Genomic DNA, 67188 nt, shown 5'->3' with positions numbered 1-67188 from the left:
AAGACCCCACCTCATGCTCTATTCTACAAGAAGACAGGAGCTACCATGGAATCTGTGCGCATCTCTGAGACTTGGGCATGGCTGAGTGTTTCCTGCCACCAGACTGAGCTAAAGCCCTGTTCTGGATATAGAGCAGGTTGAAGCAGAGCAGGATGCTGAGCTCCTCTGCTCTCCTTGAGCTGAGACAGTTCTGAATGTATAAAGTGGTGCAGCTCAGGGCACTTGGATATTGGGGAGTGGAAAAAGTAGGCATCTGTCAAATTGAGTTTTCTCCAGTGCTAGGAGGCAACCAACCAAAAAGAGTCTGGGATCAGATACTTGAGTCCTGAGTCCTGCATAAGTCTTTTTGATGTTGCCTTGTGTCCTTTTTAGTCTTTCTTTTTTGTTTGTTTGTTTTGTTTTGTTTTGTTTTGTTTTGGGGGGGGGGGGGTTGGGAGAGTTTTGTGTTTTGTTGTTGTTGTTGTTGGATTGGTTTTGTTTTGTTTTTTGTTTTTGTTACCCCAGGTCTGTTTGTCTGAATTTCCTCATTGCAGAGACCCTAACAGATCTCTGAAAGATGAACATTTAAAGGGGTTACGTATTCTTAATGCAACTAAACATAAGAAATGCCCTCCAGTATATGGAAAAGCTGGTTTTAAACCTGCTTCCAGTTTCTTCATTTAATCTAAAGGCTATCTGTTCCAGAAGCTTGTGAGGACACTGCTGTTCGTATTAGTGCTTAGTGACACTAAGTGATACTGCTTTAGGGCATGTGCAGGTTTGGCTGTATGGATGTTTTAGTCTGGATGTGCTTAGCTACTGGAAGAAGGACCAGCACTGGCTCACTCCTGCTGCATTGGCAGGAATTCCCTGTCACTGGTGTTTATTTTCTTTGCTGTTGGAGCCAGAGAGAGGAGACTGAAATGAAAGTAAAGATAGAAAAGGAAAGAGTGAGGTGTAAAAATGTGAATCTCAGCATTCTAATCACAACCATGGTTATAATTAGTGATAGGCAAAGGTAAAATACGCAGTATGCCTGAGGGACCCATCCACTGCTCCTGGATTGCTATCTGACAAGTTTAATTAACCACAACAGTGTTGAAATACACACTCAGAATGGTTGCTTGGGACTTGACTCACTATTCCTTCATTAGTGACATGGAGAGAACAGAGAGAAACTTAAAGGAGTAAAGAAAACCGTGAATGAAGGAACTGTTTCTCAGTGAGAATGAAGGAGGTCAGACTAATAAACCTGCATTACAACTGATGTTGAAGAGGAGTGAGAACCCTCCCAACCACAATCTGGACTTGGAGGATGCTTAGAAAACTCAAACTGCATGGAGGAAGAGGAAAGAATTTTCCCTCTATGGCCAGCCCGCTTCAAAATATATTAAAAAGAAGAAAAAACCTTTCCTGGTTTTAAGGAGACTTCGTTTCTTGTACTTACATTTTCTAGTGTCTTCCATTTTCTTTTGCCCAAGACTGGACACTTCTGAGGCCACCAGGCTTTCTGTGGATACCGGGACAAGAGCGTAAGCAGTGGAGTGATGATGGAGAATTTCTTCAGGGTAAGCAGAATGAGGTTCCAAATTTGGCTTACTAAATGAATACCTTTCTCAGGTGTAGGTGCATGGGTACATAGTGCTGAGTAACTACACTTAGATGGGTCACTATTGTTTGGTGTGTGATGACAGATTCTGGTGCAGAGGAAAGAAATCTTATCTAAAGGACCAAAAAGCAGAGGTGGCCATAAATGACAATTTCTGTTTCATGTGAAATGCTAGTGTGTCAGTATTTCTTCTTGTTCTATCTCACAGAGAGGTGAGATAATAAAGGATTTTTGAGTTGGTTTTTTGTTGGGATTTTTTTTTTTTTTCCCCCCACCTGTAGAAGATGTCAGTCATGTGGAAACAGTTTTCTGGAAAATTTCAAATGGGTTTCTATACTGGCTACGCTTAAAGTGAGTTGTCAGGGCACCCTGACAGTGTTTCAGTGACACTCTGCCACACCAGTGACTATGCTTGCTCACATTTTTTGGTCTCTCTGTTGAGTGTTGAGTGTACTGCAATCCCCCTCTTTGTTGCTCCAATGGAGATGGACTATGAGTTCCACTTACTGGGTCTGTCCACTGACTCCAACGTGGAGAGTTGAAGTGGAAGCCGTAACTCATGCAGGGAAGTTGCCCGTTGTTGAAACCATATGACTAGCAACTTGAAACTATTAAGGACTTGTTAGTGAAATGGGAACCTTGTAAATGAATTGTAGATCTCTAGTCAGACCCAGCTTCACTCCTGTCACAGGTAGAGTCTGACACATGTGCTTTGTTGGCAGAGAAAAGGCATATCTGTAGGAGATGGCGTGTCAAAGCGGTCCATCATACTTTTCCTTGGCACTGTGTATATATATTAATTAGAAGGGGTTTTAGAAGTACATTTCAAAACTTCAACTTCTTTTCTCCTTTATTAGCATAGAGGTGTATTTGTGCTTGGTCTGAGGCACCTCTTGAGTATCTTATGCTTTTGCAGAAGTTTTCTATTAAAGCAGCTGCTTACAGTAACTGGGACATTTGTGGTGGAGGTTCCTCTGCGTGTGTGAACATCGGGGTTACCTTCATTTCCTGAGTAATTGATGAGCAAACAAGAGCACCTCCTCCAAACTGAAAATTAATTGCAGTTGAAATTTAGGGAGCAACTATGATGATAAACAAAATCAAGCCACCTCAAAAAATGCAAGTTGAATAAACTTGTGCTTTTTTCTGTTCAGACATAAAAATCTGTGTTTAAACAAAATCTTTTCAATTGCACTGTTTATTCACCCAAGAGCACCACAGCACATTCTCTTTCCCTCACCACAATTTCTTGCTCTCTTTCAAGCCACTGATACCCCATTCTACTAAGAAATCTGGAAGGAGGGCATGGAGGGGGCTTAGGAGACCTGTAGATCCATACTTGATAATTGCAGGTGATAAGAAAAGGTCACCACTTGCTTTAACTTTGCTGCTTTGCAGAAGTATGAAATGCCACCATGCCACCATGTTTTGGGTAAATATTTAAAATTATTAAAAGAAAAGAGTAAAAGGTAGTAGATGTAGCTTAGTGTTCATTTTCATTTTAATATATTAGGCATTTCTGCTGAATGAGAAAGGTCCAGAATGCCAATAGAACAAAAAGAATTTTTGGCCCAAAAGGCACATCTTGCAGCACTTATCAAGCAAATCTCCTAATAATTCAGATGGAAATCTTGCTACAGCAAGGATCATTTTTTGGCAACAAAATATAAGAACTACAGCAAAACATGAGTTACTTTTACATGATGTACTTACTTTCTTCTTTGTGAATGACTTGTTTCTTATCTGTGCTTATAATGCAAAATCTCCTCTTTCCTGCACAGCCACAGAGCCTGCTTTAAAACCCAAAAATTGTTATTGGCCTGTTTTAAGCTCCTTTTCCTGGTGTCAGTATGGAGATCTGGCTCTCCCTGAAACCCAGTAAAGTAGTGGATATGAATGTTATAAATATATCGAGAAATAAAGATATTTCTTCAAAACAAGTGAGCAGCAGCTCCTACCTCAGCAGACACCCTGTCGCCTCCACTCGGGCAATAGGCAGGAGCATGGCTGTTTGGTTAGATGCCCTTCTACTGAGCTGTTGCCTTCCATTCCAAAGCGAATCTATTATTTCCAAATAGTCAAATCAAGTTAAATCTAAACAAAGGAAGGTTCTGACTGTCAAAAAAAGAAGCAATACAATTTTGCTACAGAGCCAAAAAAAAAAAATTTGCTATAATTTTATATTCCCTGGGCAGAAAAAATGCTTGCTATTCAGTCATGATGACTCTTTTATTTTCACTGGGCTTTCATATTGAAGGAGATGCAGAGGGTAACCTGGGACACGGGTAAGTGGCTTTTCTTGTAACACAAGATTTTCATGCAGCACACATACAAGCAAAGCATTTGTGTGCAACTCAGCACAAACAATCCTTCAGAGATGATCACACTTTGTTATTGATGGAAAGATGACGCAGCTCCTCAGCCGTGCAGAAGCAGCTCTCCCGGTGGTTTGCATTAGTTCATATAGAAGGCATCCAGACTATGTCACCAGCAGACAGCTCTGCCTTATTAGGATGAGGCAGTTTTCTTTGGAGCCTGTGCTTTCCTGGGTTGCTCAGAGCCTGATGAATGGGTGGATACCAATCTGACTCTCACCTTTTTCATGCCAAACTGACTATCCTGTTTTAACATATACTAGAGTCCTTTCTTTAAGCTGTATGTTGACGTTTCTTTGAGTCTAAATATGCAGTTTTCTATCTTGGGAAGGCACAGACTGTGTTCATCGCCATCTGTGGGTGAAAGCTATATTCTTCACATGGTTAGGTCTACATCAAATCTTAAAAGATGTGTATGCCAGAGGGAGAATTTCTACCTGAACCTCTTCCCTTCCTACTCTGTCAGCAGTGATTTTTTCATGTGGGAACTTCGTGGGGAGCTACTGTAATATAATCAAGCAGTTAACTTTTAAGACTACTTGGACCAGTCAGCACTGGGGCTTGAGTGGTGCTGTGAAGTACAGATATAAAACATTGGGCACTGCAACTTTGGCATTAGGAACATGTCTGGGTTTTTGCAGCAATAAATTCCATAGTTTAAAAAGTTGCTGCAGCAGAAGAAACAGCTTCAACAAAACTAATTCTGGTCACTCGTTTCCCTAAAGAAACATAGCATGCTAATACATGCTTTTTTCCAACATTGAACAGAGCCTGGTGCTTTAGGCAAGTGAAGGTCTTGGTCACCATTTGCAGACACTGAAACTACATTTAAAATGTGTATCTGCAGGGCAGCTGGGCACTCACACCCCTCAGCAGGGGTAGCTCAGCACAGTTAGATGGTTGGTTACTTGGAAAGGACAAAAATAGCATTGTTGAACTTTACTCTGATTTCCACCATTTGATGTAGTCCGACCCAAAATGTTCAGGTAAGAAGGTATCCTGATATTTGCCTCCAGCTTCAAATAGATGGTTTGCAGAAGCTGAAAATTTGCTTTTGTTTGTTCTCTGCTCTAATTTTGCAAACAAAGCAGGACCTTCTGAATACTCAGAAAACAACTGACAGTATTGTTCCAGAATAGACTTAACAAGGTAGCTTCTGCTTTTAGAAACGAAGTCAGGCACATGACTACTTTGAACATTTTCTGAGACAACATTCTTCGGTAATGGCTCTTTCCCATAGTAAATCACAGCACCACCTCAGGAGCAGCTTTGGGGCTGCTCATTTTGTATAAATCACAAAATCCTGACAAGTTTCCCAAGTGATTTAGAAATTATTTTTGTTGTCTGAATTCCTTAAATTTGATTACAACCATTGCTAAAAAAATATCAGAGTAAAAAAAGAAAAATCCTCTCATTTCTCCTCTGAGTGAGAAGTCCCAGTAACTGTTCTGGGGGAATCCATCATTGCTATAGCATTTCATTTATTTTTCTGCAATACACTGTTAATTCCAGGAGGAAGATATTACCCTTCTAGACTCTCAGTCCAATAGGAGAATTTCTTAAGGATTTATATCAGTTCTCTTATCTAGATTTCCCACTTACTTTATAGCTATTGTTTCTGTAAGTTTCCCGAGGGACATCCCACAACACTTCCTGCTCTAGACTTTCACCGAAGCCAAAGAGGGCAGCAGTTACACCCATAACTTCCTTAGACAGATTCCTGAGAGAATGCATCATCTCCCCTTTTTTGGCTTGATGTAACATGCTTAACTTTTATTGGCATTAGACCTTTTAACACTTTCTAAATTTATGCTACCAAAGATATGAGTGGCATAGAGGAGCCGTGAGTTGCATCTATTACATTGCTCTCTGTTAAATATATCTGAGAATGCAGCGCCTCTTGCCTCACAGAGATTCCACTTTGTATCAAAGACATGTACTTTTAATTAATAAAAGCTGAAAGAAGGCCTCAAGCTGAGGTGCTTTGTAAATCATTAAATTCTTATGTCTCAATCTTCAGAAAAAAGGCATGTTTAGACGATTACACTTGTGCAGAGCATGACTACCTCTTCTCTCAAGGTTTATAGCTTTTGGCAAGGAAGACGTGTGCAGAGGGGTGTTAAAAAAAAAGAAAATCAGAGGTGAAACATAATGCTGATCTGGATAATGCATAATTTCTTTAAATATATATGGTTTTATTAGCACAAAAAGCTTATTTCTCCACTGTAAAATATTTGCAGTAGCAGTTTCATTATCATCACAGAATTCTGCTTCCAGTTACACTTGTAACACTAACAAAGCTCTTTACAGGTGTTTTTACACCTCTACTTAAGATAAACTTGAAGACTCTATAAAGACCATTCTTAAAGAGCATTCCTTGCCTGTTCATTATACTTGCTTCCCCATTCTTCTTTTCTAGGAATTTCTGTCTAAAAGTGGCATATTGGTTTTCAGTTCCTCATTGTGACCTTTCCCTTAACTCTGTAAGGGAGAAAGCATTTTTTTTTAATCCTTTGAAATGTTGATTAGAAAAATGTTTTGATTTGAGATAGTTCATGTTTGCTCTGAAAAGAACAGACTAGAGTCAGAGAACCAGAAGACATCTCAAACAGCTGCTGAAGTTTCAATGACTTAGAGTAGATCCACTATAAAGTGTCTTCCACCTGATACTTGCCTTCTTTGGCCTTGCAAAGGATTTAATATACTCCCTCATGGTTCCCATGGAGCTGTGCATGAACTGCATCAGAGAAAGTGCTTTATAAATTACATGTTTGGGGTGTTGTTTGGGTTGGTTGGTTGATTGGCTTTGCTGTAAATAGATTTGCATCTAGTCTTGTTCCCATTGGTTTTATTGAAAGTAATGGCTGCTAGAGTTGACCCCATTACAGTAATGTAATTCCTGCCATAATGGAAGTCAGGCATTAGAAAATATAAAAATTAAAATCTAGGGGTCCCTGAATCTAGCATAAGGTAGATTTGTGATCCTATCTGTTCATTTTTGTACTAAGCATCCAAGGTAACCTTGTTGTCAGGTGCCAAATTAGCGTTATCCCTAAACAAAGGCTTTCGGATTTCAAAAGACCTCCAGAATCACCAGTTAAAAAAAAAAACTGATGGTGTTCATCTCTGAGATGATTTCTACATTATCAGACACCTGGCTTCGTACCTTTACAAATTTTATATCTGACAGAAAGGGACAGATTTGCTGATAATAATAACTTTCTTACTGTATGAACACCAGAACTAACACCTTCCAGGTAAAAAGACAAATGTTCCTCTCCTTGCATTGCTGCAGTTCTTGGCATGGGGGTCGCTGTGATGGAGGGTTTCTGTCTCAGGAGCAGTTCCCCAGGTCTCCATCACTGCCTTGTAACAGTTTGGTTACTGTCTGGTCCCATCTGGACTTTAATGCATATGGGGACTAGATCCAGCTGCCAAAACCCATCTAAGTCCCCTGTGGCTGTACAGTGACAGGCAGCTGTTTTGTTAAGCCTGGGTGCACAAATGCATCTGATCTTTGCTGGGGCTGTGGGACTCTGCAGTTCAGCTCCCCACATGCCAGAGCCACTGGCACTGCCAGGGCTTGCTGTGAAGCCTTAGTCAAGGGCTGTCCCCCCTAATCCTGTGCAGGTGGCTGATAAAGCCATTAGCTGGCTGGTGGCTCAGCCCAGCATGCAGCAAAGATGGGGACATGAAAGTAAAGACAGTCATGTCAGGCCTGTGGAGCTGCTGTGGTATGAGATACATGCCACCACTCCTGCTGCAAAGCTGGTGGATCTCTGCTCCAGTGCACATCTATCACAGGAATAAAGACATAGCAGCAATAGTGCAAGTGCTGGCTGCCAACCTGAGAAATCCACTGACCGCCAGGGCTCTGCTCACCTTTGGCTGCCTCCAGTTTATGAACTGGGCTGATGACGGAAGAAAATTTACAGGGCAATAGCTTTTAATTGCTGTCACCAATTAAGAGTCACAAACACAGAGGCAGAGCAAAAAGGCTTCTGTCATTCTTCAAAGAAGCAAATGCCTCATCATTTTTTTGGCCTTACAGTAAAAAAAAAAAAAAAAAAAAAACCAAGCCACAACAAAAAACAACTGTTACAAGGATTTATCTGAAATTTTCTGCTTGTCTGAGCAGGTAGCTGATATAAAAAGATCAACACTTGCTAACAAAACAGGGCAGGGCTGGCTTTCATTTTATAATGACAAGAAAACCATCTTTGCCTTTGTAAAAATGAAATGAAACAGAGAGGTGGAAATACTGGCTTTGTTAAGTCCTTCACTCAGTTTTTTCTCCATGCTTTCTGATCCCTCCTTAACTGATTATTTTGCTATTTAGCATGGTCATTTTGGTGGGTAGGACTAGAGGACTAATTGGATGGTATTTCTCTCCCCCTACTGCATTTTTAAGACCTTTTGGAGAGTTTTCAGAACATAGCTCCATCTCATGTAATTTCAACTGAATTTTCTCTAGTAAGATTTCTGAAGTTCTCAATTTTAACTCTTCCTTTTTTCATGTTGTTTAAAAGTGACATTAGAATCAGCACCAAACCCAAAAATAATCTGGGGTTTTCTGTAACATCAGACAGTTACTGGCCTGCTCAAGGCAGCTGAAGACTTGTATGGCATCTGATGTAATTTTATCCGAGGCTCTGCTTGGAAAGTGAGGTCTTGCTATACCTCTGATGAATCTTGAATTTCAGTACATGAAGTTAACCCATCACCTGGCCATCTTAGTCTGTGCTGTGACGGAAGGAGGACAGGACTGACTTAGCTCCTTCACTGGGGCAATCCTTCATACTGTAAAGGTGGTAAATTTTGGTTAAAGTAAATAATGCTTGAACTGTGTCACTTCTGTACTTGGGGAGCTGCATGAGAATCTCAGCTGGGGCTGGAGTTCCTCTGTCTTCTAAACTTGACATTTTAAGTTCACATCTTTCTAACTCATTTAACTGTGAGCTAGTAGTACAGTCAGATAAGAAGGTTCATTTGTGCTGTTGTTCCTATCTATTGCAATACTTCATTGGTTTTCTAGGCTGCATGACAGGAAGGGAGAGGTTAGGTCTATCTTTTTCATGCCTGTGTGTTAGCTCCTCCAGGACAGGACTAACAGCACCAAAATTATTACTCCCATAATGTCTGCAAAACACTTTGTCCTCATTGCTTGGTTCTGTTGGAAATTATGTTGGGCTTGAAGCAGAGCTTTGGGGCCTGGATTTCGTCTTCTTTTTCCTACAGCTGCTGCACAAAGTTCTTGTATTGTGAGAGTGAAGAATTCCCTCTAATGATATCTTCAGACACGTTCCTACTTGCTTCATATGTCCTTCTAATGTCATAGTCCAGTACTGAATTAATGTCAGGATTAACATGAATTTCCTTAACATGGGGAAGTAGGACAGCATGTGAATATTATCTTTGAATTGCCCCTGGCTGTTTTTACCAGCCACCTGTCCAAACTGTGGAACAACAATCATTTGTTTAGGCTGAATATGGTATTCTGGTTCAGATCTGTATTGCTTTTCCTTTCCATGGGATCTAACTTGCTCCTCTCCACTCTAACCAGTGTATCCCAGCACAGAGCTCTCTCAAAACGTATGGAGAGCTTAAATCACATTTTATGGTGTGTCAGAAAGAGAAGGTTCTAGCTCTGAGAGAGACTTGCTCCAAAATGGCCAGCAGCCTTGTGCTTTTAAGGCTTATTCACCAGCATGGCAGCAGAGCCGGGGCGAATCAAGGGCTCTGCCTGAGAGGGAACAAGAACTTGGCCTGGACATCCCACGAGAGCCTTGAATGCCAGGCTGCTGTTCTTCAGAAGGTTTCTCTCTTTATTTATACCAGGCAGAGAAGCTTTTTCTTTCAAAGCTGCACTAAAAAAAACCCAACAAAAATACAATCTAGCTTTCTTTGGCAACTGGTACCTAAGAGCCTGGCAGTTTAAGTTCTCCTAATAACAGCTATGGGAAGTAGGGAAATTCTGTTTTGCCACATTTTACAGATCAGGACATAAGAACAACCATCCTGTAAGATAAAACAGCCCTGATAAAACAGAGCACTGACACAGCTGTTCTCCTAGTTGAACTAGGCAATGCTTCTCTTGGTTTCATACCCTGGGTGACACAGGCTATAGACAAACATGATAACCACTAAAATGTTTATACCTAGTATAATGTGGTATGCTCCAGATGGCTGTCAGACCTTCCTAACTTCTACCCCAGCTCCTGTAACAGGTGGAATCTGGATCCGGCCTCTAATGTCCCAATAAGGATTCAGAAGTCAGGCTAGTATATACATTTTTAAAAGATACATCTCAAAATATTCTAGTAAGACAAGATAAAAAGACTACAATTTCTACAAGGAAAAATACATGATGTATGTTTATGTTTTTCAAAGGCCTAACTATAGTGAAGTATAGTAATTGCCAACATGTGTATCTTATTCTCAAACTGTAATCCAGCCAATTTCAGTTAATAAACTGGATCATGTATTTGTTTGCAGTACTCTTTGTTTACAAGAGAAATCCCATTTATAATAATCTCATACACATGGAAGTAATTTTATTCATGCCTTATCAGTTGTTCATGAATTTTAGAATATTCTTTATTCCAGTTTCACTAAAGCAAGAATTATTTTAGTTCTGAATCTGATTAAAGAAACATTACTGAAATATATTTGTTTGCTAAAGCACTGCAGATGAAGTGAGAATTATTTCTGTCCAGTACCAGATCTATCCTGGGGTTTTTGTTGATGTACAACACTGGTATACTTTTAGCCAGCCCAAATACTCTGCCATGTGCCAGGTAAGACTTTGTAACTGCAGCTGAGTGACCAATATCACCTTTTTTAACTCGTTTATTCTGGTCTTTCTCACAGTGAACGCACATTTCAGACATTCCAGATCTAACTGCTCCTATCACACAGCACAGCCTTGCAGACAATGTCTTTCAGACTCTGCTCTCCACATTGTCCAGATTGCATTATTTCCATGCAAACTAAGCCAAATAAATGACTTTTTAAAGTCCATGTTAGAAAAGAGTAGAAAGTGTGTACATAGGAGTTTCAAGGAGCAAGGACTTGTTGACAAAATCTGTGATGAACTTGAAAATAACGTTCAATAGTTTTTAACAGTTGCAAAACAGAATGTTCTCATTTCCAGCTCATTTAAGTTTTATGATGGATTTAGCCTAAACTACGATTGTATTAACAGAAAGAGGTAAATGGTGATGGATTTTCTGCTGGAATATATACTTTTTTTATCATCATGCTTCAGTTTTTATGTGAGGAATCATTTTCATTAATCTTGGTTCTGAATTAATATAATTATGTTCCCTATTTCCCTGTATTTGCAATCCCAAAATAAGTATTTAACCATAAAAAAGACTTTTTAACATTTGTGCCTGTTTTTGTTCCCCTTGCTTCCCCATTCCTAGCAAGCAGGTCAACTGTGAGATCCCCATATTCCCTTTGAGCGGCATCTTGCTTCATAAATAGCTTCTCTGACATCAGTGGATGTACTTGTTATGTCTGGCAGCAGCTATTGAACTGTGATTTACCAGCCCACTGAGATTCTGGCAGTTCCAACAGGGTGACTAGCCTGACAGAAGTACAATTGTTCATATAGTTTATATGGTCACAAGCCCAACAGAAGTGGGATAAAATGGGGAAAAATTTGGGAAGGGCATCAAGGGTAAAAGCTAAATAACCGTGAACACAGGTATCACAATTTGGCTCTTGATCATAAACCATTTTGTCAAATGTTGTAGGACTGCTGCAAGTATTTTGTGATGCAAAAAGGAGAAGCAGTCCTTGGCTTTTGAAGATCACCTGTGCATGCCAGGATGCTTCATTCAAACAAACATTAAGTTTGCACCCCAATGGCCAACTGCAGGTACCGTTTCAGCTCCGTTGGAGAAATTGTGCCAATAGCTTGTATGAACACATGGAAATTATTATGCCTTGGTTTTTTCCAGCTACAATGTAATAAGGGACTTTTCTTTATAAGACTTCATCCTACTTACACTATGTGTCCCCAAATCATCATACTTGTTTTACTGTTTCAAAAAACAACTTTACAAGCTTATCCTTATGTTTGCTAAACGATACAATTAAAATTTCAGTTCAAATGCAGAGCTAATTCTGCAACATTTCATTTAATCTAGTTTATTGTTTCATCAAGTTTATTATATGTTTAAGAGGCCAAAATCTTGTAATACTCAAAGAATGGAAGTTAGTTAAGATCCACATCTAAAACTAATGAAACTGTCAAACCCATGGGGTCTGAAAATAAACAGCAGGTTTGTTTGTGATGATAACTCTATCCTTACAGAAATCTGCACCTTATAAAACTGGATTGAATTGTTAGTTTCATATGTCTGATTACTATGAATAAGGATGCTGTAAGGGCATGCAAAGCCTTCTAGTTCTCCATCAGCAAACTTAGTGTGGAAAAGTCCATATGTAGGTATTGAGGGAAGAGCTGCCCTGAATATTTAGAGCAGTGAAGTGCTGCACTTGTGAATACTAGTTTTAGAAAGTCAAAATTGATCTAGGTCATTCAGCTCAGAGGTTGGAGGACAAACAGCAGAAGTCTGAAACTCCAGTTCTTTCCTCCTTTACATTATTCCCCCATGTTTGGGCTGCTCAGTGACACAAAGAGTAGGCTGGAGAAATTATTGCCCCATGCTCATAGTGTTTACTGCTCTTTGGCTGCAGTGGTCTTGGTTTATGCTGCTCAGGCACCACAGAGCAGCCACCCACCCTTAGTGCTCTCACCTGGATTATACAAGCAAGGGACAGGTGGAATGCCACCATGAGCCCCTGTGCTAATCTCTTGTAGCTCATTCCCAGTTGCTTTTTTTTCTCAGGTTCTCAGTGTAAAGGTCCACTTGGATGCTCAGCCAGACTTCCAGAGTCAGGCAGAAGCCAGGACAGAGGAAGATTCTGCGAATTGCAGCTAATGAGAGATGGGCTGCTGAAGGTCAGCTATGAGTAAAGGAAGAAGAGGGAACTTCAAAGGCTGAGATGAAGAGCCTGAACTTTGTCTCATGTGTTTTCCTCAGTGTACACAGTACATGAAAGGACTGTGATAAGAGCCTCTGAAAGTGTATCTGAAATGCTGATACCCCAGGCCACAGGCTGTACACAGCGTTGTCTTGACCTTGGCCAAGGTACGTGGAAAAGATTTCCAGCTTCATACTGCTAGTCTTTCCATTTGATCAAATGACATAACTGTTGGGCTTGGGGGTTATTTTATTACCTTTGGGCCCATCAGACTGTGAAAGGAATACAGATAGAGGGTTGATTGGTTTTGTTTTGGTTTTTTTACTACAACAAGAGAAGTGAGGTCTAGTGGAAACCACTCACTCCAAAGTGGAAACTTTTTTAACTCCAAACATGTAGGTGTCTAAGCAGACTTTGCTTCCTTGCTCAGTAATGCATACTATTTTAAACTGACCTGCAGGGTCAAAGGGTACTTTGTTTATGAGTACAGCTATGGGAATTTCCACTATAGAAATCAAAGGTAGTTTTGGCTTGAAAAGAAAGAAAATTAAGGATTTTAAATGTATGAAGTCTTGCTTCTTTTTTAACTAATGAGGCCATAACTGGTTAACTGTGGGGTTTCCAAACCCAATGCTTTTTCAAACTTTGTCACTTCTTTATGTGGGAGACACTAAAAAGTAAAAATGAGGAAATACCAGAAACAAGAACTTCAACGGTCAGATGAAGTTAGTTTTATAGTGTTGATGCAGACGGCACAGAAAAGTGACAGGGTTTGCCTTTAGTATAGGTCTTGTTGAAATAATTAGCACTAAAGAGATGAAGCTTTGAAGATCAGAGTCCTGATATGCCATGAAATATTCATTTCTAGTAAGTCATTTAAATTAGAAGCATTGAAAAGAGAAATTATTCTAAGACTTCTCACGAAGTCTCTTAAACAGATAGATGGGAATAAGGAGGGGGAGTGGGAAAGGAAAAGTTGGTTTGGTTTTGTTTTCTTTTTTGACTCAAAACCTGAACTATGGCTTACTGCTATTACTGATGAATTCCTTGCTATTTCTCTCATGTAGTCATACAATGGTGACTAAAACTAGGAAGGAAATGTTTGAAGCCCCTTCTCCTATTTCAGCAATTTGTACTGTGGGATACAGAGTAATATCAATCAGCAAAACTGCCCCAAGTGTTGGTTAACATGGTTGTGAAAGATTTCTTACCACCCAAAACATGAGAAATCCTTCTCAGTTGACTGACTTCATAGTAGTAAGATCCCAACAGAAAAAAAAAAAAAAAAAAGGCATTTACTGTGGTAATGTTTGGAAAAATTCCCTTTGAACTACTGTGCTGTAACAGGCTGCCAGCCAATGTCATCTGCATCTGCTTGGTAGTAAAAAGATTTTCATCATTTCTTCTTACTAAAATGAAACATTATATATATATATATATATTTTATATATATATATATATACAGCATCCTGACATTTTAATTTAGATCATATGCATTTAGTTCTACTTTGAAAAGGAAAACAAGGTTCACACCCCTTATAGTTTGGCTTCACTTCCTGTCATTCAGTTTTCTCTTTTTTCAATCATCTTTCAGCACTATGCCAACCAGTCTTAAGCAGGATGCCTTAGATTAAATGGGCCCAAGTTTATACAGCAGAGAATAAAGGGCACAGTGCTACAACTCTGAAGAAAGCGCCATGTGTGGAGTTTCACCCACATATTGGGAGTCTGGAGTCTGACTTACCGTGTGAGCTCAGCTCACATGAACCCCGAGTTCATCACAGCTAGTGCTTTGCCCACAAGACTAGAAACAAGCCAAGAGAACAGATAGTCATTGGAGACATTTGCAACATGAGCAAATGGAAAACTACAGAGGCAAGGACGTCTTGTGTCCTTGACCTGTGTTTTCAGCTATCCAGCTGTCTGTTACCATTAATAATTTTTACTTGTTTGAATTGGGACTGTTTTATCCTTGGTACAAGACAAAGACCTAAGTGATTTTTTTATTTTGCTTGAAATGCATTTTGCATGATCCATGGAGACTGGCAGCACCCTGGGCTCTGGTTTACTCTGTTGATAAATCTATACCAGAGCCAGAGGTGCTGGATTTCTGGCTGCAGAACACCACTGCAATGCTGAACTCTGGCAGGGCCAGATTCAGCCATAGGGCAAACTCTTAAGGTTTAGGTGACCCACCTTAATCCAGAGATCACAACTTTGTAGACAGCCAAGAGGGTTCCATAGTTCATCAAACATGCATAAAGCATGAGAAGAAATATTTCAAATTCACTAAATACCCATCAGTGTTAAGATGAATCTCCAGCTAGACTGTAAAAAGACTCTAAGCAAAGTCCTTCTATTTGGAAACAATATTTCTGCTAGAACACAGGAAGTTTTTACCCTCTCACACCTTCCCTGCATATCAGTTCTTCGGAAGGCTGAAGAGTAATAGTGTTATATCCTTATTTCCATCCATTAACACTTATTTATCATCAGTTGTATCACACACAGCTGTCTTTGGGCCTGCCTTTCTATTCCAGTTCTGTACAACATTCAGCATAACAGCTTTAGGGGCTCCAGAAACGGGGATGAATAATGTCTGTGCAGAACTCTGCTAGCTTCTGAAGTGTAGCTCTTGGAAATGTGGATAAAAATCCAAATTCATATCATTTTACCTCACTTTTCCCCTTTCATAGGGGCAGTGAAGTGAAATCTCTCCCTCCAGAGCTGTTGCAGTGCTGAGCCAGTTGCCCTCTCAGTAACGTTCCTGAAAAGAATGGGCACAAAGGGGTGTAACTTGTCATGGTCATATTAAAAAACTGCCAGCCACTTCCTAAATGTACCATTTCTTAGGAAAGAGATGTTACCCACAGCTCTGTGCAAAATTCTGCCAACTTGTTTTTGCGGAGTATGTATTGTACACATGCATATTAAAGATCTTGATTCTCCTGAATAGCCTTAATACACCATGAATAGTAGAAAAGAACAAGCAACTCCTTTAAAGCAACTCGGTGCTCTAAGTCACCCCTTTGTCCTCGAATCATAGAGTCAAATAAAAATGTAACAAAATAAAAAATATTTGAAAAAACCCTTCATGGATGTCACACAGTACTTTACTAAAATTGGTACTTACAGCATAAACAAATTGAGAGCAACTCTTCTAAATTAATTATTAAAGTTACCTTTGTACAGCTTTTGGGAACGCACCTTTTAGATGCAATTATGAGGCACATCTGTTTTTAGAGTAAATAAATGCCTACTGTGTGCAAATCTAACCCTGTTGGTGTTTGCCTGGTATTATGTTCCACAAGACACGCACTTCTGTGCACTCAGCATCCCTCTTGCACATATCAGATGTTGTCAACATTTTGGCATGGAATTCACTCAGTGCCACTTTCTGGATTCACACTCATGGCCCCGAGGTGCCTCGTTGCTCCTGTGGGCAGAGTGAGCAGGCGGTTGCATCATCCTATTGTTTACATGTATTTACTTTTCCTCTACCTTTTCTGTGGATCCTATATTGACGTATTGCTCAGACAGAAGAGGGAGATAGAGTGGTTTAGCAGTAATGTGAAGAGTATTCTACAACATGGCAGTATAAAAGCGCAAGTTTTAACGAGTGTGACTGGAATTATTAAAATGCATAGCAACAGAGAAGCAAAAGAACAAGTTATTTGTTTTTATTATAACTGACAATTTATTATGAAGCAGATTGCTGTTAATGAATCTAGTCATATGGGTAAAATGGGCAGGAGTTGGCTCTATAGCTCTCTAAGGCTGAATTTAATCACTTTGTTTTTTATCCAGAATGTTTTGTTAATTACATTGTTTTCCTTCCCAAGTAACTCAGTATATAAATTTCTCTGCTCCCCCTCTTCTGATTCTATGATTGTTAGAACCAGAATGTATCCATTTAAATAAGTCAGCAGATGCTGCTGTCTCTAACCAGAATTTCAGATCTTGGGTACTTTCTCTAAAAAGTTTGTCAGAACAAGTCTTCTCTCCCAGATGCTCTCTTAAACCACAGTCATGGTGTGCCACCCAGAGTTGGGATAGCAGAGCCTGGGCACACACTGGGTCTGGAGAGAGGATGACGTCCTTTCATGTCAAGCATCCCATCCAGGTTTTCCTAGAGATGAGTGAATTTAAATACAGCTTAAAAATAAATACATCTTCCCATGACAAAACACAGGGAGGAAAACAATGTCTGCAGTAGCTATATAGATATGATGTGTAGTGGAAAATTGCTGCCTAATATGGTGCAAATGATTACCTCTGCATGTTTTATTTAGCTATGACTCACTTCTATACAGATCATTTGTCATCCTGCAAGGGACAGAGGGGAGGGAGAGATAATGTCAAGCCAGCCCCAGCTTATCTTGCTGGCAATGCAAAAGGGCTTATTTTAAAATGTCCAATGCTATGTTTTCCCTCTTCTGTGGTGACTTCTAGTGGAACTGACATTCCATGTCCCCCTCCGTATGTGATAATGCTCTGCATTTCCACATGCCCAACAGTATTTTTAGCGCATATTGCAATTCCCTACATGGAAAGCAGCACCACAATGTTGTATCTCAGTCCAGTGGTATCACTTCAGGCCATGAGCTGGTACTTAAGTCATACATCCTTAATTATATCAGATACATACTGGAACCACATTCTTTGCCCTGGAAGGTTGCTGTGGCATGTCATGTGTCAAATCACACCACAAGCAAAAATATTCACTGTACCTTTTTGGAACAGTTCTTGCAAAATATAACCTGTGTGCACGTTCCCCTTCTGTGCACGTGTAGGCAGCCAGGCACCAGAAGTGAACTTGGGCTCTGAATCCCAGGGGTACCCTGTTTGCATCTCCCTCAGAGGCCCATTTAGTTGCCCTTTCCTGCACAGAACCTACATCAGTGTGGTGAGTTCCAGCCTTGGAACTGGTGCTTGAATTTCAGGGACTGCACTGAGCCACTTCTGAGCCCAGGTCCTGCTGCTGATCCTCACCATCTTTTCAAGAATCACGTAGCAACTTTTCTGAGTTTTTCCCTGGATTAAACATAACCAGCTCTACACATGACCACACAACATGCTCCTGCAAACACAGGGGAGTGATAGGATTGCAGCAGGTATCTGGAGGATGAGAGAGGGTGGACAGCTTCTTTCACACCAGAACTTGTTTATGCTACCTGAAAGCATTCATGAAACTAGAGCCACTGCTGACTATCAACAGCATGAGTAACCTACCAAAAAAGTCCACCTTCTATTTGCCTCACTTGAAGACAGGTACAGATGAAACTTTTGAGAGAAAGAAATCTCTGGCATAAACCACGATGTTTCCTGAGGGGAAACGTTGCAATGAGACCTGGTGTTCATGGAGGCTGAAGAGACACAAAAAGCATCTGGCCTAGGTGTGCTCCTCTGGCCCATTCCCTCCAACAGGTTGGCCTTGGGAAAGGTATGGAACTGCTGCAGCTGCACAGCACCTGGAGCACACACAGCAAGCACAGGGGACACACCTGGAGCTCTGAACCAAATATCCTGGTGAACCACTTGGGCTGAACCAAGTATCCTGGAGAATCTCTGAAGGTGAGTGCTGTCCCCATGGCCATTCTGTGCTCCTCCTGCAGCTGTGCCCAGGCATCCTGAAACCTCTTTCAAAGTAGGATACAATGTTAAAGGAGCACCAGTTTATGCCCACATAACAGCATGATGTATGATGTCAAGAGCCTCCTATTCATGCAGCTCCAAGAGGTGGTCTGGGCAGACATCAGCACAAGCGTGGATTCCTCTGCCTGTATCTTTCTAGGCTGTCTCATTTTTATGCCTAATAGGAAAAAACGGAATCTCTAAATTCTTATATATATTTTCAAAAGCAAAAGATTGGTAAAGAAGAGTCTCTTGTGGGCTTGGGTTTTTAATTTTTTTATTTTTAAAATTAGTTTAACACTTTGAAATTACTAAAAAAAAAAACCAGATTTGTACCACATTGAGGCTTAAGAGTTTTTTAACAAACATGATTTGGTTCAGCCTCCATGTTTTTAGAGTTAAGAAAATGGACCCTGAGCTTTTAGACAAGTAATTCACAGAGCACACAATGACCAGAAAATATTTGCTATTTCACAGGGACAGCTGTAGCAGCAGGGAAAGAGACTTCTGAGCTGGTTCCCATCAAATGATAATGTGAGATATGTGACTTTCCTAATAGAGTACTGGAGCATCTGTTTGAAGAGTAAGGTCCTGCTGGCATAATTTCAAACCCTGACCATATATTAGTTCTCATCCACAGCTGTCTGAAGCCCAAATAAATTAGCTCAGGTTTTTCACATTGCTTCGTTCTGACAGGAAAGACTAAAACGTTTGTATGTCAGGAGTACTGTAGGTTTGCAAATATTGGCTACTAAATAGAGAATGATATGGTCTCATCTATTATTTTGTTTAATTTTAGAGGAGAAATTACTGCTGAAGACCTCTAAAAGAGGTATAGCTAATGAGTGTTGAAATTCTACCATTCCTCAGAGAAAATAAAATGAGTAAGTATTGACTATGTATTATGTATGAGCAAATGCTTTAAGTTTACAATCTTGTCATTGGTCTTTATTCATATTTGTGCCTAGTTTGATTCAGTGGAATGAAAGAGTCTAAACTTAAAAATATTTTTCTGCAATCGTTGTGACTTTTTAAACAGATGGAACATGCCTCCCCAGGAGGGGTAGAATAAGGGAGTCATGCACATTAACTTATATTGGCACAAGTGCTTCTGCCAAGAGTAAATTGCTCACTGGAAAAAAATACAGCTATGAATTTGAAGATAATGTTAAATGAGTAAGTTCAGTTGAAACCTGACCACAATCTTTGCAACCTGTAAGTTTTCTTAAAACTTTTAAAATTAACAAAAACCTACATATGAGACTTTTTAAATGTATCGACATGCTTGAAAATAATTATATATTTCCTCCACTTGTTACAAATGTTACCTGTGCTGGAGACAGACCTCTGATTAGGCAGGACCTCTCTAGCTTTATCTTCCCCATCCTGTCCTTCAGGGTACTTAGAAAAGAAAGAGCACAGGGTGTACATCTTGATTACATTGACCTGCCCTCTCCTGCAGCTGTTGGCAGGACATGCTGCAAGAAAACTGTGTTTTATTATCTCCTAGTTTTGTTTTCTAGTCTACCAGAACTTAGGTTATGGCAGAGGGCATTTCTTTGGCTGTACAAAATGGAACAAGTGGGTTCACTTGTGGATATATATATATATTTGGATTGATTTATTTTATGAGGGGCAGTTTCTTGTCACTTGCCACTTGCCAGATGGTGGTGTAGATCACTGGAAAAAAAGTGAATCTATACTGTTACAAGTTTTCTGAATTGTGGTGCCTTAGACTTTAATACACATACTCAATAAATATCATGGTGGATGTAGAGCTGTACTCTGCAATGATTACTGGAAGAGGAGATTTTGGTGATCCCTGGAAGGAGGTCCTTCCTTATCTGAATGACAGTGTTAGGGAACCTCCACAGTGCTGGCGATTTCGTCTTCCCTTTCACTGTGCTATCAAGCAATATGTTATCATTTTGAGCAGTGTGTTCAGGTGTCTTCTTATTTTCTTTACAGTGACTCTGTAAGGATAGTTCTGTTTCACCAAAAATGGCTATTACTTACACCTGCTTCCAGGGCACCAGCATCCTTGGATTATCACTCCAATGTGATTACTGGCCTTCTTATTCCTCACTGTTCAGGGCTGTAATGCTGGAGAATGGAGTAAGGCTGGAGGAAGGTGACAGCGTAAGCTTTTGTATAACTGAAAAGGCCAGAAAACTAAAGCATCTGCAACCACTGCATAAATAAGCCACTTGACACCTTTTAAAGTTTCAACATACTCTATTTTTGGCTAAAACTAGCATCTGTGCTGACAGCTTACATGCCAACTTTCAGCTTGATGCTGAAAATTTGAAAAATCCTGAATAAAAACTGCTAAATCTCAGGAGCATATAAACACTACCTGATCCTAACTGACATTCAAAATAGACAGTAGCTAAGCTGCAGAATTTATATAGTACACTGCTTCATACTCTGAAAGATAGGAACTAATCTCCTTTAGACGTGCTTTACCAAGTATCCGATTGGGTCACCTGAAAGGTTATTATAAATAGAACTACTTGGCTAAATACAAATGAAGTTATAATTTGGCACCACTGTCTTGGGAAGGAGCCTGTGCTCCTGCAATGCTCTCCAGCAAATCAGGCAGCTCTGTACTCAGTAACAGTAAATTCTGCAATATCAGCTAAAAATGTGGGACACTGTGCTACAAGCAGAGGCTGGATCCCTTGTTCTCCTGCTGCCAGCTAAGCCCTTTGGAAGGAGCAGGGCCATCCTTGCCTGCCTTCCCAACACCCCTGCTCCTCTCTATCCAGGCTTTGTGGCACAGGGAGGATCTACACACATTTCCTTATTGCCTCTTCTGCTGGACAGAGGGTTCACAAGAAGCTTTGCAAGAGCTTTCCTCTGTCCCTTTTCTTTATCCAGAGAGGTCAAGAGGAGCAGTACAGGGTGGAAGTCCAGGATGACCCTATTTTGTCACTCAGATTGAAAAGGAAAGTGATGTCCTGCTCATGCTACCAGCACTGGACAACAAAGCCAGGAGCTGAAGGCAGTGTCCAGAAAAACACTCCCAGATTTATTTTCAAGAATTGTAATCATTTAGATGGGGAACTGGTATACAAAAAGTGTTTTGTAACTACAGAATTCTCTACTGCCTCTACAAAAAAAATTTTATTTGCAAAAAAGTATCAAAATATTTCTTTTTAAGGAGAGTAGGTGCAGGAAAAGCTCAAAGGGAAAACATTTCTTACAATATAATTATTCAGGAAGAAGTCAGATATATCAATCCTATTACTTAGAATAATGCTTTGCTTTTAAAAAGTTTCTGCCCCTAGAAACTGTGGTGGAGGTTTTTTTTAAAACAGGGATACAGGACGAGGACAGAAAATGTGATTATTAACCACTTATTTGACATTTCCTCTGAAGACGACCGAAACAAAACACCATTATTTGTTCATTTATTAAGTAAATTTAGTCACCATTACATTAGTTGTGTTTACATCACTCCTTCTGTCCCACACAAACCGAGAGGAGATTTTTGTGCTTTTGGGTGGACAAGAAGGTTTTCCTAGAATAGATGCTATTTAAGAAGAAACAAATTTTGAGTGAGTGCGAGTATTTATGTAAAAGAAGCTAGACAATGTCCATAAACACATCCTGATCTTACTTACTTATATTTGTGCACTTTTTTTCAAAAAATCTTCAGTGAGTACAGTCCTGCAACATGAACTGAGTACTGTCTGCAGCCACATGCCAGCAGTTCAGAGTGTTTGAATGGCATCCACAATGCACAGCACAGGGATGCCCTTGGCTCTCATCCCATCCCATCTCATAAGCACTTCTGGTGCTTCTGGAAAATTGAGTTGTGTCCCTTGCTGCCTCTTGCTGGCACAGAGGGAGCTTCTGGTTTCAGAGCACACACTGACTGAAGATTTCTCCTAAAGCTGGTTCTCACCCCAAATCTGCTGTGAAACCTCGGGTGTGCCCCTCAGAGGTATGGTGAACATTTCAATCTGTATGTGTGTGACGGGCCTATAGTGACACTACAAAACAGTTTGGGGTCTTGTTGGGAGTTTTCCTCTCCCCTCTGTGATTCTGGTCTGTGGCTGCCATAGCACCACCCCAGTGCTCCTTTTCTCTACTCTCATAGCTACTTCAGGTTGAAAAGCAGCCAGTGGGTCTATGGCAGCAACTGATAGCAGTGTGGGAAAGGTAAAAAAATCTTGTGAAAGTGGAGGAGTTGGGTTTGAAACTGGTGTTGTTTACAGGAGACAAGGGAGAAAGCCCTGGTATTCATTTTGAAACAACTGACTTTCTCAAATAACTTGCCCTGAGCAGAGAAGAAGGGAAAGCCTAGGAAAGCCAGGCACTCAAGAGGTTCTGCTTGTTTCTGAGGCACATCAGTGCCTATGCTGCAGTTCCACAAGCAGATCCAAACCCAACTCCAGCTGCACATGAGGAACTGGATTTCGGGACAACTGTCCTCAGGGCTTGCTCTGCTGCAGGAACAGCCCCATTAGTACTGTGGTAGAGGCTCCCCCTCCACTTCAGGTTTCCATAGGCTTGTAGCAACAGATGAAAAGCAGAGCTGGTTTATCTTACAGACCAGCCTGAAAAGAGTGGCAGGAAAGGTGCATGTTCGTCGGCAAGGACCAACCATTCAGTGGGGGGTCAGTAACAGCCACAGCCCTCTGATTCCAGCTACCATCATATGTCTGCCTGAGGCCTTTCTTTCTTCCTTGGAAGAGTCAAGACCTCCACAAGTTGTTCAGACATCTCTCCTGTTTGTAAAAGTTAGCCATGAATAGGAAAGACAATTAGAGTTAGCTAACCAAGATACTGAAAGAAGCAGGCACTGTACCTATCTCATTTAGATATAGCAAAAGGAATACAACATGCTGCATTAAAATTCTTAACAGTCTTCAAGCATTCAGCTCTTAATCCTGCCCAAACCAACACATGGGTTTAATTTTGTCTGTCATTTGCCGTAACAGTTTCCAGGATACACATGCAAATCACTGTACACATGATCTGACCTATATTTATTATCTTTAGAGCTCAAAATCTAGGAACTTCTGCCATGTGAAACATGTCTGTGAGCTAGCAAGGAATTCCTAAACGCCAGGAACCCCGAGTGCGATGATGCCTTTCCAGCAGAGTCCGGCTCCCTTCCCTGGAAACGCCGCCGTGCCGGCGCTGGAGGGAGCTGCAGCCCCAGCTACTGCCGCCTCCACCGGCACCCTCCGCTCCTCCCATTCCCCCTAGGCAAAGAGGATGAGCATATTGAAATTATTTAAATTTTATCTGTCTCTGTCACAACCGTTCAAAAATTCTGCCTTTTTAAAGATATCCGACTCTTTTGTTAACCACTAAGTAAGTGCAGGTTTGCAAAGCATGCTAAACAAATATTAATTCTAACAGTATTACAATTTTATAGATCATATGATGACAAAGGTACAGAAGCTATTTTCTGAATTAAACATTATTACTGCCTCCTCACTTGAAACTTCTTTAGCATGGCACATTTGTTTCTTATTTCCAGTTTGAATAGAAATTGGATAAAATTCTGTGCCTAATATCTGCTTGTCTCTCATTTAAAAATAAACTCTGGATCAGGCATGACAAAGGTAGTGGGTTATGTCCCAGCCTTAACTTCTGTCCCTTGCTAAACACTAGAGAGGATCATGCTTCTTTATATTCTGTAAAAGTTTAAGTTAAATTAACTGAAGTTTAAAGATTGAATAACCAACACCAACTTTCTGGAGAGAAGAAATGGAAACCTTAGTAAAATTACGTGGTCACTGAGTGCTCTTCACTTGGTAAATTTTTCTCTTGCCATATCTTTCTTCCATTGTTTGCATGTTTACACTTATTATCACAGATAACCTTACTCTGGACATCACTAAAATAGCCATAGCATTTGTAAAAGAGAGGCTAATGATTTCTTTCAACCAAAAGGTCCTGTTCCACGACAAGGGGTAACATAATATTCATCTTATTCAGGCAGACAAAAATGAGTTAATCACTAACCTAGAAAATCACCTGTTGCCTAGGCACCAGTGTCCATAAGCCTTTTTCAGTTAGCTGGTACAGCTGTTGTATTGCACCAGTCAGTGGTGACAAGGAACCCAAAGTGAAAATGTGATGATACAGATAAGACAGAACTGCTGATTATCTCTTCCTTCTCTGTTCTAGGAATGCCCAAGCTGGATGCATCGCGTCTGATGATGTACCTTCAATCAAAAGTTTACCACTTGCCAAAGAGAAAGATATAACTGAGTATCTGCCAAGACACACCAGCTTGCATGCAAGTGCCTCAGATGAATTATCTGAGGAGTTCTTTGCCCCACTTTTTGTAAATGTCTATAAATATTTTTTTAAAATGAGGCTTTCCAAGTACTGGAGCATGGCCAAAGGGTAAGTGAGAGCTGTAGATTAGCTCATCTGATGTTGGTCATAAGGGAAATAATGTGGACTTAGCTCAGGAGAGTTTGAGTGCACCTTGCACATGTGCTCCTGGAATAGAAGGAGCTTTTCTCTCTTGCAAATGAAGCCATATTGAGATAGGAACTAAAAGATAGAGTAAAACAAGCTCAAGGTTGACATATTTCCAAATTTGCCCCAAGAATAATAAACATAAATGGACTAGCTTGTTAGCAATGGCAGATGGATTCATAATCATTTGGATTCTTTCTGACAAAATTCCTCAGATTTATACCTTAGTCCAACTTTCAAGGGAAACAGATGGCTGCAAACAGGGGAGGTTGGACAAGACTGGGGTCATCCCTTACAAGGTCTAAGGTTGTGCAGTCTCAGAACAGTTATGATTTGTGAGCAGACATGAACTTCCATCTTCCTTAAATGATAATGTGGGCAGGTGGCACAGGAGAGTGTCGCAGCTCAGGAGTTAGCAGGAGTCCAGAAGTTATGCTGTCTCTGATTCTGGTGATTCACATGGCAAATATGGTGAGCTCTCCAACTGAGTCGGTAGAATAGCAGGTGGATTTCAGTGGCATCTTGCCTGAGTTCTGCTAAAAGGTCATTGAAAAAGATGCTTCTTTGTAAAACATTTCCATTTCGATGAATCAAGTCTTTCTGTTGAAACTGAAATGTTTTGCTGAAAACCTGTTGTGTTGGAAAACTCCCAACCATTTCTTTCTCGCCTACTCCCATAGAGAGGAAATAAGTTGTCTCCAGCTTTGCTTCCTCTTTTGACGTTTCAGCCATTCTGTGCTTCCCCTCGTGCCCACTCAGGGTCTATCTTACAAAGCACACATCTGTTTAATGGTCCAAATATTTTGTACGGTGAAGTGTATGAGATCTTCAAAAGGTGTGAAAAGAAAGAAACAAGACTACTCAGTAAAAGAGAGGGACACAGTACAGATGTGTGATGACAGTATATCACCAACTGAATGGCAAAATTCAGCCTACCTTTTCTAAAGGACACAGGTCACTTCAATTCCTGAAATACCAGTTTGCACCAGAGATGTTTGACACCATTTGATTGCAAACACTAGTAAACCATTTGAGGACCAGGGAAAATCCAATACTAAGCCAAACTTGCCCCTAATGTTACTGAATTAAACCAGAGGCAATTTTGGCTATGACTGAATTTGACTTCTGACTGCAAAGAAACATGTGAGATACTCTCATTTGTCATGAAGATACTAGCCAGGGAATTTAGCCCTCTTTATTTTTTACCTTTGTGTATCACTCCCAAATGCCACTGTCTGTGAGTATATCTATTACTTATAAGCATTTACTAATCATTTGTGAACAAATGTTAGCATTTGGTTTGGTTCCATCTGTCATTCCTAGTGGCAGTCTGTGCCTGGCCACGTCATTGCACAGAGATGTGTCGGTGACTTTTTCCCCTTCCTGAAAACTCAAACTCTTTGGATAGAAGAAACATATTTTTGAACCACTTAAAAATGAGTTGTCAAGAAGGTCTTATTCTGGTTGAAAGGATCAACACCCTGCTAAGGCAGGACTGTTCTTCCATATGTAGAAGAAAATCTGTTCAGGGTCGTATCCTGCCTGTGTCTCCCACATAACCATTCAGGGCTGTAACTGCAGTGTACATATGTTTATCTGAGCCAGCAGCGTGGCATGCCAGCGTGGGGTCCAGTGGGACTGCAAGCTCAGCCAGGAACCAGGGGAATGTGTAGGCCCAGGCAGCATGTGCTTGGCATGAGCAACAGTTTTCAGCTGAACTTCCCCTTTCCTCCTATCACCAAAAAATACTGTGAGGTAGCTGGCACCATGTGATTAGAGATTTCTAAGCAGCTTAGAAGAGATTTAAAAAATTAAGGAAAGGGTCCTTCAAAATACAGGCATTGAGTGTGCATGACCCTCTGTCAAGGCTCCCAGGCCATCTGGCCAACAAATTCATGACGTTTGTAGAACAGCAGTTGCATGCTTCCATTTAGTTTTGAAAATTGTCTATGCTGTATATCCTACAGATCTTGTGTTTTAGAAGACTGTCTTTATCCTGTTTTCTGACTGCTCCATTGCCCACTACCCCAGTTCATCATTTTGGCAACAAATGACTGAAGGGTCTACATGCAATGCCTCATTACATGCAGCACTGCTGCTCCCAGCTAGCACCCATCCGTGCTAGCTAACTGAAAGCCAATTTAGACATGTCGTTCACCTCGGTGGTTACATCTTTGACTGTTTTGTGGATCTATGAACTATATTGAAATACTTTTAGTTTCAAACCCTGGGCACTAGATATATGCTACATTTGTTAGGGGTAGGAAAATGTGTTTTCTTCTCCTTCAGTATGTGGTCCCTTTACTCTCCTATGAAAATAGTAAGAAATTTTTAACAGTACCTTTGTGCCTATTTTCATAATTGTCATGAGTCAAAATATTCACTTTAATTAGTTTAGTTCAATAGAGTGCTTCAGCTTCAAATAGCAGAGGAGAGTATGGACAGCAAAATTTATGTCTTTGATGTTGCATTAGCTTTTTGAGAGATAATTTTGATAGAAGGCTATTTCAGTGTTTTTGAAGCTGTCATAAATCAGGCCTTTACAGCTCAATGGAACTGAAAAAAAATTATGAGTTTTTTCCTATACTTGCTTTCCTACGTTTAATTTTCTCTTTGTTTCATCTCTCTCTACAGGTTCAAGGGAGCAGATCTTTCCATGTTTCAAGCCAGCACAGCTCCAAAAAACAGCTGTGCCAATTATTTCTAGTTAGGGACTGCCACTGGGCGTAAAGCTGCTTGTACTGAAGTTGCTGCAATTACTATCATTATGTTATTTCTTGGCATGGAAAGGAAAAAGATAAGTGAGTGTTTGGGGAGCTTTGTTTAAGTGCAGCAGGCCGCTTATTCATGCAAACTGCTGAGAGCCACTGGGAAGTAAGCGCAATGAGGAGAGTGAACTTCTTGGAAAACCAGATCTCATATTTAATTTGGTAAAGAGACAAAGCCATGAAACCTTAAAGACTCCAAGTCTGCCAGTTCATTCAGAAAGGAAAAGCATTTTTCAGTGTTAGATTAACACTGCAGTACCTATTGTGCCTTTGCTTTTATGCCGCTTACAGAGATCTTTCCCACAGCTCCTGCGGGAGCTACTTGTGTAGAGCCAATGCTCTACACAAAAACCATCACGTTTACCTCCATCTGAAAAACTATTTTGAAGATTTGTTTCAAGTGGTCTGTAATGCTATTCACACTCTGTTCCTGAAGTTGGGAAGGAAACTCTTCTTCAGACACAAGATTAGAGTGATCTGAAAGAAACTTGTTTTGTCTGGCAGCTAATGGTTTGAAGGACTTAAATTTGGTGTAGTTTGGGGTATACACAACATGGTCCCCTCACACGCAGCAGGGCTCCTGTACCTGCACATACCAAGCCAAGGGGCAGTTCAGTACCCTACAGCCAAATGCTGGTTACATTTGGTCTATATTGCAACCAGTTCAGCATAGCACCTCTTCTGAAGACAATTTTTCTTCATACAATTATAGCAAAGCTTCAGCACGCCCAGGGAACCACACAGAGGTTCCAACAGTGGGTAGTGCCTCAGGCTTCCCAAGACCTGCCCAAACAAAGGGATGAGACCTGCCAATTGCACACCCCTGGCATTGCTATGGCTTTGCCATTGAACAGAGACAGGACAGACTTTGGTTCAGCACTTCATCTCACACATTCATTACACATTCATTCCTCACAATATGGTTTAGTCCTTCACAATAAGGTTTTGGCCTCATGATATGGTGTAGTGGGCACAGTCATATTTGGTCGAAGGTTGGACTTGGTGATTTGAAGGGCTTTTTCAACCTTAAAGATTCTATGATTTCTGTATTTTCCTCGTGTGAGCGTGACATGAAGCTGCGAGGAAGGTGCCATGAGGTGACAGGGCCGTGTGAGCTGTGTCAATGGCAGCACAGCCCCTGCGACACCCAGCACCGCCCGGGGGAAAGGAGGAGCGGGCGTGCCTTCACGGTACCCGCGCCGAGGGCCTTTCACCCCAGATTTATATTTAGATTTATACTCATATTTATGTTTATATTTATTACTTGTGTGTTTATATTTGTTACTCGTTTATTTTTATTACTCGTGGCCCCACACCCCGGCAGCCCCCTCCAGGGCGGCTGCGGGGGGTCAGCCCCAGCTCCAGCCCGGCTGCCCGGCCGGCACCGCTCCTGCTCCAGCGCCGCGGAGTTTCCGTCGCCGTGTCCTCCGCTGCCCCCGCGCCGCGCCCCGGTCACCAGGCGCGTTTCCACGAGCCGCCCATAAACAACATGGCGGTGGCGGCCGCCCCTCTTCCCGCCCGCGGTCTGTAGGTGGCGCGGACAGCGAGGGGACGCCCGGGTGGCAGGTCCGCCACCGCCGTCTCAGCTGCGCTGCGCTCCGCGTTCCCCCTCCTCGCCGGGGCCGCGGCGAGGGCGGCCGGCCTGCGCTCCGCTCCGCCCCGCCCCGCCCCGCCCCGCCGTGCGGGGGTGTCTGGACGCCCGGGAGCAGCTCGGCTGCTGCAGTGCCGCGGCGGCGCTGCGGGTGCCCGCGGGAGCTCCTCGGAGGGGCTCGGGGGCGGCGGGAGGGAGGAGCAGAAGAAGAGGGCGCGGGGTTTCAGGTGCCGGCGGCAGCTGAGGGGCGGCCGGGAAAGGGACCATGTCGCTGCAGAGCCCGCCGGCGGCCACGGCCGCCGCAGAGCTGCCCCCCGGACCCGGCGAGGTGCTCCCGCCGGACGCCGAGCTAAGCCAGGGCAGCACCGCGCCCCTGGCAGCCGAGGAGGGCGGCGAGGAGGAGGAGGAAGAAGAGGAAGAAGGGGAGAAGGAAAAGGAGCGAGAGAAATTGCCGCCCATCCCGTCGGCGTCCACCGCGGCTGCCGGGGTAGGTCCCTTCAGTGCCCGGGCAGCCGCCTCCGGGACCGGCCCGGGTACCAGGACGGGCTGTGCCGCTCCGAATTCGTTTGCCGTGTTTGCCGCTTTATTTGGGAAGGGAGGAAGCATCATGTTCGTTTTCTTTCATGTTCTTTTCCGTTGAGAGGGTTTCATTCAAGTTTCTTAAAAATAACAAGTGCGTCTGTGAGCAGTGACATAATGAAGCTATAAATTCTCCATCCGCTTATAGTTCTTTAACATTTTACAATGGTCTGCTCTGTCGGGTTAGTCATGACTGAGGGTTTGCAGCACTGGTGAGTGTTCATTAAGGGTTCTCGGGGGTGGAGGGTTTCAGCTCATTACGCTTAATGGCGAGAGAGTTATATGGGAAATAGTTCTATATTTTTAACTTTTTCTTAAAAGCTCTTTTCCGGGTTTTACTTTGTGTTGAAGCAACGATGACAGAACGTTTTGATGAAATGATGAATGAGTTAACTTGGGTAAAAAACTGGGAGAAGGGTATTTGCCAAAGAATTTCGTTTCAGAAGCCTCCTTCGAGATTTTTAATTAAACTGTAGTTGCGATTTCCTTTCTAGTGACCATACAATGTTACAAAACATAAAATTTTCCTGGCATGAGTTGAATATCTTACGTAGCTCGGCATTTAAACTTGGGGCAAGTTACTTCAGTCCAACAACAGAGCAAAAACGTTACTAATCCTGTAGTTAAATAATACACTTATGAGATTTTAGTTCAACAGTTTTGATAAGTATCTGATCTACTAGAAATTAGCATTCTACCTAATTTGATGTTAAAAGATTCAGCATATAGTATTTATAAATGTCGGGAAATAATTGTAATGTTGAACTAAGTAATTGTATGCAAACTGCAAACTCCTTGGAGCAATTCTGCCAATTTTATGTTTTGTCTAAACGTTCCAATCTTCTGGAAGACTTTCAGCTTTGCAAATCTGTCAGAATGTGGAAGAATGTGTTCTTGTGATTCAAATACCAATTTGATGGGAGAAGTCTGTAATGGATAAGTGCCCAGGAGTTATTTTTACCTTTGAAAATCCCCAGACTTTGAATGGCAAATGCCAGTCGCTTAGAATAATGCTGGCCTAAAATGTGTCAGGCTTAGCTCAGCCAATGAAATATGTGTGCACCTGTAGAGCCATGGAGAATCCCAACTGCCTTAAAGAATCAGGAGAACTTCCTTGTAGTTGATGTTCTTCATGTACCTCCAAAATGCTGCCCACAGGCATAAATTCTCTAAGTTGACCTGCTGCAGAGGAGCTCAGAGCTGGCTGGATGTGACTGCTTGTCAAATGCAGGGCAGGGCTTGAATTTGCAAAGACCTGTACATGGGGTCAAACCATGTATGTATGTTATGGAGAGGGAGAGAGTTTTGTGGAGAGATGTCAGAGACACTTTCATAGCCTTGGGTTTCTCTGTAACAGAATTCCAGTTTTGATTGAAATACATCAAACAGGGAATGCTGGTATGCTTTTGCAAGATCTTTGAGTTACTGTAAAGAAGGTATTGGAGCCTTGGTCTGCTAAGCCCCGGTTGTGACCAGCTGACACATCTAATTCCAGGGCTTAGTGAAGTATATTGTGACATTCATCTAATATAGCATGATTTTAATACAAATTCTTGAATTAAAAATTCTAATGGAACAGCTGAAAGTGAGTGTTGCTTAATGCATGTTTCATTGTTTCTTTCTTTTATTTCTAAGGAACATTGTGGAGATTAAATTAGTCCATGAATAAATTAACTTGATCCTGCAAGTAGTTCAGGCTTTTCTTATGGTCCAAATGGTGATTGGAAATAATGCACATGGGGTGATGGTTTGGATGTCAGTATTCAGATTCTGAAAAGAAACTCGTGGGAAGGTGAATAACTTGCTCCCTAGTAAGCAGGAACAAACAGACTTCTGTAAAGCAAAACCAGTCAAAGGTTACACCTTTCAAGCTATGAATGGAAGGGGAAATCCTGCTTCTTGAGTAGGCTGTTGCGTTGTCAGTTGCCTTTCAGTAATGAGCTTCCTCCATGTCTTCTTGCATAGGGAAGAAAATCTTTTAGTTTTCACTAATCTTAACCATGTTCATATGGCTTTTAAATAAGCAATGTTAGGGCTAACATAGAATTTTCAAGAAACTCTTCTAGATGGTCTTTTATCTCTTCCAAAGGGCAGTCTGTATGTGCTCTTTGCAAACAGTTTGATTTGTTTTCATCATTTAATTTAACTTCAATAATAAAAACCATACATTTATAAAATATAATGCTAGTACCTCTCCAGTCTTATGGAGGGTGTAATGTTTTGGAAAACTTCCACTAAGAAGCCAACAGAGTTGTGAATTATTAATATGTTGTTAAAACAGGACTAAACATTACTTTGATCCACTTACTCCCTCTAATCATACTCAGCCCCTACAGTGGGGAGGGGGAGTGCATGTTCAGTTTCCTGATGGCAGTATGTGTGTAGAGTCAGGCTCAGAAGCTCAGTGACCTCCCACAAAATTTTTACTTATGACATGGTGCTGTGCTCTTGTCCTAGATTACTCCCCAGGAGTTGTCAGAGTTCCTCATTAATGAGCATGAAGTTTCCCAGTATTCCTCCAGGGCCTTCCAATAAAACTTTTGTCCATATGTTTGTCTAGCATTGTTAGAACTGCACTTGAAGCAGGATGATGGAGTTATAGCACATGCAATTTTGTTCTTTATGATCACTTCTGAGGGAAGTGGCATTAAAAAGAAAGTTTTCAAATAACTGTTCACCTGTAGTATTTTAGTGGCATGGCTGGATTAAAACCTTCTTTTTCAGTCAGTGATGTTTGTTCAGGGTCTGTTTTTCTCCAGTCACATGCCGGGTAATTTTTTAAGAAGCATCTTAATGATATTTCAAAGGTTATAGAACAAAAGAAAAAGTTAATGCGAAAATTGCTGTGGTAATTACATTTTATTTTTGAATGTTTGTTTCATACAAGGATTTTGGAAATAGAAATTGAAACTTGGTATTTTTAAAGCTAGAAGTCCTGCTGATTGTTCATATTTGTAATTTACTGAGTTATAAGCCATGGAAAAATAGCTGTTTGTGCCACAGTTATTTAAAATTCCTGGCAGTGTACCAACTTGTGTACACTGTGGTGTGGTAGGTTTATGGGCTGTGTTATTACCCTCCTGGTGGTATTTCAGGATGCTGTGGTGGAAGTGAAGTGCTTTCCTCAGAACTCTGGCTGCATGTTGTAGTTCAAATTTATTTCTCTTAAGGGGAAAGGGAAATGTACTAGCATAAAAATTTTGATAGGATGTTACGTTAATTATTCTAGGGGTTTTATTCTCATTATGGGAATTAAAGTTTTGATTTGCATGGAAACATTTTTTCTAGCTGAGACCAGAGATACCAGGTATCAAACAAATGAGTCTTTAGGTTACTTTGAGCTGAAAATCATGATGTGCGGGAAGAGCGTGTATCTTTTTTTGAGTTGACCTGCCTTTTCCTGATATCAACTGATGACTTGGAGCTGAGATGAAAGTTAAAATCTTTATCAAGCTACTTCTGTCATCTTAGGCAAACCCCTTAACACACCTATACTTGCAAATTCAAGAGTAAATAACAATATCTAATAGCAACTAGTGTAAAAATAGACTAACTGGCAAAATATTTTTGAAATCTGTTGTGTGATTTCACTTCTGTTCACTGTTAAAACACAACACTTCTTATCAGAGACTTGTGCAGGCTCCTTGTGGCAACACGTACAGGTACTCAAGGGGAGTTTCTTTTAGCACTGTGTTAACAAATGTTTGTTGGTTAGCCTCTCTTAAGTGGCAGCAGATGCTGGAAATTTGGAATCATTGTGGAGTTTTACCCACAAAGTCAGTATTTAAGTTCTATTAGCAAGTTAGAATTTTTGGCTCTGCATTTCAAGTATTGGGAAATTTTTCAAGAATACTTCAGTATATTAGGGTTATTTGGAAAAAGGAATGTGACACTTTCATTTCTTTGAACTGAGCTAGATGTAGGGAGGAATATAGGAGAAGTTAGACATTTGGATACAGACAGTTTGAATATTGTCAGCATTCTAATAGTATTGTGTTTTCCTCACAGTAATCCAAGGATATCTTCACATCCTGCAAATTAATACTTGAGGTTTTTTAATGTAAGGAAAAGGAATTTTATGGTATCTCTCCTGATTTAATTTGAAACAAAATTGCAGAATCATTATTTATGTCTCATTTAGTTATTACCTCTCTGATTTCAAGATTTAAAGGAATTCTGCGTAATACCTCACTAGTGAGATTACTCTTGCAGTAATGTATTAGCCCGTTATAGCATACTGTCGTCTTAATTACAGGAGTTGGAGGGAGGAGCCAAAAATCAATTTTCCACTTTCAGCAATCTCATCACAACTATCAACCAAAAGAAAGAAGGCATCGGAAACAGAAATTCGCCTACGCAACTTGTTATACCCAACATCAAAACCGGTAAGAGAATAAAAGCCCTGTGTTACTTAGTTACCAAGGTAAGAAGGTGCTCAGTTTTCTGCCAATATTTGTATTGTGGTTGTGCCAGAAAATCTGGAAATCTAGTTTAAATTATGCTGTGTTGTACATTGTACAGGCAGGCAGTGAGTATATGTATGATAGTCCGTCCTCAGTAGAGGTTGTGTCATAGGGACAGGTTGGAGAAGAAAAAAACAAATAGACATGGAGGATGAAATAATAATTGTCTGAAGTTAAAGAAAATTACTGATTCAGTAGTCTATCTGCAGATACTCTTTGTCTATGTGCAGTCAGGCAGTGTCTCTAGAAATTGTGTCAGAATTCTGGAGAAAATTTTTCAGTTGCCATCTGAAGGATGTCAGGGATGAGGCTGTCATAAGGTTTTTAAGGGAGATCCCAGTTGCTGAGAGATGGTGTTTTTCAGTGAAGATGGAGGCCAGCGCTGACACAAAATGCACAGGCAAAGACTGATAAATTCTAAAGAACTTTAAAGGCAAGAAGGAAGGTTGTTGTGATTTGAGGTAGAACAATAACTGATGAAAAGATAAAGTGGAGCTCTGCATTCAGTTTGGTAGGCTAGAATCATAAAGCCTAGATGAGATGATGTTATGGTTAGACCTGGGATTTTTATTAGTTTTTTGGGCTAGGATATGAAATTTCAGTAATTTGGGACTTTTATGAAGAGGCTATACAAATATTTGTCAGGTTTGTATTGATTTTGTCTCTGAGCAAGTCCCTTTCAGCCTTATTGTGTTGTGGTTGGCTAAGTCATTATAGCACTCAGTGAATTTGAGGCTAGAAAAAAAAGAGACTGCATTAAGAGATCTATCTCAGTAGTGTGAGTTAAAACAAGACTATTGATAGGTATTGTCAGTTTCAAAGTTGTGCAGAAAAAGTAGCTTATAACTTGCAGCACTGGATTCTTACTAAAAGAATCTTTGTATCTGTTCTATCTATACTGAAAAACTAGAAGTCCTGCAAGACATTTTTTTTTTTTTTTAATCAATTTTTGTTATGGATTAAAGAGGTGCTTTCTACTTCCACAAGGAGGGCAATCACTGAAACACAAAAGGCAATTTTGTTTGAATGATGTCTCAGACAGGATTCTGTGCTTTGCTCAAGTCACTTTGTACTACACAGAGGAAACCACAGTGGCTGGAGATGGCCAGAAAAGAATTGTCCCATTTCTGCATAACATATCAGAGTTGAGCTCAAAGTGGTGTTCTTGAGGGCAATATGTGGGGTAAGGCGAAAAGAAGATGCTGCAAAGCAGGTCAGAGCTCTGCTGATTCTTACAAAGTGGTGTAACAAAGCTGGAAAATGACCTTCAGGTGGCCATTGCTCTCACCTCTGTATTTTAAAGAACTCTTCACATGTGGATTGCAAAGAAGCAATGGAACTATTGTTGCAATCTAAAAGTCCTCAGAGAAATAAAAAATTTTGCCTTTCTCAGACATTATTTTCCTCAGACACTAAAAGTGACCTCCTATCAATATTAACTACTCAGCTGCTAGCTTCTGTACCAGAAACATGCATGCAGTTGATTCAGACTCCAAGCTGCTGTCTTTCATTATTTAAGTCTTGTTTTCTGTCCAGCTTCTGTCTGAATGGTTACTTAGTACAATCTTAGGTTACAGTATGACAGCCTGATGCTTAAGAAAATAAATTTAGGACAAAGTAAAATTAATATTGGGTCAAGCAATGTGAAAAATACAGTACCCTCTTGCAGAATTCATTTCACTAAACAGAAGAAATACACTCCTCCCCTGCCCTCCTGCTTTTTTTTGGTTTGGTTTGGTTTTGGTTTTTTTTGGTACCTGGCAAGAATGGTGAACTCTGAACACCTTTCTCTTGAAATGCCCTCAGTTTTGCTGCACATAATACTGTCCCAGTTGTAATTATTGCCTCATAAGTACTTAGTTGTTAATTTTCACCACACTAATGCGTGGTACTATTTATTATAGTCAAGGATATATTCTTGAAATACAGCTTAGTGTGTAAAATTGAGCAGATATTCTGGTAGTTTCAGAGTAACTTGCCTATATAAAACCAGATTATTTTTAGCAACAGTGCAAGGTGAATATTTTAAGGTAGTATTGTATGGAATAAATAACAATTGAAACAAATGTCTCAGTTAAAAATGCTGCTTTTGCTCTGGCAATCAGGAATAATGCTTCGTTGGTGTTTTGGGATGCATTTGTTTTTTATATATCTGTCTATATTTATATCTATATATGTGCTATCTCTCTGAGCACATGTAGAGATATATATATGGGCATATACTGGTAATTCTTTAGTCTTGAGTTAAAGGATGTTAATTTCACTGAAAACAAAAGTATGGAAGAGGTAATGCTGGTAAATGAACATGAAAGCTAGGGAGATGTTTGTTTGCTACATAGCTGCCATATATAACAGGTCTTCTAATGTAACAATGGTGTGGTATAAAATTTATATATTAAATAGACTGATACAGTTATTTTCTAATGTTACAAATACAAGTAAGTTTTGTTTCCTTAAACTACCTAGATAGAAAAATTTCTATCTACCAGCAGCTGTATTGGTCACCATGAAAATAACTGCTGTTCTAAATTAATTTATTGTAAGCTTCCCTCTACTACTCAATTCTGCCTTGTGTCAATGAGATTTTCTTCCCCAGAGTTTTTGATCATTCCTTAATCAATCATGCATTGCTGAATCTTTTTACTTGGTGTAACTGGGCAAGAAGCCAGAAATTATTGTTTTTTCTCATAATATTGTGTTATTACTGCTTATCAACTAAATAAGTAAAGTTTCAAGTTTCTCCTCGATGCAACTCATGACAGATTTTAATTAGTACTCTTGACTGGCAAATGAGCAAATAAATCTATTTACAAATAAACTTGAATGATGACAAAACGTACTGAAGTTGACCCTATTTGTTAAACATATTATTAAAAATCAATTTTAGCATATCTAAATTAACTGCACATATTTCAAAGAAAATTGCATGGCTGGCAGGGTGCAGCTTAGCACCTGCAGCCTCAGTTTGCTGAAATGAGAAACAGCTTCTGTCAGCAGATTTGAAAAGAATATTTTCCTCATTTCAGTGTATTCAGATGATTATAATTCAGCAGGCTATAACTCAATTTTTAAATCCATTTAAAATTGAGAAGAGAATGAGACAAATGAAAATGGCATGTTATTCTCAGAATATAAAAATAAGACAAAGTCTTAGTTTCTTTGAAGTCAATCCATCTTGCTTTCAGAAAATGCACAATAGTAGAGTACTTGCATGGTGGGATTGTTGGGCACCTTGGCTTGAATTACTTTAGTAAGTTTGTCCACACTGTTTTTTTAAAATTACTACTTTTCTCTTCAAATAGCTTAAAATTCCAGTTGTGAGAACGGACAAGGTTCCATATCTGTAGTTGATGTCATACTCAGGGGACTGAGGACAGTTCTGATCTGTTACCTCATTAATGGTGGCTGAGTTAAGTGACAATGGCAGTTTCTGTGTCATTGGCATGAGTGAAAAGAATCAGTTTTTGGGATGTTGAGATTTTGTTAGCATCTGTTTCCCTGCTGTGATAAATGGAGTAGAGAGAGAGTAGTGATATACTTTGATGTTTAGTTAATTTTTTAAAAAAAACAGCTCTTGAAAAAGGCTTAAGAGCTCTTAGAGAGCTCTTAGACATAAGGATCCTTCATAGAGGATTTTTGTTAAATATGTTTGACTTTTGAGGACATTTTTATTTTATGTAGTGTCTTTTATCCCAAACATATGTCACAATTCATATAAATGTGCAGTATAAATCAGATTAAAAAAGCACTTTGAGGATATTTGTTATAAAATGAGTGTTGGAAATGCACTGGAAGATTTTTTTCATGTTTTGGGTGGGTTTACCTTGGCTGGCTGCCAGACACATGCTGAGCTGCTCTATTGCTCCCCCTCCTCAACAGGACGTGGGGAGAAAATAAGATAAAAAAGCTTATGGGTTGAGATAAAGACAGGGAATCCACTTTCCAATTAGTCATAAGCAGAGCAGATTTGAGGATATTAATTAACTACCAGTTAAACAAAACAAAATCAAAACTCAAAACACCTTCCCCTGCCCTGACCAACCATACTCCATTGTTCCCAGTGTCAGCTTCCCTCCTTTTTTCCCCACTCCACTGCCTTCTTTCCTCCAAGTGGTACAGAGGAGTGAGGAATGGGGATTACAGTCAGCTCATAAAACTTGATCTCTGCTACTCTTTCCTCCTCACCCTGCTCCCCTGCCCCATCATGGGGGCTCTCCCATAGGATACAGTCTTTCACAGACTTTTCCAACATGTATCCTTTCCATGAGTTGCAGTTCTTGAAGAACTGCTCAAATGTGGGCTCCTTCCACAGGATACAGTCCGTTAGGAATGGAGTGTTCCTGTGTGCATCCCCAATGGGTCACAGTTCCTGCCAGCAGCTGCTCAGGCATGGGCTCTCCATGGGCTGCAGGGGGATCTCTGCTCCAGCGTGGTGTTGCAGAGGGATAACTCACTTCACTGTCTTTTCCACTGGCTGCTGGGTAATCTCTGCTCCAGACCCTGGAGCTCCTCCTTTTCCACTCATCTGTTCGTCTACAGGGGAGTTTCTCTTTTTTTTTTTTTTTTTTTTAATCCCTCCTCTCTGTCAGCTGCTGTGCAGTGTTTTTTACCCTTTCTTTAATGTACTATCAGAGGGGTGCTACCAGTGTCAATAATGGGCTCAGCTCCGGCCCACAGTGGGTATGTTTTGGAACTGATTATGTCTGACATAGAAGCAGCCTGATCTCTCCTCTAGCAGCAGCTGCACTGTGAGTCTTGCTGCACTAACCTGATACTGTGTTCTCGGATCAAATAGAAAGTAAGGAGTAGAATAGAAAGACCTTGATAAAGCTCTGATGGCTGTACTAGAATAGGCATCCAAATTCACTGAGAAGAAATGGTCAAAGATGCTATTGTTTCACTAATTCTCTGTAAGACAAAAAAGTTTGCCTTTCCCATATAATTTATTGGAGGGATTTTTTAAGGAGGCAGTAGCTGATCCACAGTCAGCTCTAGATAAAATTATATGTCACAGTATAGTAAAATGGACTGAAGTCTTGTCCTTGTATGACAGTTGGACTTCAGTGTGGTTCTGCTTGAGATTTTTCATAGCTGTGGGAAACACCATTGTTGCAGTTTGAATATTATAATATTTAAATCAATATTATAAATACAATGGGAGCAACACTGCTATTTCTTTCAATTAGTCAAAGTTTCCGTCATGTCTGGGATGTGCAAATGGTAAGAAAATCATTGTTTAAAGATACAGTATCAAACACTGAGTTTTCTTTTTTTTTAGTTCCTGTATATCTGCATTTTACTAACTAAATATTTATGGATACAATTGCATTGCATTTATTTTCTTTACCTTTTTTTAGTGAGAGACCTACCATCTATTTGCCTCGACGTACGGCAGAAGCAGCGCATGTCTATAGATACATTACCCCAGGAACCGAAAGCACCGTTTCCTCCTGAACCTTCCCTTCCCATTCGAACCAAAACTGTGAAAGATTTTCAGTAAGTTATACTGGTGTTCTTAAAAGTGTCCTTTCTTCCTTGGGGCTTTTTTTTCATTTTGACCTAGTTCATACATTTGATTTTTGTTAATGTCAGATGAGGAAGCAGTTGAGTAAGACTGACAACAGTTTGGTTGTGATGGTGGGATTGATAACTCTGTTGCTGCAAAAATTATCAAAATAATTTTTTGCTAGCTTGAAGTGTTGTTCCATACAGAAAATGGCAAAACATATACTTCAGAGTTAAAAATTCAGTGGATGTTTAGTTTTGGAAAAAAATGTGTGGCTTATTATAGGCTGTAAAATCCTTTGCAGTCTTAGGTATTTTGTTTATACTACCAATTATTTCTCTTTTCCACATTTGAAATTTTGTGCATTCAGTGCAAAGGAATGCTTTTTGATTGTTTGGTGTGTATTTGGTGGGAAAGGCAAGAGGTGAAAAGGAGAATTTGATAAGTTGAGGAACTTGTCACTGACAGCTGAGCCAGTTTTCTCTGGTCTCCACTTGAACATTGAGTCATGGACCACAGCTCTTTGACTGAGACCATCCAGCCAATGCCTTATCCACCAAGTGGTTCACCCATCAAATCCATGTCTGTCCAGTTCAGAGACAAAGAAATCATGCAGGACAGTGTTAAATCATAGAATCAGAGTCACAGAATAAACTAGGTTTCAAAAGACCTGAGACTACTGAGTCGAACCTAATCTGGGTTTGGGTTAGAGGAGACCTTTAAAGCTCTACTAGTCCAACCTCCCTGCCATAAGCAGAGACATCTTCAACTAAATCAGGTTGGTCAGAGCCCTCTCCCAGCTGATTTTGAATATTTCCAGGGATGGGCCATCCAGCACCTCTCTGGGCAACTTGTGGAAGTGTTTCACCACCCCCCTTGTAAAAAACTACTTCTTATAATCTAAAACTACTACTTATAATCTAAATCAACCCTCCTGCATTTTAAAACCATTACCTCTTGTCCTGTCCCTTTTAATCCTCTCTTGTGAGCCCCTACTACCCTTCCATTGCCCCTCTCCTATGACTGACATCCACCAGGAATGGCTAGTTCCTTCTCTGTTGGATCTGGCAGCTGCTCTCTACACTGAGCTGGGTTTTACTTTTCCCATGCTGAGACTTTCTTGCACAGTCTGCTGCAAAGCAAGAGGAAGGGGCTTCCAGGGGAAGGCCTTGAACAACTCCACATAGATAATATCAGTCATACTTCCATCATCCACTACCACTGTAACCCTACTGTAGAAGGCCACCACATTTGTCGAGCACGATTTGCCTGTAATGAAGCCATGTGGGCTGTCACCAGTGACCACCTTGTTGTGTGCCTAAGATTGTTTTATTTGAAATATTTGAAGAGAAATAAAATTTTGTAGAAAGGGTAATGAATTTGACTGGTTTAGGAGCTTTTATACTTAAACAAATTAGTCTGAGAAATTTTATCTCATTTTAGTGTAGCTTCAGCATAATGCTGTTCTGCTAATTATTTGTCTTAACATACTGAACTGTGACATTGTGAATTAACATTTTGAATAAAAGACATTGCTCAGGTGTATCAAACACAAACTGTGCTTTTGTTCTCTTATAATACCATGATCTTTAAATGACAAGGAAGATGTTAGAAAGATACTGATATTATAGTTGTCTGTCTTCTAAGCGTGCTTAGTGAGAAAAGCTTAGAGTTACAGTATATTCTAGAGTCTTAACTGGCTGGCAAGATCAAACCCTTATATTACCAGTATTTTAATGTATTCTTTCTAGGGATGATGTGGAAAAGTCTAAGGCATCAGGAGATTGGAAAGCTGTACATTATTTTTATTCTACAACATTTGATTCTTTCCTGGAGATAAATGCTGCATTTAAGGTAGAAAATAACTCATAATACAATTTAATAATTATAGTGATTTGCATCTTCAAAATGTTTACAAAAATATCAGTTAAAGGCTTGCAGCCAGTTATTCAAGGCCACTACAATCATTGTATCATGATCTCACCTGCCTTTGTTAGACAACCTGTTATTGCATTTCTTCACTGATTCCAGTTTAAGCAACTATATTTCAAATTTATGTGGAACTTTAAAATTCCAGTACATAGTTTGTTTTGTGACACTGTGACTGTGTGGATACTTTCTACACAAATTACAGTTTTAAAACATCCAAACTAATGTGGAAGCCCAGGCAAATCTAAAAACACAAATTCTCTGTCCCTAAAAAAGGGTGTGATATGGGATCTAGTAGAGCTCTTTGTGTGTTACGATGGCATGCTTGGTTTTTCTTGGGAAATAGCTATATTTGTGTTTCTTAATTCATACTAAGTTATTTCCTGCCTATTATAGAGCAAACTGTGCTTATTATATGCCATATGGACAATAGGGCCTGAACCTAGACACAAATAACCTGTGACTTCTAATTACTTTACAAATACTGAATGCTTAAAAGGTCATTGCTTTTGTCTGATGATGGATCAGCAACTAAGATAAAAGATGAAAGCTCAGTGTAATTCATTATTTGAAGACCTCTTACATTTTTAAGATAGAATGGCAAGGTAATGGAATTACCTGAATATTGCCAATGTGTTGGATTATTGTTGTTTTGCTTCATCTTTCACAAATTAATTAAAGAAACCTGTATTCTTTTGTTTTGATAAGGAAAATGGTTATATATGTTTTCTTAAACCTGCTGTTAGAATCATATTTTTCAAGGATAGATAAAATATTTGAAATATTTAAAAACCAAAATATTTCATGTATTATCTTAATTACAGAAAGATACCAATTCTCCATTTAATACTGTTGAGGACTCTGGAATCGATGCACAATTTGTGGATGTTGTCTATGATGCCTTATTAAATACTGTAAGTATAAGAAAATAATTCATGTTTTAAAACATTGTAACAATTATTTCAATGAAGAAATATGCTAAGAAGCAATTTATACCAAAAGTTCTTCTCAGATATGCATGATTTCTGAAGAATCTCTCAAAACATACTTAAAACAATCCCACGAGAATTTGCCATAGAATCGTGAAAGTTGCTCTAGTAAAAGAGGAGGAAATGTTTCCTATTTGTAAAGCACAGTTTATATTGTGGTAGATTTACAGTTTTTATGAGAGTTTAAGTGTTGAAAGCCACAATTGGCACAACCCTGGGCCTCAGCTAGTAATCAGTGAGGAAGATACTTAGGAGCTCAGCATCATAACACAAAAGATTTCTTAGCTGTCTTGAATCACAAGCAAAACTTTTTTGTTTGTACAGTATCTTGTATTGAATATGTATAGTTACTTCAGATTTGATTTTTCCTCTCCTTTTTCCATAGCCTCAAGATGTTCAGAAGTCAGTCTTAAAAGGAATAATTAATGGTCTGCTACAAGAATGGACAGGGTAATTATTGCAAACCTTTGCAGAAGTGCTATGTCAGCACTTAAAACTGATGTTTCGTCTTCACTGTTTTAGAGAAAGAAAGAAAATGTTGTCATGCAACTTATTTGATGCACAAGAATTTAATTACTTTTGCCTGGCAAATCTGCATCTTGAACTCTGTCAGCTGACATTTAACCTCTGGGAGGCAGATCCAGACCTAGCCATACATTCCTTCACCAAATCTCAGCTCCTTGTTACCAGGGCACCCAGGGCACTTGTCCACCCCCCAGTAGCAACTAGGGTAACTCCCTGATTTGAAGTTTACTTCACAGTACCATTTGTGTGTGGCAGCAGCATAGAAAGAGCAGTGCAGGATGCAGAAGGGGATAACCCAGAAGTAGAAATTTTTTCTGGAGATGACAACACGATGATGACTTCTTAGCGTGAAGTAATAGAAGTGAGAATGCAAAGTTAATTCATAAAAAGATACAGCAAGAGAGAGTGCCTTGTTGTGACTCACTTGTGATCCAGGTCTTGGCTATTCCTTTCTCCATTTTATGCTACTTTTTCTGTGCTGTTGCTGCATGTGTGCTTTTGGTTATGTGAAAGCCTTGATAAACGGCAAGAAGTACAGAGGCTGCAGTGGTAGTGTGTGGAGAATTCCTGCAGGAGACATCAAAGACAGGGCAAATAAACTAATCTGTGGTGTGACTCAAGATAGACAATAGCATGGAATTGCCTCTTTGGGGAACCTATTATTATTCAAATCTGACCTTTTTTTTGCCTTCTCTCATGTTATGCTACAAAAACCAGATGATAAAATAGCCTGCTACCTTTAGGGAGTTGTTTGAATCTGTAAATGTCCTTTTCAATTACTGAGAGCAGTGAAGATTCTTAAATATGGTATTCTGTACATATTGACCAAGCAAAATAAAACCGTGCATGATTTCATGACTCCTAATGTGTGTAAATGATGCATACATATGGTTCTGTTTGTTGTTTCATTCATTCATAGGCCACGAACAAAAGATGATCTTAGAGCATACTGTATACTTTTACAGGTAAGAAAAAAGTCTTTTTGTTTAAAAATGTGTCTGCTTAATTTATAATCTATAAACCAGTATACTATGCAAACAAGATAATTTGTATAGCTGAGATACTTCACGTATAATTTCCTGTTATAAGAGTGTATTAAACTATCAAATAAACTATGGAAGAAGTGTAAGGAATGCATGATGGGAGTGGGATTTTAATGGAAGATAGTTGATGGGGAAAGGTTGCATAGATTAAAACCATGAACTAACAGTTAGACAGGTAATTGTTCCTGTTATTTTGTGGGTTGAAAGAACAAATGTTTTACCATGTTGTTTGTTCTTATTTCATCCTTATTCCCTGATTTGCTTTACTGGTGTGCTGTAACTCTGAAAGTTTCAGTATATGAACTTTCTGATATTGCTGTAACTTTCTCCAGTATTCATTTTATCCAGCAGACTTTCATCCAGTTTATATAACTGGCTGCATCTTCTGATTTTTGTCTGAGTTTACCTATTACCTTTGCTACTATAGGTGATTTGCGTTTGCAGCAGATTTCCCCTTTAAATTTTGCCAGTATAGGTAACACCTCTCCACATAAGGAGTGGTTTCTGCTGTTATTTGACAATATCAGGTAGTAATTTAATTTTTTGAGACAATAGGTTTCTTCTACAGGGTGGTATACTAGCTGTGAATTACAAGGGCTGTCTCCTGCTAAAATGTGGGAACCTGTGAACTCAGATAAGAGGGACTGACGTGCAGATAGACAGAAGCTATAAGAATCCTTTTTACAGAGATGAAAAGCCCATCTCTGAGAGAAGTGTAATTTATGTGCTACAATGTAAATGGTAATCCAGAAAAATACATTAGTTACTGCCTTTGGGCTACCTGTGGGCTTTCTTTTGAAAAAATAATTAAAAAAAAATCATACTTTTACAATATAGAAATTGTGTATTTCTTATTGGGCTAGAAATTGCAAGTAATTTTTTTCCCATAGTTTTACCTCTGTCACAGCTATTTTTGTGAATTCATTTCCTGTGTAATTGAATTGTGTTGGCAACAACAAACATAAGAAAAAAAACCTAATGACTTTTCTCCTTTTATGCAGTTTATTAACCTAACACATTTTTTTAATCTTTTTCAGAATCCTCAATTTAGTAACACTTCTACTTATGTCATCTATGCTCACTTGCTAAGACAGATAGCAGCCTTAACAGAAGCTGACCATCATTTCCTAGTGCACTGGTCTAAAAAGTAAAAAAAAAAAAAATTAAAAAAATTTAAAATTCCATTTTTAGGATTACAATTGTTATTGTATTTCCATTGGTGTTGACTGTTTTATAAATTATATGAAAGTTAGTTTAATTGACTAAAGAGATTGTTTTTGTTGTTTTCAAAGTACATATGGACCTAGTCCATTAAGTGATACTGATTTATAGATGCAATATGTATATAATGTATAAAAATTAATATCTTCATGCAAAAAGTCTCAACAGGAAAATAACTTGCCGAAGTTGCTCTTCCATAACACATGCAAAATACCTTGTGTGTAAATTTTTAGTTACATGTTTATATGGTGTTATTAAAAAAAAATGTGATCTTTGTTTAAATAAAGTTTTATCTTGCATAATTTGCAAAAGATAATGTAATCTTACTGTATTGTGTGAAAACTACAAATGAACTAGAGTCCTTGCTTCATAGTGTAATACAGGTGGTGAGAGAGTGTGGTTAGGGCATTAGATTTGTAGTTAATTTAAATAACTCTAATAGCACTTCACTAATAAAGTCATATGGGGGTAACTCCCCAAAGAGCAGCTTCCAAGTTGGTATGCAGATTGCTTTCCTTGTATTGACTGTGCAAAAAGTTCAGTTTGGGGTAAAAAAAAAAATATGTCCATATTCACAGTTCCCTTATCTCCTAGGGAACCTGTTAGTAAAAGATTTTGTTTTCTGCAAGGATGGGAATTGTGGTAAAATATGATTTCCTTTGAACTAGTGTTTACAAATAAGGTTTGCACTCTTGGTTAGGGATGCAATAGGCATATCAAAACATATATTAGAAATGGAAACCGTAAAAATAGGAGAGATCGTGTTTAGAAAAGGATATTTTAACATGCCTACACGTGTATTGTTGTGCTATTATGGAAGTGGTGCAGCACATAATTTAAAATGTGCACTTGTCACAAGTATATGAAGTACTTTTCCTCTTAATTCAATAGAACCAAGTGCCTCAAAATAAAAAAATCAGAATTCCTCAGTATTCGGAGTATGAAGTGAAATAGATAAGGAATTTTGTTTAGTTTACTAAGAGTCAAGAACAGATAATGATTCTATTGCGTGCTTTTTTTTTTTTTTTCCCACAGAGCAATAGTTAGGGATGCACTGAAGAGAGTTACCAAGTGTCAATATTTAAAAGAACACTTTTTCAAACTTTGTATTTCTAATTTTGCTTTTATGTATAGGACAAAAGCATGGTTTTTTTAAAATAACATTGAAATCTGATAACATAAACTCTAGTGTAGACAGTGATCACATGAGAGTAAGTACAGCATGTCTGTTTTAGGATTTCACAGAGGAGGTTCAAGCAGGTGGTGGACAGGTTACTGCAATTCATTTCTTTACGTCTGTTTCCTGCAAAACCTGAAGAATTTCCACCTATGGTGAAATGTAGCTGGTGGATTCCATCAGCAACAAAAGTCCTGGCTTTATTTAGTAGGTATTTTTCTTGAACTCTGTATGCATATGTATATTTATATAGGTATGTTTGTGTGTGCATATAATGTTTGAATATATATAGAGAGAGAGAAAGGATATTTTTACTGCTCCTCTTCTAGGGGAAACTGTCAGTGATGATGGTACAATACAAACTACAATAAAAGTAGTAAACAACAAAGAAAGTCTTCTGTTGCTTTCCAGTAGAGGATAATTGCTATTCATCATTTTCCTGTGACAACAACTCAAGATCATTCAAACAGAAATCCCCAGAAGTAACCAATGGTTAAAGTTTACCTTAGATTTGTAAAAGAAATGTCTTAAATGTGTAATTTCCAGAACTTCTTCTGTAACTGGCCTACACCCACAGAACTATTTAGCATCCAGGAGAATTTAGGCAATGCATGTGCCTCTTAAATCCAAAACTACAGCTTAAAAAAAGTAAATCCGTGCTCAGTTCAATGTAGAGCACAGCAAATTTGATCACTGCAAATTCAAACCTTCTCAACTCATGCCAAATAGTTTTGGTGATTAGGGCATGTACTTTCTCCTTTCTAGGAGAAAATAAAGCCATCAAATTAAAATTAAGATTGGAATTAAGATTCTTTCACTGTCAACACTTCTATTTAAAAGCATTCTGCATAATCCTGCCTGTCAAGAGTTAGGGCACATAAGCACACTTGTATCTAAAACCAAGATGTGTGTTTTGTAGTCATCTGTGAAAGAGTTGCCAGTTCCTTAGTTCTAGAGAAAGAGCTATAAAGTAAATCAAAAGACGCTATTTTGTGTCTGACTGACCAAAATTAAACCATGTTGAAGTGCAAATAGAGAAAACTTATTAGCTGTTTGACATTATATGAATGTTACACAGTGAGATAGCTTAAATGTGAATTAGTTCTCTTCATTTGGTCAAGTACTTAAGTTATGTACAGGTGAGTCCAGATGGTGTAGTAGTTCCCTGAGGAAATAGGTGTATCTCTGCATACTCTGTTTTATGCCCCTCCCTTTCCATGCCTTTTGCAAAAGGCATCCAACACAAACAGGTGATTTTTAACTGGAAAGCATGTAGATGTTCCAGCCGTAGCTATGTTTGAAATTAGGTGGATTTCTTAAACACGTTAATTTATCAAACTGCTTTTTCATTGATTTCAGCAGAACATAATGTCCTTTCTCTGTGAAACCTCAGTTTAGTGTATGTCAACAGGGGAGCCAGAGTCAAATTGAGGTACCCTTATCATAAGTGGGCTGAACTAAGGATTTACTATTTTCTACAGCAACTAATGTGCTGTCATGTGGTGTTATGTTATAGCATAATTCTGTAGCTAAGACTGAGCTAAGTTCTGTTGCTAAGTTATTTGTTTATTAGTGTTAGTTCAAGCTAAGTCTAAAATAATAGTAATAAAGTTTCTGACTTCACTGGTGCTCATGATGCCAAGAAAATAGGTATACTGAATCCAGACACTGTTTTGAAAGACTTTTATGTTTTCTTTGTAGATGCTGCAAATAGTCTGATCAGTCCTCCCATTATTTCATATACAGATTTCTATAATTCTACACTTGATCATATTGATCTTATGGAAGAATATCATAACTGGCAATGCTATGGGAATTCTCACAGGTAAGAGGAATAGCTTTGAGTAACTATGATAGGTTGATTCTTGTTAAGTAGTATTTCAAAGCACTGTATCTATGCTATGTGTATCTATATTTAATATAGTGAATATATATATATAGTGTTTGTATATATGATATACATACAATTTATGTGTATATATATCCACATTGAATACTGTATTTTATTGGACAAACATAGTATAGCTATTACTTGTTGTACTTGCTACTACATGGATGTTAGATGGACTGGAATAAATCTCATTCTGCCTTGCAAACTAGAGAAAAGATGTAAAATATAGATGATAATAAAATAACTTTATTAATTATGGACATAGACTTCTAATTGTGTCTTACTACAAACATATTTCAGCCTCCTATACATTCATAGACATTTTTGATGTGGGCATACTTACCACTTAATGATGAACATGTATGTAATTATATGTATATATGTGGCTCCAAGCATGTTTTTTTCCAGTGAAATCAATCATAGTGTTTCTGTTTCCTGAAAATAAACACACAAGGTAAATCTTTAGGCTCAAAGCTTGCAAATGTATTTCTCCCCTTGTGAGGGACAGCCCAGCAGTATGATTTAGAATCATCTAGAGAAATAGACATTTCATCTTTTTGCTGAAGGTCAAAATCTTATTAATGTTTTCTTAATAAAAATGGTTTTTGCCTAGCTGTATTTTTCAGCATATCACTGTGTATCACTCACTCTTTACGGCTTGAATCACAAGATTAACTAAAATTTCCCCATATCTCGAGACTTTTCAGTAAGCTAATTTAAGACATCAACCCTCTAAATGTAGCTTTTTGTTTATTGTGTGTGCAATTTCCCTTGCCTTTAGCAGCAGTTGGGGAAAACTTGGAGACCATAATTTGTTCCACTAAAGTAGGTATTTCAGTTTAGGCTTCTGTCTGATACCTGATACTCTGCTTGGGAAGATGAAAAACCAAACAAATTAAACAAACCACAGAAAACCCAAATAAATAAAACAATTCCCCCAAAACGCTGTGACACATGATAGCAAAACATGTGCAGTAAGCCTTGTGTAGTCTCAGTCAAAGCATTGGAATATGAATATTGCTGAGCTTCAAATGATTTTTTTTTTTCCATTGGCACCATCTGGCTGTCTTGGCACCCACAACCAATCTTATAAAAGGGCTGTGAGATTTCCACCTTCTCCAGTTTTTTTCAGTTAGCTGGGGCACTGGGAATTATGTCAAAACAAAGTTTGCTTGACACGTAATTGTTGGAGTAGCTGAAGTGAAGACTAGCTGCATTATTCTTAAAGTATATATAATTCTGTTAATTTGTTACAAGGACACTTTTTTTCAATTTTACATCTTTTGACTCCTTGTTTTTCCACTTAAAACCAAGCGAAAAACCCCCCAACCTGACAACAAAGAGCAAGTCCTTGTTTACCTTCCATGTGGAATATTTTGATATGCATAACTCTTTTAACTAAGTCAAAACACATTGGTAAAATGTTTTGGATTAGGATTTACAAGAGACCGGGTGGGCTCTGGTTATTTCAGTATGAACTGCTCTTAGGTAATGTGTGAGCTAATTAAAAAAACTTACCAAAATAACCAATAATAAAAAAATCCTTCACTGATGATTTCTTTTAATGATGATTTCTGAAGTTTTTCAAAATAATTTTTATTATCTGATTGCAGTGGAATGTGGCTGTGATTGAGTATTTTAGAAATCCTAAGCACATGTAACCCCAGGATAAATCTGAAGGGCCTGTGGAAAATCAGTTCCTTTGAGAATGAGTTCTTTACCTAAGAATGCTGAACTGAGATATTTTTCTTTTATTTAGTAAGAAGATATTGTTGTTCTCTGTAATTCAATGTAGTGATTAAAATTTAGTATTTAAAGCAGATGATGACTGTTTTTATTAGGTCTGTTGATGTTAATAATAAACAATTTAAAATGAGCTTTATTTAGGATAAGCATTATTATTACAGTTTCTAGCAGTATTTGCAAGTAACAGTTTGTTCTACTGTTCTATATATACAACACACAAAAAAAACCCCAGCAGCTATTTGCAAATTACTGTCAGTGGAGGGAAAGTAGTTACTGAATGGTAATGAATAATTCACTCTTGTATTCTTAAAAACAATATGCTATATGATAAAAAGGAAAAATTTTATCTTTTTTCTCTTGTTTTTAGGTTTTCTTTCTGTCAATACCCATTTATTATTTCTATAGCAGCAAAAAAAGTTATTATTCAAAGGGACTCAGAACAACAGATGATAAGTATTGCACGGGTAAGTCACTTAGCAATAAATGTTTCTGTCTTGTGACTTGGTATTTTAATAAGTTTTTGTTAGGCTGGTAGTACCCACAACCTGTCATTACACTTCTAGCATTTCAGACTACCCCAAAAAAGAACATAAGCTGTTTAACTAGGACTAGTCTACAAATTTCCCTGCTGGATTTTTAAATTTTATTTATTTTTTTTTACATACTTAGTTTCAGGATGCTTATATATACCAATCTGTAGAGAAAATTACAGTAATTTATTTATTCTTTTTTGAAAAACCAGCATAATGTGCTAGCATGCTAAATTAATAAGATAAGTGAGGAAGATGAATTCTATGAGAATTTTGGACTGTTTCCTATTTTATTGTGAAGATATGTTGTCATGGAAGACCAAGATTCATCTGCATACTTTCAGGTCATGGAAGAGGTACTGCTTCTGGGCAGCCTCTTCTGTTTTGAAAGAGGCATTGTCTGCCTCCTTCAGTGTTAATTTTCTACAGGTGCTAGGTGAGACTCTTTCCTCACTGCTCTGTGTGGCAGAACCACCAGCTGGTGGTTCTTGTCTTGCTGGATATGCCTTGCATAGCTAATTAAAGCACAAGCCATTTCGAGAATCTATATTTTCAACAGTTTGGAAGGTTGAAAAAGTTGCTGCACAATTGCCACTTTCTTGTTAAACCTCCTGATAAATTAGTTCAAATATAGTGCAAGTGCTATCTGCAGTAGGAAAGAAATTGCTCTTTTTCTCTTAGAAGATACTGAAGCAGCCATGATGTTAGGGAAATGTCTTTAATGCAAGATACTGAGAACTACTTACATTTAATAAGCGTGGCACTTGGGTTTTTTAAATGAAGATACTGCATGTATAATGTTTCTTTTTCATTCAAATAGCAAAGCCTTGTGGATAAAGTCTCTCGCAGACAGAAACCTGACATGAATATGTTATTCTTAAATGTGAAAGTGAGGAGGACACACCTTGTTAGTGATTCACTTGATGAGGTAACAAAAAATGTAATTAAATGGTGTGTTGCTGCAGAACAGCTATTGAACTTAAATTTCAGTTTGATAATTCATATTTAAATCTTTCTGCACTAAGAGATTGGGACTGTAACTACATAATACCAAATAAAAAGAACTTAATTACTGTCACAATTGCAGTGCTGCAGAATAGATTGTGTTAGACATTCTGAAATTTGTTTTCTGTGCTCATACTGCTCTGTGGCTAAGCCCATAATGAACCTACATGCTTGCATGTGTATTTTTTTGTGTTTGCAATTTTTGTTTTAAAAATGCAATGCATTATTAGCAGGGTATATAGGACTGGAGTCCATGATAGGAGCATGAATAGTAAGTGACTAATCCCTAATGAGTTTGTTCTGTTCTAATTCTTGGAATGTTTTTATTCTTCTCCTTTGCTAACTTCTCTATCCTGTAAGAATTATTCTGGGTTTTCTTTTCTTAAATTCTTTTAACAAATTCCTCACATTCCTGAATGTAATTTTTCCTTTTTTAGAAATGAATCATGTGACCATTAAAGTAGGCAATTCTTCATTATCCTCTGAACCTTGATAATTATCATTATTTATTGAAGTCTAGTTCCCTACTTGGCATTGAGAATGGCCTGATCATAATGAGAAAAAAGTCCAGGTAGTGAAAACAAGATCAAATAAATTCTGATTACTCATGTCAGAAAATGTAAGTTTAAACTTTATTTTCCTATATTAAAGCCTGTCCATTTTGGCTTTCTCTCCTAAGACAGAAGAAATACAAGTGGTAGTACTGCTTTTTCTCAGGCACTGTAGATTGTTTTTTTACCACACTAATATAACCAAGAGCAACTTCAAAAGTTCTGACAGTTAGAATATTCTCCTGTTTATTTTTGTTGGTTTCTTCTGCCCATTTCAGAGATGAGTAAAAATGTATTATATTATTCATATTCTCAAAAGTATGGCGAATGGTGGGTGGAGGGGGAAGATGTCTTATTTGTATTTTAGATTTTTAAAAATAATTTGCAACTGAAGATCACTTCTAATAAATAACTTGTTTCAAATAACACATACCTATAGTTATAAAATTTGTGCAACAGGAATTTATTTGAGCAGTTAACAACATGGAAATTATTCTGGCACATGCATATTCCTGACTAGTTTAAAAACTTTCTCTGGAGCTGGCCTGTAATTAATGATTTAAAGAAAAAATTTATAGGGACTCTAACTGAAAGATCACTGTTTATTATGAAAGACTGTAATCTAATTCTCTGCAGGTTTTTTGCATACCTGGATGAAATGCTGTCTCTTAGGACAAAGCAATGAAAAGAGCTTGTTACCATTGTCTAAAAAAGAGTTTTAAAAAGCAGCTGATACTTGCTGGCAGGTATCTTATGCTGAACTGAATGGTGTCCAGATATTGAAAGTTTTAGCTTACCTTCTTATTTCTAACTATTTCCAAATTATGTCTAATTATTTTCTTAATCTGTCATTTCTTCCTGGTAGAATGTCTTCTGTAAAAGCTAAAAAATCATATAGGTCCAAAATATTCCAGACAGACTCAATTCATTGTATGTAGTATCTCATTAAGTCTGTTTGTACACCACCCAACTTCCTTTCAAGCCTGGAGAGTGACATTATGTGCAAAGTAGTTGATGGTGTCAAGTAGTCATAACTGTCTTGCTTCTGTAATTCAGTCATTGTTTTAATATAGTTTTGACCTATTAGTAGAAAATTCTGCAAATTAATAGCTTAAGCAATGCAAGAGCCGTAGAGACAGAGCTGTGTTCTCTCCGGTTAGAGCTGGTGATACGTTAAATCTTGTTTTTCTTCTTCCCTACCTGTTTTGCAATAGCTAGCAAGGAAGAGGGCAGATCTGAAAAAGAAGTTAAAAGTCACATTTGTAGGAGAAGCTGGTCTTGATATGGGTGGCCTGACAAAAGAATGGTTTCTTCTGCTGATTCGCCAGATTTTTCACCCAGATTATGGTGAGTCCTAATAAATGTTCTTAAGTTCAATGTGAAAATTTGTTTGGACTCTGTGTGAGCAGTGCTCCAGCAGTAATGAAAAGTTCTTTTTATTATAAGCACTGTTTTCAACACAAATCCAAAACAGCTTTGTACTAGCTGCTATGAAGGAAATTATCTCAGCCTAAGACAGCACAATGCTGTAGCAAATATTCAAGTGGAGATAAGGCCAAATGTATTGCTTTATCATCCACCATCCTTGACTCTTTCCTCTCATGCTGCATTTTGTCTTTTTACACTGCCCTCAGTTGTCTTCATATTGCTGGTTTGGGGAGTTTTCCTGGGTTTTGTAAGTAGCTGCATTGGATGCTGTTACTGTGCTCAGTTCTAGCAAACTGCTGACCTTCATCTCCCATGTATCAATGGTTCCTGTTGGTGCTGATGGTAGCACTGAGAATATCAGCAAGTTCTAACACTATTTCTGTTATTAGGATGGGCAGAGGTTATTTATTACTTGAATCTTTGCCATCGTATATTCTGTTTGTGGTATTTGTGTGGCCAGTATTCTTTTGCGGTCTGGAATAATCTCAGGAAAGAAAGGCCCAGTCAGTGCAGAGACAGTGTAGGCAGGCATGAGCCTGAATGAAATAGCCTGCCTCTGCTGCTACCAGGACCTGTGAGCCCATAATGAAATATGCATGTCCAAAGGAAAAAAAACAAAAAATACTTTTTTAGCAAATAGGAGACTGTAAGACATGAATGAGCAGTCATAAACAGGCAGTTCGGTCTACTTGTTTTATATTGCTGTAGATGGATCTAGGTGGGTTTTATTCCCTAGTCTACTATTTGTCAAATGAGTGGGCTTTTCTAAGCTGGGCATGGATACATTACTGCTGATTTAGTGGGTTAAATTGTTTCCAGGCTGGCTTTTAAATTAGAAACATTGATTTCCAGGGACTTGAGCTTAACACCTGATAGTCATTGTTAGAATGCAAGAGCTTGTGTACCTTTGCCTGAAAGTGTTCATATATCTTAAATCCATGGTCCTTTGTTCCTTATAGAACTTAGAATTTTAAGTCATAAATATATCCTCAAATCTGCTGAAATCATTATTTGCCTGTAGCCCTTTTTCTAGTAAAAGGGGTCTGTGTGGAGACATGACATTGCTGATAACAACCTTAATAGGAAACTATTTATCCTGGAGAAAATGTTCTGTAAGTTTGTCAGTTCTGTTAGTAAAAATGTTGTCAGCAGAGCTGGGTAACTGATGAGTTTGGAAACATTCAGAGTAGTTTATTTTTTCACCAGCTCTGGCAGGCTTCCTTGCTTTAAGATGTAAATTCTTTCATTGTTATGACTGTCAGCCGAATGTTGGAGGAGTTCAGAAATATTAATGTCCCGTGCAAAGGGACAGTATCCTTTGCTGTCTTTAATGTTAAGTTGCAAATAATGTATGTCAGAAGCTTAGAAGGGAAAACATCACTGTTCTTACCCTCTGCAGGTTAACTAATTCCACAGATTTAACTCCTGAAATTTAAAAACTCATAATTAGCTCAGCTGTCTGCCCTCCTATGTGTTTTGCAATGCTTTGTTCATCTTGCTGTGGACAATTGATAAATGGGATTTGAAACCTATTTTGTTCCTGCATCCCTGCTGTCTTTTAGTGTGTGAATCTTACTCTGCCTTACATGCAATTGTTCTGTTGCTTCTGTGAAGGCACTGTCTAAACCTTTTGTGATGAGCACTTTTTGAGCTAAAAATCAAAAGATAAGTTGTTCAGGAGAGTAGGGGAGAAAAACATGAATGCTAATTTTGCCTGTAATTTATCATAAGAACTGGATGTCCCTAAGACAAGTTGGATTTTCATTCTTTTTTTAATCAAAATTACTTTGATTTTATTTCTATTTAGATATTATTTTTTACCAACAGTATCTTCAAACACAGATTGCAGTGAGCTATTGCATAGAAGATGTGCTTAGAACTACTCAGTGCCTTGGTTTGTACAGACTGTGGAAACAATAATAAACTGTTGGCCCATTTAATCCCAACAAATTAAAACCAGTCATCATGTTTCATCCAGTTTACTTCAGCATTGCTGAAGTAAATTTCACTGTGAATGCACACTTATCTAGAGTATGTCTTGCTTCTCTGAGCAATAATTCCTAGGCATTTTAAAGCTGTTATCTGCTTTCATTATGTAGGTTTTCATGTTCTGTCACTCTTTAAAACAGAATGTTCCATATCTGATGCAAATAGCAGTCAAACTTGTCTATACTCATAATTTCAGTAGCATCTAGTTTGTCATTTAGACCCATGAGCAGCTTTTTCAACTTCTCTGATAAATTTTTTTGGCAGAAAATGAGAAACATACCCGTTTGCTGCTGGTGTGTGTGTATAACACAAGGTTTTACAGATTTCTATTCTAAGAAAGTAAAGCTTATGGTATTTGTATTATGGGAGTCATGCCAGCATTTTTAGAGATTGTATCTGTCACTGACCTAGGAAGAAAGGAAGAAATAAATGATTTTACATTGCAGTAAGAAAATTTTTGGTTAGACTGTTAATGTTTCTGGCTGTACAGACGCTGAAGTACAGTGAAGAAACAGATTGTACAGAGACAGTGCAGAATATCCACAACTAGAGGCTCTGAGGAACATGTTGCACCGGCACCCAACAGGGCTGGTGGCTTGAGCTTGCTTCAGACTTGGCACTGCCCCTGGTGGTTCTTCCCAAGCATCTGCCTGCAGGCTCCTGCCATGGGTGGGATGAGGGGGCTGAGAGATATGGGCACACCAAGGAGCACTGCTAAGGGTGTACGTGGGACAAAAATGAGGCTTCGTGTGAGCCTTTGTTGAAGTTCAGGCTTTGTAAAGGCCCTGTTGCTGTTCTGCAGGCATGTTCACCTACCACAAGGACTCACACTGCCATTGGTTCAGCAGCTTTAAATGCGATAACTACTCTGAATTCCGACTGGTTGGAGCTGTATCCTTTCATGTCCGCTAGACGGTGCCGAACCACGAGCCATCGCATGAGCTGGCACGGGGGTGGAATAAGGCACTGGCTAAAGCTCCTTCAGAGGTTGTATATGCAACTGTGCTCTACTTTTAATGAATTTTTTTGAATGTCATTCAAACAAGTGAACTAAAAATAGGAAGAAAATGGTGGTGTGTGGGTACATGGTATATTTTACGGTTGGAAAATACTAGAATCAAGATTAAACATGCAACCTTTTTTATGTATAAGTTGTAATTTTTAATGTACTTAAACCTCTGGGTTTCATTCAGTAAACATCAATGCACCTGTATGCATTAATGCTTCATTTAAGTCCCTGTTGATCAGTATGTGGCTTTTTGCACTTTTCCAGTGGAGGTGTGTCTTTATGTGTTTCGATTTATTTAAAAGAAACGTTGATATATTGAGCTCTCAGTAGAACTTGTGGATTGAAAATATATATATATTTCTCTTCTTTTTAATAACAATTCTTTGGAACAATTTATTGTAGAAATACTTATACAGGATATTAAGAAGATTTTCAGGTGTTCTGTCAGTGTGCATCATATGACCATTTTAACTGCTACTTAATTGTAATGCAGAACTGCATTTAAAACTGTCAGTCCAGAAAAATTTAAATAATTTCCATTCCTTCTGTTTGTGGAGCATGCATTAGAGTATGCTGAATAAAATCTTAAAATATTTCTCCTAAGTTACTAAAATCCTAACTATAATAAGGCTATGTTGAGTTTGCCCTTAACATTTGACATATATAGCTTATGGGACTTGCTGTATATAACAGCATCACCTTGGATATTCGTTTCCCACCTTGCTGTTACAAGAAATTATTGAGTCCTCCCATTGTTCCCTGTGATCATAACACGCTTGTAGGCATCTGCGATGTCACATTAGATGACCTGTTTCAGATTATGCCTGTAAGTATTATGGGTTTTTAAGAAGGTAAATTACTGATTTAACACCTGGTTTATTTTTGTTTAATGCTTGAGTTATAAACTGCTTGAAAACAGCTTTTTTTTCCAGTACAAACTAATAAAGTCTCCTTTTCTTCTGCTGAAAACAGAAAATCTCCATGTTTTCTAGCATAACAGTATTTCTCTATTACTTGAAGTTAGAATACCAAAATCTGATATGATTTTCTGATACACATTTTCTGTAGTAAAAAGAAAATTGTAACAGTTTATACTGAATTAAAATACGCATATTAATTTAGCAGTGAGTTTTTCTTTGTGCATGTATTTTAAATATACAGCTTTTTCTTACATGCCTTCTGTATAAAGTAGTGCTTCTGGTGCATCCTTGCAAAGTACATCACTTGGTTTTGTAGATTCACTAAAGAGTTTTTACTCATATTGTAGGAATTGGCCCATGGACTAAATGAACTTCTATCCTATGAAGGCAATGTCGAAGAGGATTTTTACTCAACCTTTCAGGTCATTAATACACAACTGTAAATGATTCTCAGACTCGTTCAGTAACTTTTACCAATGTTAAAATGGCAATGGAGTGGCCTTCTATGGTGTGATTGCTGACTGTTTGTGATGTGACTGCACAGGTTTCAAGACCAGTTCTGTCCTGGGACCTCTGGGCACACAGAGGCTGACTCTGTGATGGGGCTTTAAGCTGTTGTTCCCTGACAGTGTAGGTGCATCCAAGTGCTGACTGCCAGGGTCACATAGCCAGCTGCTGGGGCACTTCCAGCTCTTTGCTCTCTCTGACACCATCACCTTGCAACCAGAGCCCTGGCTTGCAGAATTCGTCTGGCTGCAAGACAATCCCTTTTCTGTGTAACCCAGAAGCTAGTCAGAGCTTCCTTCCTTCCTTAATACACTCTGTCCAGGAAATCTCATTTCAGCAATAGCTTGTTCAGGTTATGAGAGTTTTGCCTGACCTTTACGTCTTAACTGCTACTTCAGTCAAGGAAGTCTTTTTCATTTATTCATTGCTTTAGAACTCATACTAGTTAATAAAATTTCAGGTTGGTACTTTTTAGTTCCTAGGCAAGCTACAACAGAACAAATACCTTCTTAATTGTATTTGCTATTTGTAGATTGTTCTTTTGTATGAAAATCTTTGTGGCTCCAGAGTCTGCAGGTCAGTTTGACATGCCACTGTGTAAGAGGCTCAATTTCTTTACTTCAAATACCAATTTCTTGAGCAATTTGTTGAGAATTGTAATTTTTAACTTTTAAAAACCCAATAACCCTTAGAATTATAGCATATGGTAAAGAGAGAGACAGGGGAAATACATATCAAAATAAATACCAGATCTGTAATTTGTGAGAATATGAATGTATTTTCCAGTACTAACCTTGACTCCTCTTTTTCTCTAGGTTTTTCAGGAAGAATTTGGTGTTATAAAATCTTACAACTTAAAGCCAAATGGAGATAAAATTGCAGTCACAAATCAGAATAGGAAAGGTACCCCAATATATATTAAGTACACATATTTGGCAGATTTAAGGGTTTTTTCATTCTTATAAGCCTAGGTTTTTGTTAACAATGTGAAAATGAAATTACTGTAGTCCTTTCTGGTATGCCTACCAATTTAATGGTATCTAAAATGAAATGCATTCATTTTTCATAATTCACTGCAATTTGGGAGAGCAGAACAAATAATTGATTAAAATTATCATAATGTAACAAAATAAAATGTTTTTCTTTTTTAGAATATGTGCAGCTCTATGTTGATTTTCTTCTCAACAAATCGATCTACAAACAATTTGCAGCTTTTTATTATGGATTTCATAGTGTCTGTGCTTCATATGCATTACTGGTAAGAATAAAGTGAAACGTAACTCTTCACTTCTGTTTCAAGTATTTGATAATGACTTAACTAAATTCAACAAATTGTGCTGGATGATTTTAAGATTTGTAAAGAACCTTGATTAATCAATAGACTTGATTAAGCCAACATAAGTAGAAAAATGAGCAGGTAATCATCTGTTCTCTGTGTTGTTCCATTGAAAATAGATAAATAAAGCTCCTCAGGTTAGGTTTATCAGTATGCATTCACAGACACTTCATGGGCTCTCTCCTGAATGTTTATGAGGTTTCTCTGTATTCCCTCCAGTTATGACCTGCAGAGCAGCTCTATCTGTGTGCTCCTGAGTGACTCCTCTGAAAACATCTATTACTTTTTCCAGGAAGAACACTCAGTGAGGTTGAGATTAAACATTCTTCTTTTTTCAGTCCTGTTTGGCTGTTGGAATGACTTCTGTCATTTACGTCATCCCTTCTGCACTGAGAAAGAAGAGGCAGTTGCAATTTGTATGAGATTTTCTCAGTTCCTGGGAAATTAGTGAACTATGACACACTTGCAGCAAGGCGAGGTGTGACTGACTGTAGAGAAGGTTCTGGAAGGAGAATGATGATCCATTGAAATGCCATGACATAGTGCCATGCAATATTGCAGTGTTGTAGTAAATGAATAAGTGGATTCTGCAGGTGGAAGTTTAGAGGTTCATTGTCATAAGTACTTGTTTTACACAGCAGTGTGTACAATTAAGAGCCAAGTTGTGTCAGCCACTGCTGCTCAGCTACCTACACTGGGACTGATCAACGCAAATTAAATTGAAGTTGTAACCAAAATTAACATCAAGACCCTCCCTCAGAATTTCATCCATACAAACTTAATTTTCTTCCTGACCCATTTGTAATCTAATCAGGCAAGTCAATGTAATAAATGTAAGAATGAAAAAGAGGTGAAGTACAAAAGAAATATGCTAGAATATCGTGTTATCCTTTAATTTGCCTTTACTACATACAGTAGTAAGAGATTGTTCAGAGTGCTGAGGGATTAATTTTTCTATAATCAGTATATATCCAAGTTAGAGACCTCTACTGAATGACATTCTGTTTATTTTTCTATAATGACACAATAATAATTTAATCTTAATGTAGTAGCATAATTTCTCATTTTAAAAAAAGTATATATTTTGTCCTTGATTTCTGGCAGCTGCTTCGTCCAGAAGAGGTTGAAATTCTTGTTTGTGGCAGCCCTGAACTGGATATGACTGCTTTACAGAGAAGTACCCAATATGAGGGCTACCAAAAAACTGATCCTACTATACGGTAGGCTTGGGTTTTTTATTCTAAATACTGACTTTGAAAACATCATACAATTTTAACCCTTCACCAAAATCTCTTCAAGGATAATCTGAGAATGATTGAATAAAAACCTATTTCCAAATAAGACAAAGACGCTTATTAAATTATCCTAAGTAGGAAGAGTTGGATCTTTAATGGTATGTGTTGCTGAATCTTCTTAAAAGGTTCTGACTAGATGGAAGTGGAGATAGTTTAAAAAGAATAGCTTCAAATCCTCCATAAGAAATCTGAGTCTTTATTTTTATTATCCTGTTTTCTAAAAATAGGTGGTTTTTTTTCCAATTCTCTTTGATACTGAGGACATTTATATTAGTGACTAGAAAGCATTTATCTTTGGAAGTGGGTTGGGGTGTCATTTGACAAGGCATCGTTCCAAAATTAATAAAACATTGTACTTATCAATTCCTTAGGAATTTAACCTTGTATATTGGGATACCACTGATGTCCTATATATTACGTTAATTAAATTCTCAGTAAGTGACATTCATCATGTAGTACTTGTGGTTGTATTATTATCTTCATACTGTTTTGTCATGATATTTCATCTTGCAACATTTTCTTCTTTCTCTGCCCTGAGCATAGATACTTCTGGGAGGTAGTACTTGGATTTTCTCTTGACCTTCAAAAGAAGCTGCTACATTTTGCTACAGGAAGTGATAGAGTACCTGTGGGAGGAATGGCTGATTTGAATTTCAAGATTTCCAAGAGTGAAACATCCACTAATTGGTAGGTAGTATTTTTGTATTTTAAAATTTTTTCCATTACAGTGCTTCCCAAGAGACCTTATTGCTCTTGAATGTCTTTTTAAAGAAGAGCAAATGAATATACAAGGAAAAGACTTCATGGAATCCTTTAGTTTGTCTTCAAAATACCCATTTATTGATTGCATAAATTTTGCAGGTGACTAACATAAAATTGCTTCTCAGTCAATGTTTACTTTTGAGGCCAGTAATTCTTTATTTATAGAGATCTCATGCATGTTTTCAATTCAGATAAATTATTCATTTAATCATTCTTACATGTCAGCTGAACTAATGAAAATATACTTGAATCACTGTGATTTTTTCTGAATTCTTTGAATTATATGGCATTATTTATAGCAGCCCCTGCACCTGCAGAAAATGCTTGCATTTTCTCTTGATGGTCTAAATAAGAATTTTAACATGTATGGCTGCAAAGGCACAGCATTCCTTTAAGGCCCCTGGGGTATGGCTGATACAGAAACTGCTCAGAGGATATTGGAACAAAGCAGTCTTGCAATTTCATTGTGAGGATTAAATTGTTCATGCCAAGTTCTTATGTTTCTGGTAGTGTTTTATTTTGTATTGAATTGATTTGAGACATTCCACATACTTCCTAGCTAGTATTTTCCTTCTCAAGACTGGAAAAGTCAGTTTAAATAATTTAGAAAGCTGTATAGAAAAACTTGCTGCTTTGAAACTCACTGATAAGCAGTAATTACTGAGTTCATCTAGATTTCTTAGACATTTAGAGTAATCAAGATACTTACATGGAATTATAGTTTCAAATTAAAATTTTTGGGGGGTTTTCTGTGGAGAGCTGAACTAAATGCATAAACAAAGTAAACTTTGGTTTTGTTTTTAAATTCAATTTATCTTGTTACCGAGGTGTTTCTAATGCTGGTTCCAATGATGTTAAAGGAGCATGAGCATCTGATGAAAAATGAAGAAAAATCAGCCAACACTGAATCTCTGTTTATGTTCCTTCTGTAAATTGTTCTTTTTCTTAAAAATCAGAAAATGGATTTTGAAATAGTGTGCATTTTAAACTGATGTAGGTCTGTTTTGCAAGATAATTGTTGCTGTCAGACTGCCTGCACAGGGAGGAATGTAGATATGTTGCTCACACAATAGGATCAAAGAATATAATAGCAATAAGAATTGGCAAATTAATGAAAGTTTCTCAACTTTCCAAATTCTGAAGCATGTAACTCCAGCCTGATTAAAAGATCTTTGCTGATTTTTTAAAGGGCAGGGAGGGGAAAGTAGCTTGAGTTTCCACATCTAGAGGATTCCACCCCTTTTCAAGGAGGTTTGCCAATGATCAAATGCCCTTCAAAACACCGAGGGATTAAATGAAAAGAGAACTAGAGAGCTTTTGAGCCACATATTAAAATTTAACTTGTAAGTGTCCAAGTTTTAGAAATTTTTCTGTATGTTTTCCAAGTATCAGGTGGAGCTTCGGCTCATTGCCTTTCTCCTCTCTCCCCTCAAGTAATCAGTTGTAGGACCAGGCCATATCCTCAGTGCTGTCCTGCATGTCCCTGGAGAATTTAAAGGGCAGGAAGATCCCTGGCTTCTTTTTAGTTCTGGCTCATCAAACTAATCTGTTCTGGTGAGAAGCAGAGTTTCCAGTGTTTGTCAGGCATTCCTCAGCGGTATCTGCAATACATATGTGCAAACTGTCTCTCAGCAGAAACTTGCAACTGAAAGTGTCCAGCATTTCAGTTGGCTGAGGGATGTCTGCAAGGATGTATTCTACCAGGCTGACCTTGAGTTGTGTATCCTCACATAACTGTGGTTCATTTAGGTTTGTCTGTACCTACTGCAGGACCTCCCTTCCTTCATCATGTTGTGGATTCTGACTATACCCACATTTTGTGTTTAGAGATGTTATGTGGTGCCTAGGAGTTTCCAAAATCTGGAAGGAGGTGTTTCCAACTTAACAAGAAAATAAAGACAGGGAGTTGCAGGCAAATAGATTCACCTGAGGTGCTTATGACCGAACAGTGGTGTTGTTTGCAATCAGCAGAACTTGAACCAACAACGTTAGGATAAAAGTTTCTTTCACGGGGTTTCTTGTTTAAGTAATGTTTAACTGAAAATGAGTGAACAGTTGGCAGTGTTCTGCTTCTATTGCATTATTATTAAATGTGTTTTGTTGGGTATTTTTAAAATTATTTTAGGTTACCCGTGGCACATACCTGCTTCAACCAGCTTTGTCTCCCTCCTTACAAGAACAAGAAGGAACTGAAGCAAAAGCTGATCATTGGAATTTCAAATGCAGAGGGGTTTGGTCTAGAATAAAATTTAGTAATCAAAGAACAGCATTTTTATGTAGCATTCACTCTCTTCTGATTGTGCCTTTAAGCTTTTCAGTGTTATGTCTCTTGATACTGTGCCAGTTTTATCTCAGATTATTTTTTTTAAATAAATATGAAGTGGATGTTTTCTCCTGAATGGCAATACGTTTACTGCTTGTTTTGTCACAGAAGGTAGCTTTCTTAGTACAAAAAGCTTGTCTCTTTGATAAACAAAACCCAACTAAGGCAATTTCTAAGTTTTAGTTTTTTCTTGATAGCACTTTATCATTAATCATAATTCCCTTACATCAAGGTATCCCACTGGGAGATAATATACAGAATATTTCTTTATTATTTAATCCCAGTGGTAGAATGTTTTCAATTAACATTAATAATAGAAAAAAATACATCAGCATGTAGCCATTTTTTTCACAAAGGCTAATGGGTATTTTAGTCTTTATAAAATATATGTAGTTTTATTATTCTGGTTTTCCTTCTTAGTGAAACCAGCTGTCTAAGAAGTATGTAAATAACTGCCTGTGAAGAAATAGGGTTTTGATAGCGCCATTTACGCTAAAAAATTATTTTTTATGAATAAGAGGTTTTAGATGTTCTATATTCAGTTTTTACACTTGACTGTACAAGAGTGTTAAAAGGGTATTTTTCAGCTTGAGGGGATTCAAGTTCAAGCTACAGGTATTAAGGAACTTGTATGTTCATTCTTTACAGCAAAATAACCAGATCTACTGTAGCATTTTAGTAAGCAAAACTAAATATTTAAAATAAATTCCACATATGGTGAAATGCTTTTAGGAAGAGGACTAAATCCACAAATCATGGCAAACGGATACCAGTGTATCATGCTGACATTTTTTTAGTAACTCTGTTGAAAGTCTTAAGTAAGCTGTGATAAAAGTGAATACAATAACATTTCAGAAGAATGTTGAAGCTTTCATTATATTTAAGACCAGCATTTGGAGACAATGTTTTGTGTTTTTCACTGCACAAACTACATGAAAAGAAAATTGTTATGTCTCCTCTGAGTTACCAAATTAGGAACTGAGAAATAAATGGTTCTAAAATACTGATGTAATTGTAAGTCTGGGTTTTATTCATTAAATGGAAAGAAATTATCAGCATGCAGTATAGTCTTTTTAAATATGAATAGCTACTGTGTGTTCTACAGATTTTTCTTTCAGCTGAATGAGGCCCAGATCATTCGAGACATTTTGGCATCTAATTTGTCAGGTTTCCCCATTGACTTCTGCTGGGGCATGGATGATTAAATATCTTGTAGTGTCTATGCTCAAATATTATATTAGTCTTCTTTTCTCTCTCTGTATTATTTACATATAATCAACAGATTAAAAAAATATGATCAAATTAATCTAATTGATAGTTTCAAAGCTGTTGTGGATATTCTTCAATAACAAAGTGTAAATTTGCTTTTATTCTATATCCTTGATAAGTTACTGGTGATTTTACTGTTTTAGTAAAGCAGAGATAAATATTAGAATATTTTAGAATATTTGACACTGTATTCATTGTGCTGTCCTTGAAACCAGTAGCAAAATTTCTGTTGACTTTACCATGGAACTAAACTGGGTTAGCACAGAGAGTGTTAAAAGCAGCACTGAAAAATTCTGCATTTTACATTGTTTCTCCCAAATGGAGATTTCAAAATAAATTTTAACTTACGGGATTTCAGATGCTAAGAAATAAATGAAACTTTCACTGTTGCACTGAATGAACTAGATAGCTTCAAGCGATGTTAAATTTCTAATAGCTGAATATGGTTGTAAAGAAATTTGGAAACAAACACTGCCCCCCTTCCCCTCTCTGTAGAATTGGATTCGTGAAAGGTTTGCTTATGAATAAATAGCTATACACTTTATCTGAAAACATGGCAAATTAGCCAAAATATTTTTTTATGGCTTAAGCCCACTTTTAATAACTATTTATCTATTATTGTTAAAATAAAAGCTTTATCTTCTCATTTTCACTGAATTGCACTTTGCCTTCAGTTTAGTTTTATTTATTGGAGCTCTTTTTGATTTAATGTGTAATATTACCTCAAAATTGTAAAAACGCTATTGTATTTGCATCAGTTTTTAAATAAGATTGTCATTCAAAGACATTTTATATATTTCCTGATGTTCATAGATTAAATAGTAAATTTTGTATTTGTTAAATGAAAGCATTGCACTCTATTTATGAAATAAGACTCATATAATTTTAAAATTTTTCTTCAATGATGTTTTGTTGTTCTTTTGTCTTGCCTTGTAATCCAGCAAATCTTTTTTTATCTCCATCGTTTTGTACCATACAAAAGAAATCTGGTTTGTATAAACTTGTTCGTTAGTAAGTATCTATTTTTATGTATTAAAATTGTGCAGTCATTAAATCAAATATTTCAATTTTTGGCGTCACTTGTTTAATTTCAGATTTCCAAAGCTGATTATAATAGGTTTAAGATTGTTATCAAATTATCTGCTTTGGGTTTATTTTTCTTTTGAAAAATTTTCTTTACAGTAACAGTTTTGCTAAAACATTGCATGGCTCACTGGAAAGATACTAAGTTTCAACTACTAGACATGCACCAAGAGTTATATTTCATAATTACAGTCAAAATTACAGGTGTTCTGGTGCATACCACAGTGTAATAATGCTGTAAACTAGCATGGATCCTCAACATGGATCCAACAACTGGGGTGGTTTCACATGGAGAAGAGAAGGCTTTGGGGACACCTCGTTACAGCCTTCTGGTACCTGAAAGGGGCCTATAAAAAGGAGGGAGAGAGAATTCTTATACAGACAGACAGTGACAGGACAAGGGGAAATGGCTTCAAACTGAAAGAGGGCAGGTCTGGATGTTAGGAAGAAATTCTTTACTCAGAGGGCAATGAAGCTCTGGAAGAGGTTGTTTGGAGAAGTTGTGGATGCCCCATCCCTGGAATTGTTCAATAGCAGGCTGGATGGGGCTCTGAGGAGCCTGATCTAGTGAATGGCATCACTGCCTATGGCAGGGGATTTAGAACTAAACGATCTTTAAGGTCTCTTCCCAAACAAACTGTTCTATGGTTCTGTAATTCTTACTTAATTTTCCTTTTTTTTTTTTTTTTTTTTTTACTGCCTCAATTGC

The 67188-nt window shown here is 38.2% G+C and overlaps 1 protein-coding gene across 2 annotated transcripts; it reads left to right on the top strand.

Moving 5' to 3' along the window:
- Positions 1-29601: 29601 nt before the first annotated feature.
- Positions 29602-66463, top strand: HECTD2 (HECT domain E3 ubiquitin protein ligase 2). Of its 2 annotated transcripts, none has more exons than XM_050339174.1 (21): positions 29602-29890; positions 34238-34367; positions 39803-39941; positions 41703-41805; positions 42705-42794; positions 43255-43319; positions 44314-44359; positions 45475-45584; positions 46894-47042; positions 48582-48660; positions 50840-50936; positions 51823-51930; positions 53773-53905; positions 56778-56866; positions 57652-57810; positions 58252-58326; positions 59227-59314; positions 59563-59669; positions 60852-60967; positions 61586-61729; positions 63930-66463. In XM_050339174.1, the coding sequence occupies exons 1-21, from the start codon at positions 29669-29671 to the stop codon at positions 64048-64050; spliced, it is 2370 nt and encodes a 789-aa protein (XP_050195131.1). In that variant the 5' UTR covers positions 29602-29668; the 3' UTR covers positions 64051-66463. The 2 variants fall into 2 exon arrangements, with proteins under 2 accessions (XP_050195131.1, XP_050195123.1); XM_050339166.1 differs by having other exon boundaries at positions 29603-29890; positions 48537-48660.
- Positions 66464-67188: the final 725 nt, after the last annotated feature.

The sequence above is a fragment of the Myiozetetes cayanensis genome, unplaced genomic scaffold (assembly GCF_022539395.1).
Source record: "Myiozetetes cayanensis isolate MyiCay16 unplaced genomic scaffold, myiCay2020 scf10, whole genome shotgun sequence".
In the NCBI taxonomy this organism is placed as follows: Eukaryota; Metazoa; Chordata; class Aves; order Passeriformes; family Tyrannidae; genus Myiozetetes; species Myiozetetes cayanensis.
The sequence above is the reverse complement of the archived record's forward strand: the minus strand, read 5'-3'. Positions and strand labels throughout refer to the sequence as shown.

Excerpts from the sequence above, each read along its gene's own strand:
- HECTD2 (XM_050339166.1), top strand. The coding sequence starts at position 29,669 with ATGTCGCTGCAGAGCCCGCCGGCGGCCACGGCCGCCGCAGAGCTGCCC. Across the intron at positions 48,661-50,839 it reads TGCTATGGGAATTCTCACAG|GTTTTCTTTCTGTCAATACC; the intron begins GTAAGAGGAATA and ends TCTTGTTTTTAG. Across the intron at positions 59,670-60,851 it reads GTGCTTCATATGCATTACTG|CTGCTTCGTCCAGAAGAGGT; the intron begins GTAAGAATAAAG and ends GATTTCTGGCAG.